Raw genomic sequence first — 72089 nt, 5'->3', positions numbered from 1 at the left:
AGAAGACACACATATATATGTCTATATGTATGTATGTGTGTGTATGTATGTATGTATAATATATGTTTGTGTATTTGTATGTATGTGTATGCATGTGTGTACGTGTGTGTGTATCTGTATATATATATATATATCTATGTATATGTGTATGTATATCTATATATTCTGTGTTGAAGCATCTTAGAATATTTTGGGTAGTTTTCCCTTTATTGTGTACAACTTCCCGATTTCTTTTATAGGCAGGTGTTATTCTTGCTTGATGCATTGCTGATAGTTGTCTGTTGGTCATTGTTATGATAAAAGTACCTTGTATTTTTATATAATTTCTCGTGCTCTTTTTAAATGTCTTTGTCGCCACTGTGTGTACCTGAGGGGGGCCGAGGACCAGTCAAGCTGCTTGGACAGCTTTTTTCCACAGCCCCCACCATGCTTATACATGGTAAATAAAGCTATTATTATTATTATTATATCATTAATACTGGAACAAGTAACCATGGCGTTGTCAGCTTTTTAGCATGTTTTTCTGCTTGTTTGTCTTTTCTGGGCAGGATGTGTAATAGATCCTCAACAAGTGAAGTTTCGCGGTTGTAAAGGGATCAATCGCGGGCCCGGCTTGTTCGTCTGGCATCGATAGAACTGTAATGTATATCTTCGAACACGTGACGCTTCGCGAGCGCAAGAATTGAATCTTGCTCATACTCATAGCATCTGGCTGGGAACAGATAACCGCTCAGGACATAACGACCAGATACACGCCACGCAGTGTTTTCCTTAAGTGGCATGAGTCCCCCCTAGTTCGAGCAGGTCGTCCAAGATAGTGCCATGCGTGCGTCTAGTTGACTTCTTTTTGAGTGCCGATTAAAAAAAACGAGTAACCGGTTAAAAAAATATGATCGCGATTAAAGCCTTAATCGATTAATCGGAAGGTTAATTTATCAATTGCCCAGCCTTAAAAAACACACGTCGGTATCGTTCTCGTCCAGCATCTTATGCACCGGGTAAACGAAGTCCCGCTTCTCAAAGTTCTTACAGCACACAATGGCCGACGTTGAAGGTGACTTTCCAGTCCCTTGTGTGGCTGTCCATGCTTTCTTTAATCTCGACGTCTTCGGGTGGTAAAATATGATACCGGCTTCTTTTGAGGAATCGCATTGCGACACTGAACAGCATGTAAGCCTGATCCCAAACCTACGGTCCTGAGGAAACGGGCACAGGGAAACGATCCGGATGCCAGAACGCGTACCGGAGTGCTTCGCCTGATGTCGCGGTACACCTCACCCAGTCAAGACGCGGCAATCACAGCAACGCTTGAGTACGCTCTCGGGGCGCATACGCCTCGCCGCAATTGACCTGACTTTCGTGTTCTGCGCATTAAAAAGGAGACGCGAGAACGGAAGAGGAGGTTGATGACGATTTCGACTAAGCTCCGCCCTTGCACCTGCCGGGAGGGAAGCTCGGGGTAAAAAAACATTAGCGTCGGTAATGGCGGCAGTACCGTAGCGGCGACCGTGAGTCCTTTGTTTATTGTAGCCCTGTTAAAATTTGCCGAGCTCACAAGATCGAGCAGCTTCGTGCCCCTTACGATTCCTCCGTCGTCTGCTTGAGGCATTTCGAAGATTCCAAGATAAAGACGAACAAACTTCACAAGATGGCGCTTCACCACCCTCCCGGTGGAAACACCCGTCGCTACGAGGCAGCCATCCGATTGTGAGGCTGAGCTGCCTTTTACCTTGTGCTTCCTTTACAAACACAGAGCCTTTTGCCTTCTCTCAAATCGTTGTAAATATTGCGTCACGGAGTCGATTGGCTATTATTTGAAAAACAGCTGTGAAGGTAGCGTTTTCGCGATCCTCCGAACCCCATCTTCGCAGGTTATATTGCCGCGGGCGCAGCTGGCCAAGTAGGCAGTACGCCCATGTCCTAGCGGGTTATCTTTGTTGGTTCTCACGAAAAGAGCCGAGGTTCGATTCCTGGTTGCGGATGTCCCTTTGTTTCGCCCCAGCACCCGATCCTGCTGTTTCGCCGACATCGACGCCTGCGACGCTAGCCTAATTGTCCTTTGCTTTGGGCGTAAGTTCGCCCCATTAGATGTTCAGTTTCTTCAGTTATTCGCCGCCTCATCATTTGTAACTCGTGACAATATTTAAGAGTATATGCTCTCTATATCGACTAGCAACTGCACGGAAGCTGGTTAATCTCTAATCCGCTTTATTTTATATGCGATCAGAGATAACGCTACAAGGTCCAGTCCTGAGTTTTGATCATAGCTGCCATGCAGCGCAAACGCTGTTAACAACATCCTCGCGGTTGTAATTTTTCCTTTTGCTCGCAATTAGGCAAGTGTACAGCCAAATATCATATTTTTTGTAGTAGTTGCAGTCCACGGTTCTCATCATGGCACTAGACAACAAAGCACAGAGCTCCAGACGTACCACACAAACGCAATTTTTTTTTGTTTGTTGTCATTTCAATAATAAACTTTATTGGCTGTAGTATGCAATACAGTGAACCAACTCTGACAGTAGAAATTTGGCGTTTTGCATTAACCAGTACGAGTAAATTACCAAAGAAGTACCGATGCCGCCTGTCTGCAAAGTGTGTCGCACAGTGTATCTTCGAACCAGATGTACCGAACAAACAATTCGGAGATTGCGCACTTTCAAATCTTATCTAATAAGCGCCGATGGAATTGACATGGAAGTAAACAATAACTACCATGTCTGTATTTTTTTTCTGTTCGCTCAGCATACTAGATCAAACAACATCCAGAGTGGAAGTGACGAACTTTCTGACTTTGTACCATAATTCGTCACTTCTAGGCCCCAGATTGCCTGTTGCCATCAGGAAACACTCAAATGAGATGGTGGTCATTCACCTATCGTGAAGAAGATCATCTGTGACTGGACTGGAAATGTGGAGTAAAAAGCGTGCAGCCGCTTTTTATTCCACATTTCCAGTCCAGTCACGGATGATCCTTCCTTGCTTCGTCTATGCCTAAGAATCCTGGCCACTGGTTGACTACTCGCATGATGTGTTAGTGACGGTGGCATGAGAGGCGTAGTATTGTCGACGCAGATAGGGCTCACTCTCACACCGAAGCTGTTGGTGGTGTGCCTTTCGATGGATACATGTGATCGATTCCACATGCCTAGAAACGCCAATATTTTATTTGATGTGCTCTTCGTCTAAACTAGATTCGTCAAGCATATGTCTTATCTCTTTGGGTGGGGGAGGGAGGGGAAGGAGGGAAGACCTATGTCAGCTTTTTTGCACGGACCCCTTGAAACTGCTTGGACTGCTCTAATGCATTTGTGATGGATTTCACCTGCCGTAGTCTGTCATGTTCATGCTAATCCTCAAAGGAAATAAGTACATTGAACCAAGTTTTACTAATGAAAAACACGTTCAATATAGAAAGTTTAAAGTATTTTATTTGCTTTTTCAAAGCATACTCCGTTTAATACATAATATATGATGCTGCAAGGCTACTTGCACCAGCACGCAACTTAACCTAGTGTCTTACGTGCGCATGCTATAAAACGAATGAGATGCCAGGTGAAGCCACTCTCGCAGCAGTAGCATTATTATTGCTTGCCCTGATTTGAATAGAACAGTACAGCATCGCTACACATTTTGAGTACATGAAAACAGTTCACAGACTCTAAACTTACGTTTTACATTCTCGAATTTTATGAAAATAAAAACATCATGCCTGAATATCGACATTGGTCTCTACATTATTGCTTTGCTTAAATGACAAAAAACTTTTACGCTGAACGTAAACCACTCCAATCCCAAACAGGCTTAGAACATATATAAGCCAATAAACATTATTTTACTTTAAAATGAATTTTTGAAAGCACGTAAAATTCAAATTCTTGACTTTTTTCTTCATGGCAAGAATAACTGAAGTGTTGAGTAGCATAATGTTGACAGCACATGTAAAAATGTGTATTTACTAGGCACAGAGCCGTATATATCTAGAGAGTTTGGCCATTCGTTGGGAAGTATAGGAGACAAATGAGGAGGCTCCATTGGCCGAAAGTGGGATGGGCGTGTTTTAGGCCGTCTTCAGAAATTTGAATGTGACCAACTAGAAGCCGGAAATAATCCCCTGGCGGTGGTCGCGAGAAACAAACCTGATAACTGCATCAGAGTAACTCTCGATGACTGAAAATATGGTACACGTGATGTTTCAATCATGCTCATCTAAAATGATAATGGAAGAGTGCAATTAGCGGAACGATGAACTTAATCCTTACGCCAAGCGCCGAGGGCCGGGAATCTGCCGTCCGAGCGGTCACACTCTGTCCGAGCAAAACAGAGTTGAGCGGCGCATTCGTTTCTTACATCTTTCCGCATGATCATGATCGAAACATCGCGTGAACCCTATTTTAAACCACAAAAAGTTACTACACTTTACTCTTACGTGCTTATTAAAACCATATAAGAACATACACCTTTGATCAGAACTGTTTCTCGCTACCACCGCTAGGGGATCCTTTTCGGCTTCTGGTTGGTCAAGAGAGCATGCCAAGCCCTCTTTCCGAGTCTGGTGCACGCCCTGGCGCTGCCCGCGCCTCCCATTCCCCAAACTCTCTCTATACACGGCTCTGACTATGAACAGTGACTCTATACCGCAGCTTTCAATGTCTACCTAAATTGCAACTACAGTGCCTGCAAGGAGTCTCAGAGTGGTGTATCTACTGCGTTCAAAAAAGTCGTAGAATTATTATGCTTTCGCCATCAGCGATCTTGGCTATGTCGCAGCAGCAGTGGTGGATGCATCAGACACATGTTCTCCAACAGGAGCAATTTAGCTTGACACTCCGCGGAAGTTTCGGTAGCCAGGAGTTTGGACGCCGTGATGGCAGCGACACTCGCGTTTGCTTGAGCAAACGCTCTGGGTGTGATCCACCTGGCTTGCACCCAGAGCCTTATTTTAACTTTCATAGTCATATATTATCTTCAGGCCTTACTTAAGCACAGTTTATTTTAACGGGCGACTTTAATGTGCCCGAAATAGACTGGAAACAAAACTTTCAGTTGGTGGCTCTTATAAACCAGTTTGCAACGCGCTTCTGAATCTTGCAACCTCACATTAGTTGACACAAATTGTTACTGAACCTACAATAGGAAAATCTATTCTTGATTTGATAATTTTTAGGCAAACATTAATCCAACATGGGTATCACGTTCAGGCAGGGCTGAACCGTATCGCGATACAAATGAATCGCTATAGTATATTAGAGATACTTTCGAGTATCTGTATCTCTGCATCGAGACACATTTGAAAAAAAGTATTTGTAGTACGAATTTTATATTACCAAATGATGCCTACAATGGAGGACGTTACTTGAAAATAACGCACCTGTTTGGCCAGTCTGCTGAAACGGGTTTCTTGGTTTTATATTTGGAACTGTGAAACACCGGGTCACAAGGCATGTAAAGATAAATCATGGGCTTACCTGATAGATCTGAAGGCATCTACGCAAGTTGTATAATTTTTGAAAAGAATCAAATACACAATGTCTTACTGCAAAAAGACTGACATGATGATGAAATGATATTCCTACTATAGATGACACGTGGGCAGCAACATGAGCCAGAAACTTTGCGAAATACTGCCTTCAGGAGCCTCATACGGTATTCGGTTTTACGTGCACGTGCGCCTGGGCACTCAATTTACAGCTGTATGCCTCATCAGTCATGCACTATAGCATTATCCTAGTCACCGTACCCGTGCGACTGCTACATCCCGGAAAACTCTAAAACTTGGACGGTTAATGCCGTCCGCTTGGTTGATGTGTTGCGAATACTACATTTCACTAGGAAACTTACTTTTTCTTTGTAAAGGCGTCCATGTTACGTCTTCAAACACGCTGCTGGTCGTGGCTTTTTTTTTTTTTTTTTGCGTAGAAAAACAAATTTGGTAATGAAATGATGCAGAAGGTACGCAATCAGCAGCAAGGTCGCTTAAATGGCTGCTAATATGAAGTCACTGTAAGAGATGTATTTGAGAGCTACAAATTATTTTTGCTTGGTACAGTGTTCTGACTCGTGAGGCACAGCACGAGAGGGTGGCACCATAAACTCGCGCTTTCCTGCACTAATGCTTGTGCAAAAAAAAAAGCGCATTGTCGAACACTTATTTTGTGTACAAAAGTAGTGCTAGAGGTACAAAACAGATGCCAAAGTTCCGCAACTAACCTTTACCTCATTAAAAAAAGGTAAGAGTCATTTCTAAACATTTTAATGGGAAAATGGGTTCTTGGTAACTGGCGCCATTCAGCTTTATCCACTTGGAGGCTTCGTCGGCTGCCATTTTCCAACTGAAAATGTCCGAAAATCACTTATAACTTTTCAATAAGGTCACGGTCAGTTTTGAACCTTTGGTATCCAGTTCGGACCGCTAGCGCAACAATAGGGAGTTTTAATAGACCGTGTTTCCCCCCCCCCTCCCCCCCCCCCCTCCCCGCAAGCCCTCCGCTACGAAGAAACCGCCACTGCGCCTGCGCGCCGATGGCCTTGGCTGTAGAGTTCCGGGTAGCGAATGGGCTTAGCGGAGCGGGAAACACGGTCTACTAAAACTCGGTATTAGGGCGAAGGAGGAATGTTTGGCGACAAGTCGTTTAGTTCAGTGGCTAAACACATTCTGTACTTTTTTAGGTGGGAGGGAGTGGGGGCGGAGGAGAGGGCTTGGGGGAGCGGCTTCCTATATAGATATGGTGCCGGAGAAGTTTTGCATCACAGAATGCTGCTAAAGCTACCCTTCCCCCCTCCCCCTCTCGGGCCTTCCTCTGTTTATATGGGACAACCGTTTTTGAGTGTCATATCGCACCCAAAGACTGGGAAGTTTTAAAAAAATAAGGAGGGGGTCGCAGCTGGTAGTAAGAATTTGAGAGCGAATTTCCTGTGAGACTCAGAGCGTCTGCCAACGTCTCGCTAATGGGGTTAGCTTCTCAAGTTTTGAAGTCCCTTAACGAAACCACGACTGTCTCCCCTTTTGGGACCCCGGAATCCTTCTTTTCATCTAACTTCCGCCCTATCAGCTTGTGCGGAATTGTAGTTCTACGTAACGTCCGGTGCTGTTAATAGGCCCGATCTAGTCATTTCATTACTTCTATTCTTGGTGTCAGCATCCTGTAGCAATTCAAAAGCAAAAGAGGCATACTTACGTACATGTTAAATGGACAGTGCGGCGGATTTTGTACCTTCAGTACATATTCTGCTCAAAACTAATCCTTGACCTTGATAACTCGCGGAACGCGCGATAGCTTTTCTCTCCACAATGTTCCCCTCAACTCGCAAATAGAACAAGCGGCCACGTTATCTGGTGCCGATCATATACCGCCAATGTCCATCGTAGCCACGCGCAGGGAAAAGCATAGCTTATGGGACGGGCTAAGCTTCAGAAATTGTTACTACTGGGTGTTTCAAGGAGCGGCCAGGCTCTTTAAATCGACCGCGAAATTCGGTTTCTTAACCTATCGCGCTACGACTTTGTGCAGCGTTGCCCACAAATGGTGTTCTTTTTTTTTAATTTGCAAGGAGCGAATCTATTTGAGGAAAAAGTAAAGAAAGAAAAAGGCTTAGCTCCTATGGAAACGCAGTGAAGCTACCGGTCTTGAAACAATACGGCGCCGTTTCGCACGAGAGACAAGAGATGGCGCAAGCGGTCGCGACGCCAACTGCCGCTGGTGGCGCTGGCGCTTGCAGCCAGAGGTCGGCATTTTAGGTCGCCCTCACTCACCCTCACCCTCACAGCCACACTCACCTAAGCCCCTCACTCACCCTCACCCTCACAGCTACACTCACTTTCAGCCCCTCACTCACCCTCACCCTCACAGTCACACTCACCTTCAGCCCTTCACTCACCCTCACTGAACCTCACGGCTCTCACGCACTCACCGCCCTCACGGTCCTCACGGCCCTCACGCCCCTCACGGCCCTCACCGCCCTCACGGCCCTCACGCCACTCACTCACTCATGGCCCTCACGTCACTCACCGCCCTCACGGCCCTCACCGCCCTCACGGCCCTCACCGCCCTCACGGCCTTCACCGCCCTCACGGCCCTCACGCACTCATAGCCCTCACGCCACTCACCGCCCGCACCGCCCTCACCGTCCTCACGGCCCTCACGGCCCTTACCGTCCTCACGGCCCTCACGCCACTCACCGCCCTCACGCCACTCACCGCCCTCACGCGCCTCACCGCCCTTGCGGCCCTCACACCCCTCACGCCCCTCACGCACTGATGGCCCTCACGCCACTCAGGCCAGCTTCAGATGGGGCAGTTTCACCCAGAAACTTTACGTCTCAAGACCAGCAACACGGGCCGCCCGCGGTCACACGCAGCAACAAATTGCTGCAATTTGCCATTGTCATCATAAAATATTATTTTTCTTGCACTATTCAGACACAATTACGCGTTATAAACGTGTTTTTATGCATTTAAATCTCGTTAAAAATACTAATGCACCTTTCTGAAACAGTTTATTTAAAAAAAAACGATCGATTTCAAGCCAGAACCAAGTCTTTCGGTGTCATCATCACCGGCACGAGGTATCACGTGAAAATTTTGCGTCCCTGGTTGGATGCAGCCGCTTCAAACGCATTCGAATTGCTCCGAGTTGCTTGCTTATTTCAAGCCGGACCCGATCTCAGCAATTCGTGTCGTTCTAGGGAAAGCTATAGAGAACGACCCGCCATTACCACCAAAATTGCTGAGAAAGATGCTCGATCTGAAGGGGGCCTCACGCACTCACCGCCCTCACGAACTCATGGCCCTCACACCACCTCATGTACTCACCGCCCTCACGGCCCTCACGGCCCTCACGCCTCTCATGCCACTCACTGCCCTCACGCACTCATGGCCCTCACACCCCTCACGCACTCACCGCCCTCACACCACTCACGCACTCATGGCCCTCACGCCACTCACCGCCCTCACGCCCCTCACGCACTCATGGCCCTCATACCCCTTACCGCCCTCACCGCCCTCACCACCCTCACGGCCCTCACCACCCTCACGGCCCTCACGGCCCTTACCGCCCTCACGGCCCTCACCGCCCTCACGGCCCTCACCGCCCTCACAGCCCCTCACGGCCCTCACTCACCCTCACACTCATGAATTTTCCTGGTTCAGAAACTCACTCACCCTCACCTCACCTGTGAAGATGAGGGTGAGTGAGGGTGAGTGAGGGCCCTCATGAGTGAGGTTTGCCGAGGTCTGCTTGCAGCAGCGTCGTTCCGGCTATGGCTCCGGCTTGGCCGCTTGTTCAGCTTGGCTCTGGCCAGCTCCGGCCGATTCGCAGCTGTCGACTACACTGTCGTCTGCTAGTTTCACATTTTTATTCACCTTCAAACACAAATCATGTCGTTGAAAGTTCACTGGAAACAAACAATTGTTTTTGAGGTATTTATATTAATTAAGAAGCGTGTTGGGGTGCCTCTATCTGCCGGCCGATTGAGGCATCCTAACAGAGCTGCAGATCGAAGCGCCGCCTGCACCGTCTTCCAAGGAGCGGCCGTTCCCGATGCATGGTGGAGGCTACGCAGTAACTAAACTACCCCCTTTAAGCCATGTAATACAGCGCCGAGAGCCGGGGTCTTTAGCAGATGATATTTTCGACTCAAAAGTGGCGCGAGCTTTTTTGATATCGGTTCTCCATGCAATATTAATAAAACATATTGAATGGACACATATTTGAATAAAAAAATGGTTTGTCCAAATTACTTGACTGCTTTTTTTTTCAGGGTTTTTTGTCGTATGTTTTGCAGTTCCTTTGTGTTACCGCGTGTGTCTTTGGTTCTGCAAATGTCGTCGCCTGCGAAACGCGCGCAGTTTTTTTGGGTCGAAACGATCGCCTGCTAAAGACGCCGGCTTTCGGCGCCGTATGCTCGTTCGTCGGCGGCAGTTGGCGTCGCGACCGCTTGCGCCATCTCTTGTCTCCCGCGCGAAACGGCACCGTGTTGTTTGAAAACCGGTGGCTTCGCTGCGTTTCCATAAGAGCTAAGCCTTTTTCTTTCTTTACTTTTTCCTCAGTTAAGTTCGCTCTTCGCAAATTTTACAAAACAAAATGCACCATCTGTTGGCAACGCTGCACAAAGTTGTAATGCCATAGGTAAAGAAACCGAATTTTGCGGTTGATTTAAAGAGCCTGGCCGCATCTTGAAACACCCAGTAGAGTTCACCTATTCCCATCTTTGATTACACACGACCTCCTACTCGAATGCCTGCCGATGCTATGATTGTCAAGAGCTCCAGTCAAGTGGTTCGGGCGCACGACAATCGAGTACGTCATGGTACCTCTCGGCACACGGTGCGAAGTTGAGGTGCCACGTCACGTTACGGTGTTAACAACGCTATTGGATCTAGTAACGCTGAGCGCAAAGTCGTGATATGAAATGATGCCATGGCATAACGCTAGGCTACAATTTGACGACGTCACGTAACGGGACTACATTGCATAATATCACGTGACACGGGACGCCACATAATTAATCGGATTACTAATAGAAATCCGCCATGAAATCCCACCATTTTCCATTCAATGCAATTGTGTACGATTCTCCGATAGACATATAAATACTTCTGTATTTATTTATTTCATTTTTTAAAGTAGTAAATGAAAACAGGTTGAACCGTTTGGAACCGGTTACAGTTAAAGCTTTGTCCGTTTCAGTCCCGGTTCAGTTCTAAGGCGGCGCGACGATTTGGTCCGGTTCGATTTCGGTTCGATTCCGGTTCAACACTCTGGCTTGGAATAAGAAAAAAATAAAAGAAACTGCAATTTCCATCACAATCTCTGAAAAATGCCGCGGAAACACATTCTGTTTATGTCATGTTCATCCGCCGGATCAAGATAAATAAAGCATTCTTTTTTCTCAAGGCGGATTTGTTGCATTACGACGAGACAACATACTCGCACGCTGACGCCGTCTATGAAGGTACCCTGGAAATGCATTTGACTACACTCTCAAGAAAAAAGGACGTAAAAGGGTGTATTGTTACGCCCTTTGTCTCATATAATACACCCCAAAACTTCATTTCGATGTACAGAGCCCTACAGTCGAACAGACCACCCCAAGTTTTACGAGAGGCAGGATAACGGTGCAATATAACTTTTTAAGTAGCTAAAGTACGTATCAAAGACCACAAAAAGAAAACACAGAGTTTTTACGGTAAGGCCAAACAAAACCCAATTTTTTTAATTTTTTTTTGGCATTTAGTTAAACGTACATTAGCTATTTTAATAAGTTGTACCGTCTGTTCGCCAGTAGGGCGCTGTACGTCGAATTGAAGTTTCGGGGTGTATTATATGGGACAAAGGGTGTAACGATACACCTTTTGACACCCTTTTTTTTAGATTGTAGAGCAAGGGTTTTGCGGTATGTGTATACCGTCTATGAGAAATGGTGGTTTATAACGTTGCCAAAAGTTGTTCCAGCCACTAAAAAGGAATGGTGTTTAAACAATACGGAGCACAAGAAAATCGCAAACGTTCAACAGTTACCCGATAGATGGCGCTAGCGTTTTCTCATGTCGTAAGAAATCAAACACGGTCGTAAGCTGTCGCAGATGTGTGACGATCATTAAAAGTGTCTGAGGTTTCCAGGATTGAAGTCCAAAATAAAAACACCACCGTGTCGCAACAATTTAGCCACCACCTTAGTAGGGCAGACAGATGTCGAGAGATGGCCCTTGCAACCAGTGAGCGACGTCGTGGCAAGACGCTTTTATAAGATCGGTGGTTCGGCAGAACCGTGGTTTAATTACCACCCCAAGAGTGCAAAAATGTAGCGGGAATTAGAGTTGTCCCGAAAAGAGTGGTGGTGCCATTTGGTTACTGCTGGACGTCCATATAGGGAGCTTATACAGGGTGTTTCGCAAAACGTGGACAGATTCAATATAACGAAAACTACACATTGCACCACAAATTCAATATAACGAAAAGTACACACTGCACCACAAAAAGGCTTGTTCCGTTTTGGTGCTAGGCCTGGGGCCTATTTAGGAAAACGATTAAAGTTCGGAATAATTAAGTTGTTAGTTATTTTCGCGTAGTTTTCTTTTTACATACATTGAGTTTAAGGCCGCGGTTTCATTTGGAATGTTGCTGAGCATCACCGAAAAACACTAAATAAGAATTTGGAGCCCAATAGAAGGCACGCGCTGCATTTTACAGCTTTCTGAGGACCATCACAGCTTCCTCGGGTTTTTAAGTTTCGGTTTGCAATCGGAGCGCATTTCGGCATCGACGGCACCGCGCCCCGGCGAGAAATAGTGCAACCAATCTCTGCTTCGCTGTCTTCGCGCAATGCAGCAGAGGCAGGTTGCAGTATTTCCCCACGCAGCGCGGTGCCGCCTTTGCCGAGAAGCGCTCCGATGGCAAACCGAAACTTAAAAACCCCGTCGAAGTTGTGCGGTTTTTCAAAAAAGCTGTCAAATGTAAGACGTGCCTTCTCTCGCACTTCAATTTTTTTATTTGGTGTTTTCTCGATTGTGGACAGCAAGCTTCCAAATTAAACCATGCCTTTAAACTCAATACTTAAAAATTAATTACGCGAAAATAATGAATAACTTAATTACCCCAAACTTGAATAATTTTCCTAAATAGGCCCCCTTGCCTAAAACCAAAACGACACAAGCCCCTCTTTTTTTTTTTTTTTAGTGCGTAGTTTTTGTAATATCGAATTTGTCCACCTTTCGTGAAACACTCTGTATAACTCGCATCAATAAGATGTAGCATCTACGCTCGGGTCACTTGCGTACCTCGTTTGAGAAGATTAGTACACGAAAGGCATCAGCGTTCTCAACAGTGCCGTGACCTAGCAAGTTTGTTATAACAGGGAGAGCGCGCGCATTTCGTAGCCACGCGTATTCTAGCTCATCATTCTGTTTTCTCAAAAATGGCTGAGATATCCGGTTAAATGAAAGTAGTGCCCTTTTCATGAACAAATTTAGAATTACGCCTAAGCTGACAGGAACTCCTGTAATGCACAAGGCATATGCGAAGTCTACGGGAGTGGGGCGGCGGCTTCATTGTTATGCTTCGCTAAACAAAGTGTTCTGTGAGACCTGTCGCACTGGTTAAGAGATTCGTGCACACTTCTCAAACACATCGAGGGACAAAGACCTTGCCTTCGTACAAAATGGCTTTTCCAACTGGAAGAAAGTTTTGCAGAGATTTCAAAGCCACGAGGCCTCGAGTTTTCATCGGGCAGCCTTAGTTTCTAAATAATTTGTTGATAACGGTGTAAATGTTGCTTCTTGTTGGTTTAAAGGAAAGCAAAATTAAGTAAAGTAAGCTATAGAAACGTACTTGTACCCATAGTATCTTCGGTGGACTACTTGGCATGTCAAGGGCTAGTGATACGGGGCCATCATGAGGCAGAAAGCAACGTAAGGCATATGCTGGAACTACGCCCAACTGACATACCAGAGCTGCAATCTTGGTTTGCCGATCTGGGTACATAGGGTTTTCTCCTGAAATTTTAATGAAATGTTAGAAATCATAGCTCACGTTGTTCTTTGTTGATTGACAAGCTAAGTCCGCGAAGCGAGGCATTTTGCCGTGATAGTGGATGAGAAAACGGATATGTCGGTCAAAGTGCAGAAATCGTTTCGCTTTAGAATTGTTGAACATAACTTCGAGTTACAGGAGTTATTTCGTGGCTTTCATAATTCAGTAGACACGAAAGGAACCGCACTCTTCGCAAATTCTCGAGGACCCACTTTGCCGTTTTAGCTTTCCGAGTGACATGTGCCGTGGACAGTGTTACGATGGTGCCGCAAAAAAAGGGGCCAGCACAACGGGCTCCAAGCGTTCGTGCAACAGGAAGAACCCGAGCGCTGTGAGTGCACTGTATGGCGCATGTCCTTAATCTCGTGTTGCAGGACTTGAGCCACAACATGAAAAAGTGTGGTGACTTCTTGCGCATAATAACTGATATCATAAGCTTTGTCACGTCCTCCCCAAAGCATGTTGGTTTGTTTCAAGCGCTGCAACAGGAGGACGAAAATATAATTACTTACAGCGCGACTGGGACAAGGACAGATAGAGGACAAACACAGAAACGCAGGACGAAAATATAAATTTGTGAAACCTTTGCCCCGCAAGGTGGACCCTCGCTGCTGCTTCTCTCTGGTGAGTCCTTCTTAATTATAGAGAGCTGATGGCATTTTTCAACAACCCAGCATATGACGAGCGGAATGACGCTGGGACAAAGGCGAGCGGATTCCTGAAAGTGTTGTCAAAATTCGGCACATTTTTTCAAGATGAAACTGCGCTTCCTAATATTTCCGCGGTTGGAAACTGTAAATACTGTATTCCACAGGCCAACGCTGAGGTTTGACTGAACAGAGTAAATTATAACAGCCGTCAGGGAAAGTTTCAACGACCTAAGAAAATGATTTTCTCCTTTTTGGAACGAGACAATGGCAGGGGCAGCTGAGCTTGACGTTGACGAACCATGTGCTTAAACGCAAAGAGAAAGAAAGACTCTGCACCGATATGATAATGGATACGCAGGTACAACCGGTTTTTGGGGACATGTAACGACAGCGGTATTGTGAGGCAGTTGACGCAATACACTCCTCGCAGGTATCCGCCATTCGACGTGGCAGCACGTGGCTCACATTGAGCGTTTTGCAACAGGTGAAGAAGACAGCAGATACACTTGTGAGTTTTACTCGACAGACCTTGAGCCTAGACGCCTTGAGCTACACCGTTGATATGTTCACTGATATTGCGAAGCAACGTAGTATACCGATCAGCAGATTTTAGGATGTTGTAGAGGTCCTCTCGGGCGCTAAGGGCGAGGAGTTAAGGGCCCTCTAGCCAAAAATGACTAAGCTGTTTAAAACTGCAGTGTCCATTCCTGTTACATCATGCACGTCGGAAAGATTGTTTTCTTGTCTCCGTAGCATAAAAACGTGCTTGAGGTTAACCGTGGGACATGAGAGCTTAAATCATGTTGCACTTCGGCATGGCCATAAAGAAGTCACCCGCAGAATAAACCTTAATGACACTGCATATATGGCTTTATTAAGCGATCAACTGTACGACGAAACACTTTTTTGATTGAGGGCTGAGCTTTCTGCGAAATTCCAGTGTCCGTCTCCGTCTTTTAGTTCCGTTCCGTTTCTTCATAAGTCGCTAGTTCATCTCTCCATGATACATTTCATATAAAAGTTCGTCTGCATTTGTTTGTCTCCGGCTGAGTTCGTCTTTTGTTATTGTATAACTTCTGAAAGGGTGTTATTTTTGTTGAATTGTTTTGTACTTGCACATTTTACTTGCTTCTGTTGATAAGATCAAATTGTGTTTAATTATTTCAGTCATGCTTGCGTCATGCTCAATCCTCAAGTGATTACCTGCACGAATGTGACCTGCAGTGACGTTTTGTTTGCTCTTGCAATTTCTCAATATGCCATCTGGGGTTACTTCGCTGTATTTAATAGAGAATAAGAAGTTTCTGGACAGAAATGTCAGATATAAATTGAAAGCAATGATGACGTACAAGCTTGTTTTCATCTAAAAAAATAAAGTAACTTACGATGCCTGAGCGCCTACTCCTATGTGAAACTGCTAGGAGGCAGCGTCTCAGCACTGAATAGGAAAGGGGAAGGAGGAGGGCGTAAAATTAAACGGAGAGAGGGCAATCGGAAAAGTAGGGCAGTGTGGAGACAGATGGAGATCAAAAATTCCTCGCCCCTCCCCCCTCCCCCCCCCCCCAAAAAAAAAAATATAAAAAACAACTTTGAAAACTCTTTACTTATGGCACGAGGAACATTCGCCGAATACTTTAGACAAAGGGAGATAAAAGAATCTTGGTTCCTGCGACGAAGGCTTAAACTTCACATTTTTATTTTATGCAATTAATGCGCTTGAGCAGCAGAACTTCAGATGTATTGTTTTCACTCTATCCAAATCAGCACGCCATTGTCTAAGGCACGCACTTATATAAACTCCCAGTTACGTTTTTTTTTTATGTTGCTCGATTATTCGTTGTTTTTTTATGCGAATGCAATTACGAAGACATGAGGCAGGTAAAACCTTCCCCCAAAAAATGAGACACACACGAAAACAATATGTAGATAAGTACTTTTTCCATGAAGCTTAAACTTTATTCTTGTTCAAGGAGAACTCCAATTCCGTTTTTATCGCTTTTTTTATTTTTATGAAAAAGGTGTGGGGTTCTCTTCTCAGGCTTTATCGGTATAGATACTGATAACACAAAATCCTAAGCATATCTTTGCAGCACGTGCGACAAACTGGATTGCAATTATTTCATGTTGTAATTCACCACCGTCGTAATCTTCCTGTGACCTTTTGCAGTTGTGCGATGAGCGATTGACTTATCCGATGAAAAAAAAAATGGCGTGTTTGTTATTGTTCAACGGGAAATTGGGTCAGCGAGGCATGGTATGTAGTAACATTTGCAACAGATGTTGGAATAAAGCTTTAAACTTCTGGTAACTCTATAGGGGAGGTGAGAGGGGGGTAGTAAACAATGCCTTCATCTTTGATGTAATATTTGTTCGGAGGATGTGGTTTCCTTGCCGATATAATTGTCACTGTGAAAATGCTAGCTTGACCTTTTAGGCTATTGTCTTCGAGAGAACGTAAACAAGTCATGACGTTGTATCAACTAAAGCTATCTACAATCGAGAGCATCCACTTTGGCGACGGCGGATGTTCAAGTTTACTGCCTTAAACTTAATTGTTTCTAAGTAATTCACGGGAATTATAGACTGCATCACTCTCTACTATGGCGCCTCCCGTTTTGCCGCTGGTTTTGTGGACATCCATATTTTTGGCAGGTAAGTTGATTGTGGCGTTTACCTTGTCCACCTCAGTAACGCTTACTGCAACTTGCAAATGCGCATTAGGCAACAAATCGTTTTGACTTAGAAATGTCAAAGTTATTGTCGATTCGATTGTTTATAACTTTATAAAGTTCAATGCAGTAACCTCCTCGTCTAAATGGTACCGACAGAACTCAATCTACGTTCTCCGCCACGTAAACTAATTCAAATATATTATATATATATATATAGAGAGAGAGAGAGAGAGAGAGATAATAAGAAATCCCGAAAATTCAATCGTTATAGCCGATTCTCGTTATATCTGGACTGGAAACTGGTAGTTTCTAGTCTAGAAGCTCTGGCAACTGATCGTTATAAGCGGTTCATCGTTATATGTTGTATCGTTATAAATGGTTGGCGCTGTATATCCGAGTGCATTTACGACATCGCGTAACGTGTGCTACCCGCTATAGAACTTTCCAGGATATAGCCTTACGGCATGCAACGTTGTCTGCATGCCGTAAGACCCGTGCGCATGCGTTATCACAACGGGGTGTCGGCTACAGCAACTGTCAAAGTAAAAACTGCAATGCATCCTTTTCTAACGCTGGCGTCCGGTACGCGTCCCTTGCATTTCAGCGGGCGCTCTGGCTGCACATGCACGCCCCAGGCACCGGGAGTTCTCGCGAAGGGCGATAGCAGCCTTCTCCGGGTAATTTACCAGAAACAGCTGTTGCTGTAAAGCAGTGTTTTGCTAATGGGTATAAGAACGTTTACAAAATAAAACGTTATTAAAAAAAAACAGGGCGCCAGTTGGTAAGGGTTTGCCAACAATTCAGAGTTTCATGAGTAAGGTGGTTTTGAAAGTTATTTCGCCATTTGGATTAAAACAAACTTGAGACTCTTGGGTGCCTTCGCTTTTTTTTTTTCTTTCTTATTTTTCTTCTTGTTTAGTATTCAATATGGCATCAGGGAAACTTACACACTGATGGTAAAAGCAACGAGGTCGCACTTTTTTTTTCTGGTTTGTTGCCTGGGTAAGAGATCAGCACTGAAGTCGTATGGATCTTGAAATATTTTAGTAGAGGAGGTTGTGGGAACATTTCTGTCACCATGTTATGTTAAGGAACGGTAAAACGGAAGGTCTGTACAATAACGTTGTTAATCACGAATTCCAAGTCCGTTTAAGTTCTAGCTTAGTGCGACGCACGAGGCATGCGAGTCTTTGTGCGTACTTCCCCAGTTTGGTCACTAGATGGAGCTATCTACCACAACTATTTGTTGTTGTTTTTCGGTCACTATTTGGAGCGTGCTACAAAACAATAGCGTCGCGGTGCGACAACTAGCAGAAGGATGTCGCATAGACAACGAGTGTAGAAGCCGATTTTAGCTTCTTTTTGATCAGAAACTTTTAGAGAACCGCTATCGTGTTCCTCGTACCGCACCAGCGGAGCCTTTGAAGCATGCTTTTAAGCGCGCGCCCGGCTGATACTGTGACCGCGGGACGCGCGCTCAAAAGCATGCCTCAATCATTCCAGCAGCGCGGTGACGCACAGCACGGTGACGGTTTTCTAGACGTACTCAATAGCCGGGTTTACATGAATGCGACTTAGTCGCATCGAATGCAGTTGTCGCATTCAATGCGGTCATGTAAACGGCATAATGCGCACAGAAAGCGCATCGCATTCAAATCGCTAGACAGAGGTGGATCGAGATGGCGAGTGCGCATTCATTCAGCCCATGTAAACAGAGGTCGCATCGCATTTTGGAACGGGGAGGATTATGGGAAGGCGCTCGCTGCAGGAGCGAGTGAACAACTGAGAAGATGGCGGCGGCTAACCTCGTCGGCGGCGCGGAGGGCGGCACCGTTTCGTCGACCGCAATTTTTTTCCGAGAACAAACGCGAGCTTCTATTTCCATCATAAGTAAGCGGAATATAGCGCAGCTGCTCGGTGAGGGCGGCCCCCGTCCAAGCCTTGCGAAGTACGCCTTGCGGGTCCGAAGGTGTCCCAAAGGCTTCGGCGCAAGCACGAACGACACCGAGAGCTCCGAGCACTGTAGAGCATTGCATGGTAGCGCAGAACGAGCAGCTTCTACCCCGGTGCCATCCCTGGCTGCGCAGGAGCCTTTCGGACTCGGGGCCCGGTTGGTCCGGTCGCGATCGGAGAGGTCTGGCGCGGCGAAGCGCGGAGGCTTCCTCAAAGCGTGCGCACACCGTCGCCTTTGGTCCAGAGTGACCCGGCGGCCCGGCCTGGAGCCCTAAACGCTTGGGTTTCGATGCTTCTTCCGTCTCGCAACTTCTTCCACAGCACCGAAGACAGCGGACTTGATCTTTACATTCACTGAATGCGTCGAAAGGCCTCCACGTGTGATGCACCGAAAAATGTGGTGCAGCTGGTGCCGGAACTGCTTAACTTCGAGCTTTGACACGGCGTGGCACCACCTTCGTGTAGGGCTTGGTGCGCATTCAAGTAAACGTTGCCGCGTCGGCTTCGTTCGAAGAACGAGTGGAGTCAATGCGCTAAAGTCGTTTTCATGTAAACGAGGCTAATGTGAGGTTACCTGAGCACGGCTTTATAGGCCATTTTTTCGTGGCGGCCGCCGTGTTGAATACCGACGTGGGTGAGTTGGGGGGAAAATAACAAATCACTTTATTTGCCGACTGGAAGGCGCTAGAATCCAAGGGGTTCGTGCCACTAATTATTATACATTTTTCCTGACTAAACTCTTTTATTGTAGTTGTGCTTAAACTATTTATTACAGTCTTTGACGTTCAACCTAATTACGTTGTATTTCAACATGGAAACATCACACCAGAAAGTTAAATACAGAACGTTCAAGGTCAAAGTCGGTACAGAATATTTTACACAAGACCCGGAAATGGAGAACACGCTGGCGAAGACAGCCGCGATAATTTTAATCCCAGTACGTCTATTCGATCCTCACCAGCGAGAGAAGATTTATCTGATAATAACGGGAGCGAAAAATAATGTAGATTTTGTCAAAGTAGGCTCGTTCACAGAGTCCCGCTTTTGCTACGTCGAAGCTTACGTACGCGCACTTAGAGATACGACCGCTGCTCACCGCCACGTACCAACACGTCCTAGATAACAAAGCGGTAGTGCTGATAGAGATGTCGTCGTCAGCGAAGGCCAACGCTGGTCGCAGATTGGAGACGACGATTAAGTCAACTTGATGCTCAAACCTGACTCGACGCCTAGCGTTGACGCAGCACCCGTTTCCAATCTGTGACCAGCGTTGGCCTTCGCTGGGGACGCAGAAATGTCGGCCCTGCGGCCCTGTCGTCTAGGTGGTGTTCCACGTACGTGCCGGGAGGTTGCGGTCGTCCCGCAACGTAAACACGTTCTTCGTAACATAAAGAACGGAACTGTACGAAGCAGCGTTTAGTGAAACTGATGAATGCAGCACGAACCGCCAAACACACAAACGCTTTGTAAACGCATCTTCCAGCGCAGATAAACGAAAAACAATTGCCCTAGGACATTATTGCATGCCAGTTCCGAGCAACTCCTGTGGGTCGAATGGCGTGAAAACACATACAGAGCAACGTTGGACATGACAAATAAATGTCAAGGTACCAAACCTTCACTCCAGATCGACATCGAGAAACGCGGCCTCTGGAAGACGCCGACGAGGTCAAGACGCAGTGGGTCAAGGTCTGACCATATCCTCTTCTATACTTACAAAGCCTGGCAGTTCGACGACAGAGCCATAGAGTGCCCGGCCGAATATTTGGAACGCCAGGATCTGGTAGCAGTGAGCATCGAAGAGCCATTTTTGCTGGTTCCGGGGCCCCGATGATACCAGCCCGGCTTGCCCCTACAGCTCTGCCAGGGCGTCAGCAGTTGACCTCCGACACATTCTCTGGAAACGTCCAAATCTTCAGCATCACCTCCCCCCCCCCCCTGACCCAGGCACAAGGCCTCAACCTGACCTCTCCTGAGGACTACTGCAAATGAACCAGAATGAACGCGCATGCCGGCGATCTTTTGGGTTTTATACGGGATGCACAAATATCGCACCTAATCTAAACAATCAAGCTCTGCTTGTTGCACTAATAAAAACAAGAAAAAAAAGAGAAAAAAAAACATTTCTCGGGAAATTTTGACGTCAGCGAAAAGAACTTTCAGAGGCCAGGACCCGAAACACACTTTCGGGTCCTCGCATCTCGCCTCGGCGTCTCGCGGCAGCGGCGAGACGCTGCGTTTCGGCGTCTCGCCGCAGCGGCCAGCTCTCTCCCCTCATCCGTTGTCCGCCGCTTTACCGTTTCACTAGACTACTTCCATAAATCCCTGCATGCAACACGGCGCGCGTTGCACTCTGGGAACTAGTTGGCCAGGGAGGAGAGTGGCACGGTTTCGGTTTCGATCGACACGTCGACAAGGGATCATACACAGAACGTCGACTATTAACGGCCGTTATCTCATGCTTTCTGGTCCCGAAAGCGTCATTTGTAGTCTCTGAACTAATCTAAATGGCCAGACCTTGAAGCTTTAGCACAAGTCCGAGACGTATAGGTTGAAAAGCTGAAATAAGCACATCCCAAACAAACACACACTTGAGTCTTTCTGTTAGCGGTTCGAGGTATGTGGACAAGCCAGTGATGGGAATCTCGACGCTGCAAAGGTCGAGGATCTCGCGTGTGTACGAATCAGCAAGCTGTAGCAACCAAGACGTATATATGCCTAGATCGAGCTCGCGCCTTTACATTAGTGTTGTTCATCAGAAAGTTTGTTTCGTGCGTTCATAGACGAAATATAACTTTTCGCAATTACTGTTTTCCTCAATACGCCAGGGTACGCGAGGTAAAACTCGGAGGCGCCATTGAAAAGCTCCATTTAGACACACTTCTCATCTCCTATCTGTACTGCCCCGCAGCAATGCACGAAGTGAAGTTTCCACCCTCTTGCATTCCACTAATATTCAACATCGCGTATGCGCCTAAAGTTATCTAGCAATCATATAGCCAGATTCGCACATACAAACCGTTTTAAGAAAGCAAAAGTTGAGCACTTGTATGAAGAACGTCGCACCGTTCCCCGGAAGTGCGCCGGACAGGCATGAACTCCTATGCGGTGCGCCAAACGAACGAAAATATTCAAAGCGCATTTGACAGTTGCTAATCGCCATAATATTTGTTATGTGTTTGCTTTCTTCCTCACTGAGTATGCCGAGATAATTTCAGACACACCGTTCAGGCCCAGATCTGTGACGTCAGGAAAAGCTCGTCTCAAAAGGCTTAGCGAGGAGTAGGAGACACTTGTTCGGGCCTCCGTTGTAGCTAGCCGATCTCAGCGTTTGCGAAAACCTAATCTTCTATCAGCATAAAATTTGAGTTTGACATATGTCATGACACGAGGAAGACATTATAGTAACTTTTGTGCAGTAGTGATGTCGAATTTATTGCGCTTCCTTAAAAGTTCATGCGCCAACGCTGGGCTCAACTTTGATGACCCTGTGAGGATGCTGCTTGCTTTTCGCCCATTTAAGCAACAAGAAGCGGACGTTTGGCAAAAATTACGTGTTGGGCTCAAGGTGACCAAATTTCAGTTGTAGTTCACTGGCACTAGACAGGATTATTAAAATTGAGCTCAAAGGTTCAATGTGGGGTGAGGTGACTAAGCCACGTCTTACTACGTCTGCATACGCACGCACAATATATCCGGTGTTTCGGGAACCAAGGAAAGTGCCCCGGTCTCCATAATGTATCACTCGAGAGTGAGTGTATTGTACATTTGTAAGAAGTCAGATAATCGAAAACCCAAGCAGCGCGTTCGGTCGCGGCGTGATAGCATGAGATGAAGCTGCTCAGTCGAAACCGAAACTGAGTGGCCAACTAGTTCCCAGAGTGCACTGCGTGTTATTTCGCCGCGATGGGGCGCGTCGGTTTTGGAGGAAGTCTATTCCGGCGGCCGCTTCTCGTGGCGATCTGCCAGGCTTTGTCAGTATAGAGGAGGCTATGGTTCTGAGCGGGCAGACGTAACGCAGGACGCTGTCCTTGTAGCTCCCAAGGCCTACCGGCGCGCCCCCTTTAGGTGTCGCAGACTCCGTAGGCGTCCAGAAACTGAGGAAAAGAAGGACACGAGAGCGGGCTGGAACGTTAGAACGGCGACCTCTTGTTGGAATGGGATGATTAATGGAGAGGCCTAAAGGTAGCTGCTTTTGTATCCACTGCACTCGTTGAACGCTTTAGAACGCCGTATGCCGGCATCCGGCATCTGGCTCTCTGATTCGAACGTGTTTGACCATACATAGCCTCCTTTATACTGACAAAGCCTGGCAGATCGCCACTAGAGGTGGCCGCCGGAATTGAAATGGTAAAGCGGCGGACAACGGATGAGAGGAGAGCCACGTGACTGGCGCCCCGCTGCGGCGAAACGCCGAATCACACTTCTCCCGAGCGAACAAGTGTGTTTCGGGTCCCACCCGGCTGCAAAAGCTGCGCGCTTACGTCCAGGTTCCTCGAGAAATGGCTCTTTGATTCTCTGTGCTACCAGATTCTCGCGCCCCAAATCTGAGACCGGGCACTCTTATCCACTTTATGGCTCTTTCGTCGAACTGCCAGGCTTTGTGAGTGTAGAGGAGGCTTTGGTCCGACGAGTGCAGTGAAGACAAAGGCAGCTAAGTTTAGATCTCTAAACATTATTCATTCGAGCCAGAGCTCGGCGTTCTGACGTTCCTGCGCGCTCTTGTCTCCTCCTCTCGCTCTCTTTCTCGGAGCATACGGTGCGAGTCGTGAGCATAACATTATCTCACCGCAGTCAATGAGATTTCAGCATTAGCCGGGAAGATCGCCTGAGAGCGAATCACGTGGCAATTTTTGTAAATCAAGAGCAGGCACTGATGGCGGCGTTCATCGTTTGAATATATAATCAGCCTGAAGAGCTACAATTGGTGGCGTATTAACGATACATGTGGACAGCGATCGGCCCAGGAGCCTAGGCCGAACTCCCCATCTAAGCAACCGCACACCCGCAAGTACGATGGATGATATATATTTTTAAGCTTCCGTAGACATGGTAAAAAAAAATATTGATGAATAATTTTGTTTAATATACACTGGATGTAGATAGTACTCTTTAAATATTCCTACAAATAATCACCACTCATATTTAGGCAATGCGGAGAGCAAGTTGGTCTGCTTCTTTTTCCGGGGTTGCGGTGACATCAAAAAGACTCCAAGCTCTGATTGGCTTTCATTGTAGGATAGTGGGCAGACCTCAAGGAATCTAGAATTGAGATCTACCGCCTATCGTTTCAATCAAAGCCAATCAGAGCTCAGCGTCTTTCTGACGTCACCGCAACTCCGGAAAAAGAAGCAGACCAACTTGCTCTCTGCATTATTACAACGTGGCACAGGCTATTAAATAACATTTTCGTGAACGTTCCCGCCATGCCCTCTCAGCCATGGATCCTTCCGGTAAACAGGGTAAAAAACAGGAAGAGTCATGAAACAGTTATATTTACATAGAATTGTTATATATACCCTATAGCTACGTCTGTGTATAATCACCGGACAGACTTAGGCAGTTTTTATGACATGGCGCTAAACCCGTCAATTCAATAGTTTTTTTTGTTTTGTTTTTTCTTAGATGGGGGAGGCATTTGCTAATGTTACGACTTCCAAGCATTGGAAGAGAAGAGGGGGTTTGATTTTGGGGATAAAAGGGCGTTACCGGCGAAGTGACTCGTACAACGTCTTGGGCAGACTGAACGTTTATTCAAGGGCTCTGCTTCTTTTTATCAGCTAGTGTGTTAGTGAGCAAAAGAAAGAACAGAACAACAGATAATAGCAGCGTCACTGTCTGTCACAGCAACCGGAGCCCTGAGGGCTTTCTGGACAAAAGATACGATGAGTTTATATTTTGAGGGCTCGTCACCATACGAACGGCTTCTAAATCGTCCTCCCGACGCGGTCACGAAGATTTACCAGCGTCGTCGTGACGGCAAAGTCGGAAGCACAGCCGCGACATTCCCGTCTTTGCGTGTCTATCGGATGCCCGCTGTTGGGTGCGACGTCTTCTACTTCTTTGGGATGCTTCCGGAGCCGGTCCTTTTGCAGCAACCCATTTGGCCGATGTATTCAGCGCCGCAGGACATGGGCATGGAAAGACCTGCTCAGTTTGGCACGTGTTGAGCCTTTTTAGTATGTTTCTTGGTGCAGCGGGGTGGAGGGAGCCCATCTCTGTTTACCGACTTGCACAGGTCTGCCAGCCTCGATTTGTACGTCAAAACTAGATCTGTGTCAAATCTGGAGGCTATGGAATGAAACCGGTGAGCCATCATGTGCATGTAAATAGCTCGAATCGACGTGTTTGTAAAAAGCAAGAAAGGAAAAACAGAACCTTGTACCTACCAAAATTTCGGGAAGGAAGGTGAGAAAAGGGACGGGGGGCGCTTCCCCCCCGCCCCTTTTCTCACCTTTTCTCACCCAAGGTTGCTACTTAGGTTTTCATTCAGTCATTTCATCACGAATTTAACAAGACGGCCAGTCGCCAGAGACGTTTTTATATGTCCGTCCTTTAGTGAACTTTTTTTTTTTTCATGGTTACCTCCCTACAAAATACTCGTCTGTCGCGAGGGGCGGTCTTGCTAACGCATGATGGAATGACTGAAACCCCGACAGGCAACCCGCTTTGGGAAGGGCATCCAAGTGTTCTTCCACGTCAACACTGCCTTAATTTGTGCAGTAATTGTGCGGACAATTAATAAAATTATGCGTACATTCAAAGATTTTCCGTCGTTCTTGTTTTTTCCTTGCGTTGTGAAACAAAACTTGACAAAAAAAACACAAAAAAACAGCCTTGGTACTACAGAACTCTCATGGGCTAGTGACCAAGCACAGTGAAATGAGAAATCACTTGCAGAGTTGTCCTTATCCGACACTGGCATGGACGGAAGCGGGTCTTCCAGGGAAATGCTCACTTTAAGGGTATACGAAACTGACAAACGCAGTTCATATCATGTTTCCGACAAGGTAGTGCGATTCCACTTGCGCAGAAAGGGGTGCCCAATGCTCAATAAAATTCATAGCAGCCTTAAAAAAAGTTTCGGGCTTCAAAACCAGAAACGACCAAAAACGCGTTTTTTTTTTTTTTTTCGGCAACGTCGTAAACGGCGAACAGACTGCGTAGTTTGTTTGCCGCTATGATTTTCACTAAATAAAAAATCCCGAAGGGACCCGAGTTCCTTCGGGAAAATATACCGATAATGCACCGCGCGGTTACGCCGACGGCGACGCCGACGCTGCTCAAGCCGGAAACGGGCGCCTAAGAGCTGCGCTCTAAAAATGAAAGCCGTTTACAACTCCTTGGTACGCCGAATTGGAGCGCAGCTCTTGAGGAGGAGGAGGGAAGGATACAGAGGGAAGGGTATATTCCTCCTCCCTCCTCCTCCCTCGTGAGCCTGCCAGCTATTCCTCCTCGCCTGATCCTCCTCCTCATCCTTCAACCTCCTCCCCTCGCCTCCTCCTCTCTCCTCTCCCTTCTCCTCCACCTCCCTCCTACGGCTGGGGGGTCACGTGACCTGGGGGGTCACGTGACCTGGGGAGGTCACGTAACCTGGGGGTCACGTGACCTTACGGTTACGCCCACGGCGACGGCGACGCCGACGCCACTCAAGCGGGAAACGGGCGCCTAAGAGCTGCGCTCTAAAACGAACGCGTGTTTTATAGGTCATTAACGTCAGGGATCCGTTCTAAGCGGTATTTGCGCAATGAACAAAAGTTCTTACATTGCCCCTTTAAAACCAAAATAGAAATATAAGCGCTCCCAGAAGAATGCAAGCTAGCAGGAAAATTAGAAGCCGCATCGCCATTGCATCGACAATGGCCACTGCGCTTGCGGCAGCACTGAAGCGCTGGCTTCCACGACGTGCTGTAACGTGGACTGCCATCGTTAAAAAAAAAGTGAAAGCTGTTTACAACTCTTTGTAACACCGAATTAGAGCGCAGCTCTTGAGGAGGAGGAGGGAAGGGTACTGGGGGGGTGAAGTGACCTGGGGGGGTCACGTGACCTTGGGGGGTCACGTGACGATGCCGATGATGTCACCAGTGACGTCACTGATGACGTCATCAGTGACGATGACGATGCGGACTCCGATGACGTCATCAGCGATGATGACGATGACGATACGGATGTCGGTGACGTCATCAGTGACGTCACTGATGACGTCATCTGTGATGATGACGATGCGGATGCCCCCCGAAGTCACGTGACACCCCCAGGTCACGTGACCACCCCCAGGGTCACGTGACCTTCCCGATGACGTCATCAGTGACGATGACGTCATCGGGAGGTCACGTGACCTCGGTGGGGGTCACGTGACCCTGGGGGTGGTCACGTGACCTGGGGGTGTCACGTGACTTCGGGGGGTTCACGTGACCTCAGGGGGTCACGTGACTTCAGGGGGGTGTCACGTGACTTTGGGTGTCAGGTGACCTTGGGGGTCACGTGACCTTGGGGTGACCTTGGGATGACCTTGGTTACGCCGACGCCGACGCCGACGCCAACGGCGACGCCAACGGCGACGCCAACGGCGACGCCGACGGCGACGCCGACGCCGCTCAAGCCGGGAACGGGCCCCTATGAGCTGCGCTCTAAAAGTCAGCTCCAAACCTTAAAAACCCCCTCCTACAATATTTGATGCTACAATTCTGTGTGGATACCTCCCCCTGCGTTCCGAAATAGTAAGTGCGTCCCGAACGATGACCATCGGGGATGCATAGACGCCGCCATCTTATTTACGCCTTTGTGGTAGTAAATATATAGTAAAAAAATTTGTAACGGTCAAAAAGGTAGTAACTGCTGCATTTAAAACGTTTTACTACCTATTGCACGTTGGTGGTACTAAATAGTTAAAGGTATTAATCGTAAAAAAGTAGGAACTGCTGCTGTTACTAGCTTTTTAGAGCGCAGATCTTAGGGGCCCGTTTCCGGCTTGAGCGGCGTCGCCGTCGGCGTAACCGCGACGTCACATGACCCCCCCGAGCTCACGTGACCCACCCAGGTCACGTGACACCCCTAGGTCACGTGACCCCCTTGAGGTCACGTGACCCCCAGAAGTCACGTGACTTCAGGGGGTCACGTGACCCACCCAGGTCACGTGACACCCCGACGTCACGTGACCCTATGAGGTTATGTGACCCCCAGAAGTCACGTGACACCCTAAGGTCACGTGACCCCTGGTCACCTTCTGGGGTCACGTGACCTCAAGGGGGTCACGCGGGCCCCTGAGGTCACGTGACCCCCTGAAGTCACGTGACCCCCTTGAGGTCACGTGACCTCAAGGAGTCACCTATCAGGCTATCCCTCAGTACGCTTCCATCTTCCTCCTCAAGAGCTGCGCTCTAACCGGCGTTACAGGGAATGGTAAACGGCTTTCATTTTTTTCTAGCTATTTTTCTAGCAACTAAAGGTTGCGTAATCTTCAAGTGCGCGTCAGATATCTCAATTTGACTGTCCTCGATTCTCGTCTTCAGGAAAAGATCCTCCTGCAAACGATTCCGAGGCGTGACCACAATGAATCAATAAACGTTCCTCCCATCCAATGCAAATGAGTGCTAAGTTACAAGCACATGGTAGGGCAGTGCCTGCTAACACTAAGTGACTTTTAGGCTTCCTACGTGTAAAATGTTTTAACACGAAAAAAAAAATATTTTTATTTCGTTTACAGTGGGGAACACGAGTTTGCCACATGGCTGTAGACCAATATCCGGAAACAGCTTCAAAAACCATGGTCAAACTGCGACGGAGCGTCCGCCTAGTCTAACACATGCCCTTGGGAGGATTTGCAAAATTCGTCTTCATAAATCGGAACAAAATATAACATGCATTGGAGACGTAAGTGTCAATGCATACTTAGCTCATGGGCACTGTATCACTGCCGGTTCGCTGCGCATGTCGCTTCATGGAAAGATGCATAGAAGTCAGTGCTGGGCAGAGATACTCCAGAAAGCATTTGGGAATCCAAATACTGAGATAGATGTGTTTTAAGGCCCCAACTACAGAGACTGAGATACATTTGCCTTTTATGACACGGGATATCCCTCAGAATCTAGTGCAAAAACGGCGAAAAAGTATCCCGGAACACAGATACAGATATTTCTAGAAAATGTAGTTCCTGGCGAATGCAAATGGTAAAGTATGCTTCTTCTCCTCTTTTTGTGCCATTGTATGCACTACCCCTTACCTTGAACTCGTTATTTATCTTTAGCGCGCTAAAATCACATGTCACCCCCGTTGAACAACATAGTTACAGAAGGTTATGGACTGCGTACCATGCTTGACAAAAGGCGTCTGCTCGAAATGAACCCTGTTTTGCCGTAAGGCGTATCTCAAAATGTCGCCTTACATCTTTCTAAGTCACCCATAGCGTGGATGACTCAGGTTGGACAACAGAACCTTACTTTTTCTCCACTCAACTCCTTTACAGCGTTCGCTCTGCTAAATTGGAAAGAGTTGAGGGCTTTGTGAGAGGAGCTGATTTTGTTTTTCTTAAAAGTAACCTTCTTCAAACCACAGTGTTTTTAATGTTGGTGACGGAGATGAACCATGTTATAAGACGGGTTCGTACTATATATTCCAAATCAACTTGCACCAAACAGATATTATTTTATCTTTTAAATGTATCTTAAAATGTTTAACAAATGTAACCATCACGGCTTTCGTCTTCGTCTCGTCTGCTTTTTTGTGTCGTCGGTGTTCGTCAGAACTTGACGGACACACGCGATTCGCCAATGTTGTGCCTGCTGCCTGTCCATTTATTCTGACGCGGCTGGCGGCCTCGCCATCCTTGGAACCGTCGTCACCACGGCAATGGAGACACTGCAGTCGACTGGCCGCGAACAGAGCGTGTGATGGGCTGTCCGGACCATTATGATGAGCAAGATCTAGACCTCCGTGAAGGGCAGACGCGGACATTAGCGGATAGAAGCTTTCCCCCCAGGCAAAAAACACGGACGGAACCGGACCGACGCACGCCACATGGCGGAGTTGTCTGGCTTCAGGCTTTCCGAATTCTTCAGCCCTTAAAGCGGTAGTGCAACGATATTAATGTTGAATGAATTGGCAGATCGTATTTTTTATATTGTTTATCCCAGCACAAGTGACCAAAAACGAGTAAACTTACCATGAAAAACTGCTATTCCGCTGCGTAATCGCAGAGAAAAAAAAAAGATTATTTGCCCATAAGCCGGCGCGTGCGGCGGTTACGGGAACCACGGTGAGAGCGTTTCTGGGTGATACGCAGAAGTCAAGAAAAACCTGTCCCCCTCTTTTGCTACTTCCGCCGTCAGCCCCGTGGCGAACCGTCTTTTGTGTCGATTGCTCGCCACGACCTTCGACGATGCTTTAAATGTCGACAATCGCGTAGTGGAGTTTCTAAAGAGAGAACCAAAGGGGAACCACTTAATTCCCCAGATTGCGTCCCTCGAAAGGCGACGTGGAGAGTTAAGAGGCACTTTGACCTTCGGTTTGCTTAATTTTTTTAGAATAAAAACTTGCGCTCACAAGAAAATATGGCTTTCTGTTCTTCGTTCCATAGGTGACACATTAATTTCCGCAGTCCATTGGCAGAATTCCGGAAATCGTTGCACGGCCCCTTTAAACTGCGCTCAAATTTATTTATTCTAAATTAGTGCTTCAAAATGGCGATTACTGCTTAATCGCATACAATTTGTCGGGTGCTGGCGTTTGGTTCACCACGCAATATGTTTTGCATCCATAAGCTGATCAAGCTTGTAACAATCTCTGTTGAAATGACATTTAAGATTAATATATTCACTTTGGTTATCATGCTGAACGTAATTTAAGATTTACTAGGCAAACACGCGCACAGCTCCAGGATGCTCTCACATGCGAAGTGCGTTTGCCCTTTAACGATGTATTATATTGATGTTGCGGCACCGGACGCATTGGTGTAAGGGCAGTTTTGAGCATGGAGTCGGTGCTCCATCCACTTCAACGTGGCACTACGAATTCCAGCCGGTTCGTGCTCAGAGCAGGATGCGCGAAAGCTGTTCAGCAATCTTCTATCACAAGGCTTTTATTGATGCGATTTCATGATCTAAGAGACGCGCTGCGCGTCCCACTGGCTCGCAGCCAGCTTCTATCACCAGTATAAAAGATCTTGCCATCACCTGGCCATCACCTGGCCATCGCCGATGTTTTGCGCCATCAGGATCAATTACACTCACTGCGGCCGCTGTGAGGACTTTGGTTTGCCCTGAAGAAAAAGGGTCACGCGGCGTTGGTTTCCAGCGAAGTAGAATCCAGAATAGAGTGGCCGTGCTTAGCAGCTCTAAAGTTCTTTGGCGTTTGTATTTTCCCACAAAGTGATATACGAAATACATTTTCCTGGTTATAAGCATGCGCTCATTAACTCACTGCGACCGTCAACTAATTTAATTTTACGTTGTTCCAAACTTTCCTTCATAGGCAGGGGTAGGAGTACCAAACTGCGGAATGTGCTGTGCTTGTAGACTTAACGATGGAAATATTCAGTATAATGGAACAAGTCTTCCAGAAAATTTTCCCTGCGGCCCTCACAAGGTAAACAACTATTTTTTTTTTCTACTTTGTTTTACGTTTTGTTTATGGTTTTTGTTGTGAACAATAATTAAACTTGGAAGCATACATTTTAAATCCGTGACAGTTATTGGTGAATAATTTTTACGTTCATTGGCTGTTTTAAAAATGTGCCTAACTTTAATTTCAAGGCAGTTATGCATGATTAATGTGACCGTTCATTTGCTCTATTAAAAATGTGCCTACGCCATCTTCAAGTCGTTTTAGTAATTTTTCAAGAATATGTTGATACATAATGAATATTTCAATCAGCATCTTCAGAAAAGGGGATTGTAGACCGACGAGCCTGTTGGGTGAGTTGAGGAACACCAAATAAATTAAACGCAGCTGGCACCTGTGTCTTATTCTTTCGGTGTTCCTTAGAATAAGGAACTACATCTACGTTTAAATATTCTATAATCTCTAGATAACAAACGAATAACAAAATCTAAAAGTCACTAACTTAAAGCGAAATTCTTCAATTTATCTTAATAAAAAAAACTAATAAAACTGCTGCTCAGAAATACCTTTTAAAAAGTGCTTTTAAAGTTTGTTGATATCGTTGACGAACCCAGCGCCGCATCATAAAATTGTTTTCACATATTTGATGTAAGTTTTATTCTATTAAAATGTTTCTCAAAAAGAGCCTTACACATTTTAATGAATAACATTTTGATAGTTTTCACCAATGAGGAATATATAGTATACACTAAAGTTCATCTGACATTCGAGTCACAGTTTAACCGAAATGAGCAGAACGAGGCGCAAGTGTATAAAGTGGAGTAATTCTGGTTGTTTTAAGATAGCCGCAACCCATGAAGGGAATTACATCATCTACACCGATTGCAGACAGATAAAAAAGTGACTAAATTAAATGAGCTTACCATATATGAGGCACATGTGTTTTATTTTAATTGAAATTCAATATTATTGTGTGAATCAATAAATAAAATATTCCGACAGTAATAGTTTAACAAAGATTCGAGAATAATATTTAGATAATTTTCTATGGGTTACTAATTGGTAAATTATTGCACAATAGATTATGATCTGACTATCATTCTGCGTTTGCCATATTAAAAGTTTTATTTTAATTAATTGGGCACTATACACGAAAGCGTTTTATGAAAATATTTGTATAACGATTCCCAGTAGACTTTCCGTTTTGTCTAATAAAGCAGCTTTTTATAGTTTTGTGCGTGTCCAAAAGCAGCCACTCTTGGTTTTACACCTATGTTTTAGTCACCTAGACATGTATAGAACTTCTATTTAATGAAAACGTACTTTTAATTTAAAAGTGATCAGTATTTAGAAGGTAGCCCTTCCACTTGACAATAGTATGAAGGCTCCAAGGTGTGTACTTTACGTTCTTTGGACAATTTTACCGTGAGCTTATATATTTTAACGCATTAGTATTACAGTCCTACAAACCTGACGCAAAAACAAAATGTTAAGGAGTTATACGATCAGAGTGAAGCCCGAAATTAGAACATTTTTAAAATGTTTTCGCGTGACGGACACGCTTATTGAAAACATTTTGTATGTATTTGTTAGTTATTGTCACAGGGCCAGAGGAAACTGTTGAAGAATGCTAATCCACAAATATAAGCAATATATTCACTAAATTCATATGATTCAAGCAAATCTTGCTTATGCGTACAAAGAATAATGGATTGTGTTTTTCTTCCAGAAATGCAATCTGAAGGGAGAGTGCGCCATCAGCAATGAACCATGAAAGCAACAAGCTAAAGGTTGAATGCTTCAACAGTAGAGCCGACTATAATTAGCATTGAAGACTCTGGTCATTTATGGGCACTGACAACTTAAGGAACGCGCCGCATGGCTTTTATATCCATCCTTTTTGCTTTGTGACTTATTTGGAACCCTTATCTGCCGATGCCTGGATCGCACTGGCTGCTGACCGGTAACCTTGGGTTCAGGACACACCACGCAGCTCGCCTCTTAAGCTGTCAGTCTATAGTAAATGCTTCACACTGGCGAAAAATCGTGCCCTGAAAATAAACCCATTCAGTATAGTTGAAATAAACCCCAGTGTTCATAAATATGCCGTGAAGCACATATATGAATTACCCAATAAATATTACTGCACTGCTGAGCACTGTTTAAAACGCAAAAGTTGACTTTTTTTCTACTTGAAGTAAGAATGTTCTACAGTAAATATGCAAGTCGTTCATATTTAAGCTTTCGGATTAGACGCGTCTTTGTAAAATGCACACTGTTATTTCGTACCTCTCAAAAGCAAGTATAGACGAAGTCTGATTTGGGCGTTTCACGTGCTAAACCAACGAAGGGTGTTTTTCATGCCCCAGCGGAGGACCAAGGATGAATTTAGAGAACCTGTGGATTTTTCGAAGCGCAACCGAAATGTCGGTTACCTTCTCCGCAAAATAGGAAATACCTAGTTTAATACGATAGCGGTTCAGTCTACATAATCGCCTCTTTATTCTGTACACTTTATTTTTTCACTGAAATTTAGAGGAGCAGCATTAAGCAAGATAGAAGTAAATGTAATAAAGAAAAATTATTCTATTTCGTGTAAAATGTTGTAATGCAGGTTTGACTCGATGACATTCGGGCACTTGGAAGAAACTCTTTCTCTCAGATGTCAGAAGGTCTTCAAAGGGATAATGCAGAAATATTTTCCTGAGACAGTGGCAACCTAAGAAATGCAAAGCGTGGCTTATAATGTTTCTGCTTGTTGATTTGCGACTCGTGTTTTTTGTTGTTTTTTCCCCCCATCGGCTTATTCAATAATCTCATAGGGACCCCCCGAGAACTTTGGGTGGCGCCTCTTTAAAGGGACCATGATGGCAATTTAATTTTTTTTTTTTTTTTTTTTAAAGAAGGTTTTTTCGGAAGCATAAGGGTCCTGACATGCCACACAATTTTTTCTAGAACGTTGTGACTCTTATTTCTGTACCTGAAAATACATTTGCGAAACCGGAACAAACATTCCGATTTCTTCCCTTTTTCGCCTCTGGAAAGAGAAGTGACGTCAGGGAGCACTGTCGGCATCAATAGGATTTAGTGCACACTCAGTGTGGTTCCCGTGGTTCGCTCTAGTGCACGGCGGTCTGTGAAGAAAACCTGGAAGAAATGGACGACAACGCCGCGCTCGCAAACGAATTTGAGCTCCCGTTCAGCGACCTCACGCCGACTGAACGGGAGATGCTGCTAAGGACGCAGAACTCTGTATTGGCGCTTCACAAGGGCGATGCAGCAATGCTGCGCATTGCTGCATCGGTCGGCAGTTTATGCAAACTAACGTCGCCCGATCGACCGCACGTCTTTAGCCGACCTTTCGCGCAATCTACTACTGCACATAAACGCGGCATGATTGGTGAGACACCAGTTCGCAATGCGAACACGAGATAATGCACGACACCAAAGCCAAAAGACCGCCGCCCCCGGCGCTCGTACCTCTTTTTCTTTTTTTTGGTCCATGGTAGCTCAATGCTTGTTACGCGCCCGAGGTAGCAGTGCGGGATGCGTTCAACCAGTGACAAACGGAGGGATCGCTTCGGATTATGCTTTTAAACACGGGATGAAACCTATTAATTCCCAACTACAACTTCAAAAGATTATCCAACGTTCAAATAAAAATTTTTCGTCCCATCTCACCACCGAAATTGAAACCAAGAGCGCGTCTATCGTTTGAACCAATCGCCAGCCGAGGAGCCCGTTGTCGTCACGCTTCGATCGCGCACTTTAGTTCACCTTTCTGCCGCCGCCTCGGTGGGGTCTCAGGCATCGTACCCGGCGCTACTATTACCGCGCCTGTTTGCTCGATTGGTGCGGCACCCAAACTTCTGTTCGGGCTAGAACTTGGTCAACAGTATCTGAGACGTGCCTGACATCCATTTTAATCGTCGAATAAAACTTCGAAACTGCCTTCATGGCCCCTCATGTCACATCATCCTTCATGTCACATCACGCCAAGGGCAGAGTTTTTCTCTCGCTCACACTGTTCGCCTTGTGGAGGCTGTGACGACGTTAGCTGTCGGCAGACTAGTTTGTTTCCTTTCTTGTGCGCTTTTTTTGTAGGAATTTCGAATTATTATCTGCGGCCTTATTGAGGTATAGTCTGTAGCTGCAGGTGAAATTTGAAGCAATATTTCAAGCATGGTTTGCAGGGCAGACAGCTCATGAATTCCAGGTGGTATATGAAAAGGAAGAAATGTCGGTACACTTGCAGGGGCACCGCAATATATTTTCATCTCACACAATCAATGATGATGTCGACCTGAATAAATCAACACGCTTTTTAATCATTGTTTCTAAACAAATACGCCTCGGCGAAAATCTGCATGCTGCTCAAGCAACACGTTAAATATATTCTGAGCCAAGGAGAGAGATTCACATGTGAGCAGTCTTGGGTAGTAACGCGTTACTAGTAACGCGTTACTGTAACTTCGTTACTTTTTCGGAAACTTGTAACTGTAACGAGTTACTTTTTAAGAATGTAACTTGTAACTGTAGTTCTATTACTTTTTTCTGAGGTAACGACGAAAGTAACGAAGTTACTTTGGTCGTTACTTTTCAGTTCTTTGTGAATAATATATCATTAAACGAGTATAATCTAGCTATTCCTTGCACTTTCCAAAGTGTCTGTTCCGTCATTTTGAGTGTCAGTTGGCCTTGCACAAACTTGAGAATACGTTCTTTCTCGCGAGTCACTATCCGAATATAGCCACGTGTAGATTTGATGAAGAAAAAAAAAAGAAGAATGTAGTTATCTTTACGCACTTGCTTGCACTTTGTGACTGAACACTTACATCTTAGTATATTGAAGCACTACCTCTGTTGCGGTTTTTTCTTTTCTGCGCACGCATTTTAATCGGGTGAATCAACCGTGAAAAAACAATACACGCGGAGGGAACTTCGTATGTTTCTTATTTTGATTAGCGCCACTACTCCGCACTGCGCATGTTTCGTATTTTGATTTGCGCCACTACTCCGGCGTGGTTTCAACGGCGGAGGCAAAATTTACTGTTGTTTGCGCAGGGCTTGTTTTTGGTTTGCCGGGTACGAACTGAAATATATCAAAGGAGTCCACGAACACAGCGCAACCGTCAACGAGCCAGCAATGTGCTAGTGCTACAGGGATAGGGATGTTGATGAGAACAGAACAAAGAACAAGCATGGCCGGCGTACAGAGTATTTTTCTGTGGTGAAGTTGGTTGCTAACTATTTGACCGCAGTATGCAAACTTTGCAACAAGGAGTACTCCGACAACAAGTCTTCGTGTTCAAATCTGAGAAAACACATCCAGTTCAATTTTTGTCTTTATTCTTTCCATAATATTGACTAATTTTCCAGCTAAATTATTAAGTTTGAATTTACTGCTATGGTGAAAGCCCGACTGATTCGTGTCTATATTTTTTTTCTTTCAAACATTAGTTTTTCCTTAATTTTTGTGTTATAGAAAAGTAACTGAAAAGTAACGTCGTTACTTTTTGAAAGTAACTGTAACTGTAACGAGTTACTTTTTTGTTGCGGTAACTGTAACGGTAACTTCGTTACTTTCTTGTAAAAGTAACTGTAACTGTAACGAATTACTTTTTAAAAGTAACTTACCCATGACTGCATGTGAGACTGCCCAAAGGCCTTTGATATAAATTCCATTTGTATGCCCGCTAAGTGGGGTGTAATGTTCTCCTAACTCATGAACATGAAAAAACAAAACTTCAGTGTCTGAAACACTTACGCCGCCGCTTCCCCGGCCCCTCGCGTGATCGTCTTATGTCGTGTTGAAGGGGCGGGAAGTGTCATAGACGGAATTGCAACCGCCGATATCTTGCGGTACTTATAACCTAATTATAAAGGGAAACGTGGCAAACACGTGGCAAAACATACGAAAAGCGCGTCAGTATCTTTCTCACGCAGCGTCTTGTACACCGAGTAAACGGAGTCCCGCTCCTCAACGTGCTTACAGCAAACAACGGCCGACGTTGACGGTGGCTTTCCCACCCTTTATCTGACCGTCCCTGTTTTATTTAATCCCGATGTATTCGGGTGGTAAAATATGATGCCGGCTTCTTTTTCGAAATTGCATTGCGGCACTGAACAGCAGGTCAGCCTGATCACAAACCTCCGATCCTGAGGAAGCGGGCAAACGGAAGCGATTTGGAGGCCAGAACGCGAAGCGGAGTCCTTCACTCTTAAAAAAAAGTCTGTTCGTCTACTTTCCCGCACAACACTCGGAGAGCCAATGACCGCAACTTACGGAGGCAGCTCAGCGAATGACGGTGCCGAAACATATGTTTAGACCAAAAAACGCAGTCCGAGGCGTGACATTAAGCAATGCCAAACGTCACGTTTGCATTGCTTAAGGTCACAACTTAGTCTGCGTTTTTTGATCTCAACATATGTTTCGGCATCGTCATTCGGTGAGCTGCCTCCGTAAGTTGCGGTCATTGGCTCTCCGAGGTGTTGAGCGGGAAAGTAGACGAGCAGTCTTTTTTTAGAGTGTTCCCCTGATGTCGCGGTACACCTCACCCAGTTAAGACCTCAGCAACGCTTGTGTTCGGTCTCGGAGCGAATGCGCCTCGCAAGTGGGCTTATTTTCGTGTTCTGCGCATTGGAAAGGAGTTGCGAAAACGGGAGGGGAGGTCAATGACGATTTCGACTAGGCTCCTCCCTTGTACATGTCGGGAGGGAGACTCGGGGTAAAAAACAAACATCAGCGTCGGTTATGGCGGCAGTACCGTAGCGGCGACCGTGAGTCCTTTGTTTATTGTAGCCCCGTTAAAATTTGCCGAGTTCACAAGATTGAGCAGCTTCGTGCCTTTTACGATTCCTCCATCGTTTGCTCGAGGCATTTCGAAGGTTCCTAGATAAAGACCAACAAGGACATAAAAAGAAGGCGCTTCATCACCTTCGCGATGGAAACACCATGTCGCTCCGAAACAGCTATCTGATTGTGACGCTAAGTTGCCGTTTACTTTGTGCTTCCTTTACAAGCACAAAGCTTTTTGCCTTTTCTCAGGTCCAATTCTAAGTCTCGCGTCGCGGAATCGACTGGCTATTACTTGAAAAACAGCTGCGAAGGTAGCGTTTTCACGATCCTCCGAACCTCATCTTTGCAGGTCATATTCCCGCGGGCGCAGCTGGCTAAGCAGGCAGCGCGCCCGTGGACTAGCGGTAATTGTGCTTGGCTACACGCGAAGAGCCGAGGTTCGATTCCTAGCTCCGGATGCACCGTTTTCTTGTTTCTGTGAATGTCGCAGTCTGGCGAATTCCAGAACCCTGTTGCTTATTCTAGGTTAGAATTTTCTACGCACGGAAACTTCACGGATTGTTCGAGAAGCTCACGGGTGTACATAAGGGTCTCCGCGTGTCGAGCCGGATTCAGTTTCGCCCCAGCGCTCAATCTTGCTGTTTCGCCGACATCGACGCCTGCGACGCTAACCCACTTCTGTTTTGTTTTGGGCACAAGTTCGCCCCATTAAACGTTCAGTTTCTTCAGTTAATCGCCGCCTCATCATTTGTCATTCGTGGCAATATTTAAGAATATATACTCTCTAATTCGACTCGAAACTGCACAGAAGGTGCATAAAATATGATCCGCTACTTTTTAAATGCGATCGAAGTTAACATTACATCGCCCAGTCCCGAGCTTTGATCATAGCTTCCATGCAGTGCAAACGCTGTTCACAACATCCTCGTGTTTGTAATTTTTCCCTTTTCTCGGAATTAGGTAAGACACAGTAAAGCCGAATATGTATTTGGTATAACAGTTGCAGTCCGCGATTGTAATCATGGCACTAGAGGGAAAGGCATCCAGCTCAAAATGTACCACACAAACGCGATTGTTTTTATTTGTTTGTTTCTTCTTATTTGAATATTTAAATTCAATGGTTGTAACATGCAATACAGTGAACCGACTCTGACAGTACAAATTTGGCGTTTTCCATTAACCAGTACGAATGAATTGCTAAAGAAGTACCGATGCCTTTTTCTGCTAATTGTGTCGCACAGTGTATCCTCAAACCGGACGTATCGAACAAACAATTCGGAGACTGCGTACTGTCCAAGCCTAGCTAGTGATCGCCCATGGAATTGACACGGGAGTAAACAATAACTATCATGTATGTATTTTTGTTTTGTTCGCTCAGCAGACTATAGGTCAAACAAAAGCCAGTTTTGAAGTGACGAACTTTCTGACTTTCTACCATCAGTCGTCCATTCTAGGCCCCAGATGGGTTGTTAACATCAAGAAACACTCCAATAGATTGTGGCCACTCAGCTATCTTGAAGAATGTCAAAGCACAGTCGTATTTTATTCCACATTTCTAGTCTAGTCATGGATGATCCTTCCTTGCTTCATCAATGCCTAATTATGCTAGCCACTGGGTGACTACTCGCATGATGTTTTAGTGACGATGGCATGAGAGGCATAAGTATTGTCGCAGCAGATAGGGCTGACTCTCACACCAAAGCTGTTGGTGGTGGGCCTTTCAATGGCTTTATTTGGTTGATTCCACTTCCCTAGAAACGACAATATTTATTTTGGTGTGATTTGAGTCCAAACTAGATTCGTCAAGGATGTGTCTCATCTCTTTACGGGGGGAGGGGGGGTACCTATGTCAGCTTCTTTGCACGAACCCCTTGAAACTGCCTGAACTGACAGACATAGTCTGTCATGTTCATGCTAATCCTGAAATGTAATAAGTACATTGAACCAAGATTTACTGATGAAAAACACGCACAGTATATAGAAATGTTAAAGGGTTTTATTTGATTTTCCAAAGCATACTTCGTTTAATACATAATATATGATGCTGCAAGGCTACTTGCACCAGCACGCAACTGAGTCTAGTGTCTTACGTGCGCATGCTATAAAACGAATGAGATGCCAGGTGTAGCCACTCTCGCAGCAGTAGCTTTATTATTGCTTGCCCTGATTTGAATAGAACAGTACAGCATCGCTACGAATTTTGAGTACATGAAAACAGTTTACAGACCCTAAACTTACGTTTTACATTTTTGAACTTTATGAAAATAAAAGACATCATGCCTGAACATCAACATCGGTCTCGACATTATTCCTTTGCTGAAGGGACGAAAAACATTTACTGTGAACATAAACCACTACAATCCCAAACAGGTTTTAGAACATATATAAATCATAAACGTTATTTCCCTTTAAAATGCATTCTTGAAAGCACGGAAAAGTAAGTTCTTGACATTTTTTTCTTCATACCTGAAGTGTTGAGTTGCATAATGTTGACAGCACATGTAACAATGTGTATTTGTTATGCACAGTGACTCCATTGCGTAGCTTTCAATGTCTACCTAAATTGTAACTAGGTGGAGCTGCCTGTATCAACGGCCACGCGTTCCGGCGTTCGGGTTTCATTTCGTGGTGACATTCGCCGAATACTTTAGACAAAAGGAGATAAACCAATCTTGGTGCCTGTGACGAAGGCTTTAACTTTACATTTTTATTTTATGCAGTTAATGCGCTTGAGCAGTAGAATTTCAGATTGATTGCTTTTTGCTTTATCAAAATCAGCATGCAATTGTCTAAGGCACCTTATATAAACTCCCAGTTACGTTGTTTTCTTATGTTGCTCAATTATACGTTTTTTTTTTATGCTAATTCTATTACGAAGACATGAGACAGGTGAAGCTTAAACTTTATTATTGTCCAAAGAGAGCTCCGATTCAGTCTTCATCGCTTTTTTATTTCTATGAAAAAGGTTCGGGGTTTTCTTTTTAGGCTTTATCGGTATAGGTACTGATAACACAAAACGTTACGTATATCTTTGCAGCACGTGCGACATACTGGATTGCAATTATTTCATCTTATTATTCACCACCGTCGTAACCTTCCTGTAAAGGTTACGACGAATTTTAGAAGAGCATTGTTGGCCGCTTGACAAACATCTGTGCTCTGTGGTTCTCCATTGTTAATTCTCCGTAGTTTTATTTATTTCCTTTTATCTTTTCTAAATCACGTCTTGCTTGTTCGTTGGTCTGTATCCGTTCTTTTATCGTTTGTAATATGTCCGCACTAATAAGGCTTCGATCTGTTTGTGGGCATATTAAGCAGAATAAATAAGTAGATAAATAAAAAAATAAACTTTAGCAGTTGTACGATAAGCGATTGACTTATCCGATGAAAAAATTGCGTGTTTTTGTTCAAGCGGAAATAGGCTCAGCGAGGCATGGTACGTAGCAACATTTGCAACAGATGTTGGAATAAAGCTTTAAACTTCTGTTAACTCTATGAGGGGGGGTAAACAATGCCTTCATGTTTGAACCAATATTTGTTCGGAGGATGTGGTTTCCTTGCCTATATAAATGCCACTGTGAAAATGCTAGCTTGACCTTTTAGGCTATTGTCTCCGAGAGAACGTAAACAAGTCATGCCGTGGGATCAACTAAAACTATCTAAAATTGAGAGCATCCACTTCGGCGTCGGCGGATGTATAATTTCACTGCTTCAAACTTCATCGTTTCTAAGCAATTCACCGCATTTATAGACTGCATCACTCTCTACTATGGCGCCTCCCGTTTTGCCGCTGGTTTTGTGGACATCCATAATTTTGGCAGGTAAGTTGATTGTACCATTTACCTTGCCCACCTCAGTAACGCTTACTGCAACTTGCAAATGCGCATTAGGCAACCTATCGTTTTGACTTAGAAATGTCAAAGTTATTGTCGATTCGATTGTTTATAACTTTATAAAGTTCAATGCAGTGACCTCCTCGTCTAAATGGTACCGACAGAACTCAATCTACGTTCTCCGCCACGTAAAGCCCGGATATTCAATCGTTATACCTGATTCTCGTTTTATCTGGACTAGAAACTGGTAGTTTCTAGTCTAGATGCTCTAGAAACTGATCGTTATAAGCGGTACATTGTTATATGTTGAATCGTTATACGTGGATTGCATTGTATATCCGAGCGCATTTACGACATCGCTTAACGTGGGCCACAGCGATAGCAGCTTCACGCTGGCAGAATTCGCTATCATTCTGCCGTCGTGGCGGTTTTCGCTCGTCCTCCGGATTACAGTTCTGAGGCCTTTCACGCCATTTTTGCTTCCACTCTTGATTGCCCTTTTGTGCCTGATGTGTGCTCCGTCCACGGCAAGGCTCCTCAGCCCGCCGTAACTGAAAGTTTCGTTCTTCGGAGCCGCCATAGAACTTTCCGAGATCTACAGCTTTACGGCGTGCAACTTCGTCTGCTCGTATGGTCGTGCGCATACGCCGGCACAACGGGGTGTCGGCTAGAGCCAGTGCCAAAGCAGGAACGAAAAGGCGTCTTCTTCAGGCGCGAGGTTTCCAGCAGGCTCCTGTTGTATCTCGGTGCTTGCTCTGTCCCCGCCGGCACGCTCGAGATATCGGGAGTTTTCGCGAGGGACGGCAACGCCATTCCCCGGCTAGGTTACCAGTAACAGCTGTTGCTGTAAAGCAGCGTTTTGTTAATGGGCACGAGAAATTTCACACAATCAAGACGTATAAAAAATAAAAAGAACTGAAGGCGGAGGTCGCTAATGGTGTGGAACACTGACTTCAGTCTTTTAATGACTAAGGTTGTTTCGAAAACACTTTTCAACGTGGCATAAGAGTACTTTTAGACCCTTAAAAGTCTTCGTGTTTTTCTTTTTTTTTTTTCTTTCTTGTTTTGCATTTTTTATGTAAACAGGGTAGCCTATACACTGATGTTAAAAGCAACGAAGAAAAATTAGCTGCCTACTCGGCCGCACTGGCTTTTCTGCTTTAATGCATGGGTAAAAGAGCAACACTGAAATTGTATGAATTTCCACATAATTTAGTAGAGGAGGTGGTCGTAACATTTCTGTCAGCATGCTGTGCTCCAAAAAAAAAAAACAGTGAAACGGAAGCTCCGTACAAAATCGGTTTTAATCGCGTATTCCAAGTTCGTAGATGTTCTAGCTTGGTGCGATGCATGAGGCACGCGAGCGAACTTTCTCATTTTGATCGCTAGATGGAGCTATGCATTACAACTATGTGTTGTTGTTTTCTCAGTCACTGTTGGAAACGTGCCACAACACGGAGGCATCTCGGTGCGACTACTAACTGAAGCGTTTCGTGCAGACATTTTGTGTAGCAGCCCACCTTGGTTTCCAATCAATGTCAGCTTACCTGAGCAAAGCTTTATAGACCTTTTTTTTTGTGGCGGCCGCCATGATGAAGGCTGGCGTAGCTGAGTTGGAGCAAAATAGCAAACCACTTTATTTGCCTATTAAATGGCGCTAGAATTCAAGGGGTTTGTGCCAATAGTTATACGTTTTTCTTGGCTACACCTTCTTTATTGTAGTCACGCTTAAAGTATTTACTTTAGGTTTTGGCGGCAGACCCAACTAGGTCGTATTTCATCGTTGCAACCGTCACACGAAAACGGTCTCTACAAGATGTTCAAGGCCACAGTAGGAGCTAACCCTTTTACACCAGACATAAAAATTAAGAACACGCCGGCGAAAACAGCCGTCACCATTTAAAGCCCAGTACGTCTACTCGATCCGCGCCACCGAGAAAAGAGCCATCTGGTAGAAAAAGCAGCAAAAACTAATGTAGATATCATCATTAAAGCTGAATCAAACAGCTTCGTTTTTGTTTTTTTATTTTTTTTTCTACGGTGCGAAGTTGGGGATTTTAGTTCAAGGATGAAGCGCTACCGGCACGTAAAAATGGGCTCAAAACTTAAAGCATGGGACACAAGGCGTGCAAAAAGAAGAGTAAAGGAAACATCGGGCGGACGCCCTTCGTCAGACTGGTAAAACTAAGGGAAGCCAAGAAGAAGAGCGCGAGAGCTGTCGAAACATGACGCCAAAATATGAAGAAAAAGAAAAGGGCACACCAGCAAGCGACGATCAGATGGGGAGACGAAGGTCGTGAAAGGAGTATACAATGTTACGAACGGAGAAAGGATCGAAGGAACGAAGATGGGGGATGACTCGTTAGCTGCTGTGCCCTTTTCGTTTTTTTTTTTTTTTTTTTTTTTTCGTTTTTTTTTTATTTTGTAGCGTCACGTTGCAACACCCTTCACTTTTCCTTGGGGATCCCTTCGTTTTCGTATAGTCTCACGAGGGGCGTGCGTCCGAAACGTCGCTTGTTTCTTTTTCCCTTGGTTTTGTAGATCTTATCTCTAACGCGTTTAGGGTTGTGCCTATTTTTACGGGCCGCAGCACCCCACCCTTGGATCCACTACGCTACTGAAGCAACGTCCCATGACAAAATGCTCATGACAAAATGCCGTATGAGCAGGAAAGGAAAAAAAAGGCCCCAGCAAAAAAAAAAATTCAGAGGGGGACCCATGAATACGTTTTCAAATAAAGGTCAAGGTACCAAACCTTCACTCCGGATCGACATCGAGAAACGAGCCCTCTGGAAGACGCCGACGAGGTCAAGACGCTGGGAGTCAAATTCTGAGTGGGCAGACGTAAACGCAGACGCTGTCTTTGTAGCTGCCAAGGCCTACCGACGCGCCCCCTTTAGGTGTCGCACTCTACGTATCCGTCCAGAAACTGAGAGAGAGAAGGACACTGGAGCATGCGAGAACGTCTGAACGACGACCCCTGGTTGAAATGGGATGATTAGTGGGTACACTTAAAGCTATAGCTGACTTTGTCTCCACTGCACTCGCCGAACGCATTCGAAAGCAAAATACAAACGTCTAACGCTTTCGACAAGTGCAATGGAGACAAAGGCAGCTTTAGGTCTACCCACTAATCATTCCAATCAGAGCTCGGCGTTCTGACATCCCCACGCGCTCTTGTCTCCTCCTCTCTCTCTCTTTCTCGGTGCATACGGTGCGCGTCCTGAGTATATTGTCTCCCCGCAGCCTATGAGATTTCACCAATAGCCGGAAAGATCGCCTGAGAGCGAATCACGAGGCAATTTCTCTAAATCAAGAGCAGGCACTGATGGCGGCGTTCGTCGTTTGAATATATATTCAGCACTAAGAGCTGCAATCGGTGGTGTTTTATCGATACAAGTGGACAGTGTCCGGCGCAGGAGCCTAGGCCGAACTCCACATCTAAGCAACGAACACCCGCAGATAGGACGCCTAATATATTATTTTAAGCTTCCATGAACTGAATAAAAAAAAAAGAATATTGAAGAATAATATTTTAATGTACACTAGATGTAGATAGTACTTTTTGACTAATTCTACACCATAATCACTACTCATAATCATACATAGACAATGCGGCGCGCCCAGTTCGTCTGCTCCTCTTGCAGGGGTTGTGGTGACGTAAGAACGCCAAGCTGTAATTGTTTCTGATTAAGGGATAGTGGGTAGACCTCAAGGCATCTAGAATTGAGATCTACCCCTTAGCCAATCAGAGCTCGGCGTCTTTCTGACGTCATCGCAACTCCTACGCAAGAAGCAGACGATTTGCTCTACGCATTATCATAACTTGGCACGAGCTTTTGAGTAACATATATCCAAGAATGTTCCCGCCAGGCATTCTCAGCCCTGAATCCTTCCAATAAGCTGCGTAAAAAACAGGAAGAGTCATAAAAAAGTTATATATACATAAAATTGTGATTTATACCCTCGCTACTTCTCCGTATAATAACGGCAAAGACTTATGACGTGGCGCCAGGCCCGTATACCCAGAACTTTTTCTTTTCGGGAAGGAAGCGGAGGGGGGGGGGGGGGGGGGGGGGGGGCGAAGGGGGGTCAATTTGCTTGTGCCACGACTTTCAAGCCTTGGAATAAAAAAGGGCGGGGGGGCGGGATTTAGGGATAAAAGGGCGTTACCGGTGCCTTGAGGTCTTTCTGAACAAAAGAGACGACGAGTCTATAATTTGCGGGCTCTTCACCATAAGAAAGGCTTCTATAATCGTCCTCCAGGCGCGGTCATGAAGAATTATCAGCGTCGCCGTGGCGGCAAAATCAGGAGCGCAGCCGCGACATTCCCGTCTTTGCGTGTCTATCGGGTGCCCACTGTGGGGTGCGGCGTCCTCTTGTTCTTTGACCCATTTGGCCGATGCCCATTTGGCCGATGTATTCAGCGCCGCAGGACATGGGCATGGAAAGATCTGCTCAGTTTTGCACGTGTTGAGCCTGTTAGCATGTTTCTTGGTGCAGCGGGGGGGTGGGAGCCCATCTCTGTATACCGACTTGCACAGGCCTCCCAGCTTCGATTAGTACGTGAAAACTAAAACTGTGTCAAATCTGAAGGCTATGGAATGAAAACTTTGGGCCATTGTGTCCACGTAAATATCTCGAACCGACGTGTTTATAAAAATCAAGAAAAAAAGAAAAGAACCTTACCCAACAAAAAAAAATTTTCTGAAAGAAAAATTTAAATAAAAGGGGGGGGGGGGGGGGGGGCTCGCTCCCTCCCCCCCCCCCTCTTCCGGGCTTGCGTGGCGCATGCTTTTGGATGCGTTCTCCAAAAAATGGTTGCTACTTGGGTTTTTTGTCATTTTGTCACGAATTTAGCAAGGCCGCCAGTTACCACAGACCTTCCCTAACCCCCATCCATCATCAATGGCATACGTCCGTCTTTCACGAAGTTTCATTCGGTTTCCTCCTGTGGCGAGTGACAGTCTTGCTGACGAATGACGGAAGGACTGAAACCCCGACAGGTAACCCTCTTTGGGAAAATCATTCAAATGCTTGTTCCAAGTCATAACTGCCTTAATATGTGCAGTAATTGTGTGGGTAATTAATTAAATTATGTGTAGATTAAGAAATTTCCGTCACTTTTGTTTTTTCCTCACGTTGTTAACGGAAATTAACAAACAAAAAAGCAGCCTTGGTACTATAGGAGTCTCATGGACTAGTCACCAAGCACAGTGAAATGAGAATAGACTTACACAGTCGTCCTTATTCGACACTGGCATGTTCAAACGCAGTTCAAATCATGTTTCTGATAAGCTAGTGCAATTCCATTTGCGCAGAAAGAGGTACCGCATGTTCGAATCAATAACAGACTAAGAGAAAGTTTCGGGCTTCAAAACCAGACTCTATCAAAAACGCGTTTGTTTGTTGTTGTTGTTTTTTTGCGGCAACGTCGTTAAAGGCGAACAGACTTCGTAGTCTCTTTGCCGCTATTATTTCCACTAAATAACATAGCAGCTTGACCTTCCAAGTTAATAAATCGGACTGAACGTGAACAATATACGACCTGGTACAAACTCGATAACCTTTAAAAGAAAGTGCGTTAACTGCGACGTCAGCCGACGTATAATTCCACGGCTTATAAACGCATTTATGGCTATAGGGTTGACGAAGTTTATAGTAGAATACAACAGACCCTCGAATTATGCCTCCTGTTGTGCCGCTGGTTCTATGGACATCCACATTGTTGGCAGGTAGGTGACTTTCGACGTCCACCAGGTTCACCTCGGTACTGGTAAGCGAACATGCTGTTGGAGCTGGAGACGAAAGGAACCAGCTCGGACAGCGTTTGGATTCCAACTGATATTTTAATCTAGCGCACTGCAGAGGCATCTTCGCCTCTGCGTCATCGTCTGTGCGATATGAGCAGGCAGTGAGTGTCGCTACAAGGCTCCCCCTTGTAGAGCCGGAGGCCCCGGGAGGGCCCAGGTGATGTGCTTTGGGCTGGTTGTGCGCAGCGAAGGTGGAGACTGGGCGACAGGGGTTGCAGCAGCTGCTGAGGTAGAGATGCTGGCTAGATCTGCCGGCTTGACGCGGTCGGCTGTGATCACGTCACGACGGCCGTTGATGTCGAGTGTGAATGTCTGCTTTTTGATCACGCAACCGGAACGGTACGTCGTAGGCCGGTACCAGAGGTCGAAGGACCTGGTCGCTTCGCAAAAAAACGTGCGAGCACGTCTCGAGGTCTTGGCCAACGAAGACGTTGAGCTGATAAAACGGGACGGAGAAGACGAAAGGTTTGTCGAGGGTCGTCGACGTAGCCACTGGGGTCTTCTCTTGACTCAGATGAAGGTGGAGAGAAGAACACGCCATGTGTGCGCGGTGGCGTGGCGTAGACTAACTCGGCTGCAGAACATCCAAGATCTGCCTTGAGCGCCGAGCGAAAGCCCAGCAGAACGAGAGGAAGGTGGTCGGCCCAACGTTCTTGCGGCTCGTATGTGGCAAGAGCTGCCTTCAGCTGGCGGTCCAGCCGTTCCACCTTGCCGTTAGCCGACAGATGATAAGAGGTGGTGTGGATGCGTCTGATGCCCAGGACGTAGGTGAAGGCGGCAAACAGAGCGGACTGAAATTGCCGTCCCCTGTCAGTAGTGACCACAGCAGGGCAGCCGAAACGGGACACCCAGCCGTCGACGAAGGCTGTAGCGACTGCTTTTGCTGTAATGTCGGGGACAGGGAATGCCTCGGGCCATCTCGTGAATCTGTCCAAGCACGTCAGCAAATAGCGGGCTCTCTGTGATGATGGAAATGGTCCCACTAAGTCGTTGTGGATGTGGGCAAACCTGGAGTCCGGTGGGAGAAAGGGTGAGGGGGTGATTGTGTGTGTGTGAGTTTGACGCGTTGGGGCATTTAACGCACGTTCGTGCCCGACGACGTACTTCCGCGTCCATATTCGACCAGAAGAAGCGAGCAGTTATACGTTTCTGTGAAGCGCGGATTCCCGGGTGGCTCGCGTCTGCAAGCAAGCGCTCCCGTTGCCGAATTGATATCTTCCTTGGCTCCTACGCAAAGGGCTCGAGCTTCGATTCCTGGGAGCGGACACGTATTTTTGTTTTTTCTGTAAATGTCCCGTTCTGGTGAATTCAAGAACCTTGTTGTTTATTCTAGGTCCGAATGTTCTACGCGTCGAACTTTGTCGGCCAATTATTCCAAAAGCCCACGCGTGTACATAAGGCGCTTCGCGTGGTGAGCCAAAGTCAGTCTCACCCCAGCGTTCGATCCTGCTGTTACCCCGACCTCGACGCCTGCGACGCTCTTTTTTCTTCCGCTTCCTTTTTGTTTTGGCCACAATTTCGCCCCATTAAACGTTTAAGTTTCCTCAGTTCTTTTTTGTTCGTCACGTCATTCGGGACAATCCAGAGTTTTAGTATTGCGTATAGAAGCAAACGCAAGTGCTGTGGGTTTGCGTCACTGTTGCGTGCTCTAGCCTGCGCATGCGCGTCGTCGCCATTCGCCAATCCAAGACGCAGTTTGAAGCTCCGCGCACGCTCAGTGTGGAACACGCAACGCTAACGCAAACGCCCAGTGCTTGTGTTTGCACGCATACGCAATCCTAAAACTCACTAGGATCTAAAACGTACATTAACAGCAAAGAGGCTCCCCGCTCGAGCTTTGACTACAGCTTGAGTGTGGCTTTTAAGAGGTCTGCACTCCGGACTATGTAGCCTGTTTATAACGGGACCTGAGGGTGTGCATTGGTTCCTTTAGATAATGTTCACGGCAAATTATATATTTCAAGGGTTGCTACGTGGCTGTTTACTTCTGAATTGTGCTGAAAATCGATCTGAATTATCAGGCAACTCAATTTGGAAACCGGTTCCCTTACTACGACAGCACAAGGTGTGTCGGCAAGTTTATGATAGCCTCCTGATAGTAATTAATTCATCTTGCTATTCGTCAGTTAAGAATATCATCGCTGAGGAAATCGAAGTATGTAACGGGAAAACTTCCTGCTATATTTTCACTTCTTTTTCTTTAAAATTAAAGCCCTAATTTCCAATGGGTGTAGGTGGAGGCGCATTGCGGTCGTGGGAAGTAGCTATCCAGTGCACAGTTTTTTAAATCTAAGTTTTTATGTTTTTGTTTGTTAAATGCTAGTGGATTTATAATAACTTTTGAAAATGGCTCCTTTTGGGATCATAAATTGAACTCAATGACCAGGTATTTAATGACAAAATAAATCTGACATTTTTTTTTTTTTTTTTAATAATCAAGAGATACAACCATATTACAAAATTTAGCTATATAATTCTTGAAATCTGTTCTTTTTTTTTTGTGCCGTACCGACTTATTTATTTACGCTTTCCCGAGTTGTCCGCTCCTGAGACATACAGTTCGCTTACTTTGTTCGAATAAATGGTTGTGGTGGTCTGGACAGCATGCGAAATCTTGAATTGCATACATAGTTTTTTTCGGTTATAATTTCGTCAGCGTCACTATAGGTTTCTCCTTCTTACCGCTGTGATATTTATTAAACTTAATATTCTGCTTTAATTCCAGCTTCGAGTTTGCTTGCAGTCAATTCAAACAATACAGACCCGGGTAAGTTTTAAAGTCTCCGTCTCAGTAATGGTGCTTCGTAGTGTTTGTTAGAGGGCTATAACCTCGTAAAACAATGTCACAAAAATAATCTCTAGGGACTTTAAAAAAAAAGGAGGGGGGGGGGGGGGGGAGAACTACTTTACGTTGCCCAGAATGGTTTTCGAGGATGGGGACGGGGTCTCCACACCCCCCTCAGGCGGGGTGTGGGGACCCCGTGTAGATCCGACAACTCGGATCTGGACGTTTGGGTCGTAGCTGAGCAGAGCGGTCTCCCACTGCTCCTCGGTCGTGATTACCAAAACATCGTCTAAGGGACTCCTCTTTCCCATGGAACATGCCCAAATGATATGGCGCAAATCTTAGCTGTCCGCACATAACCTACACTGGCCCGTATAAAGCCCTGGGTACCAGTGACTTTACACGACCGGATTGGTGAACGTCCTTGTTTGCAGGAGGTGCCCGGCTACCGACTACCACTTGCTCAAGGTCTTGTGAGCGGGAGATACTTGGCCCATTCCGATCTGTAGTGACTTAGTATGTCCTTATACGAGACCATGCGATCCCTCCCCGTCCCAACGCGCGAGTAGCAGCACCCGGATGTTCCGCCGGCTCGGTTAGCCAACCTTTGAGCCGCGTCGTGAGCCCTCTCGTTCCTTGGAATACAAGAGTGTGCAGGGGCCAACACAATTTGAACCTTTCTCCGATCCTTGAGATTGGCCAAGATGCGCAGTGCTTCAACGATACCCGTCACTTCGCGAAATTCCTGATTGCCGATTGTGATTCGCTAACTATTAGTTTCGCCTGCGAAGAGACCATCGCCATGGCAATGGCCGCCTCCTCTGCCGCCTCCTGCAACGACGCGAGTATCGTTCCGCCGGTTACGAGCTTGCCTTTATAGTCAACAGCAACCATGGTAATGGCCTCTCTAACTGCTTACTCCGCCGCGTCTGCGTAGACGACGTCCTATAAGTTTCCTAATCTCCTGTGCAAGGCATTCGCTCTTTCTCGCCTTCTCTACACGTTGTGGACCGGATGCGTATGCCGGGTTAGGGGAGGGACGTGAATGCAATCCCGGACGTCGCGAGGAATTTCGCACTTAACGCCAAATCGGGCTTCGTAATTGATGCCTAGCGATCTTAGAATGAGACGGCCAGTCGAACTCTCGGTGAGCCTTTCTAGCTGAGCCCCCCTCTGTGCTTCTATCAGTTCGTCTGGGGTGTTGGGGATTCCCAACGCCTCGAAACGTTCGTTGGGGGATGAGACTGGTATTCCGAAAGCCTGCTTGAACGCCTTTTTAATCATGTTATTGATTTTGATCTTCTCGTCCGCCCTCAACGCAGAAAGGGTGTCACGTACACTGCGACTCAGTACGAACCCTCGTACCAGTCTGACCAGATTCGCCTCATTCATTCGGTGCTTATTGGCTATCCTGGTAATTAGTCTGGCCGTCTGATGGACGCTCTTCTCTAAGGCGCGAACAGTTTTGAGGTTATGTCTATTGGCCTGGATTCTCAAGCCGAAGATCCTGATACTCTCCACGACCAGCATGAGATTTCCGTTCACGAAGATATCAATTTTCGGGTCTTCGACTGCGTGATGCCGCTCTCTCCACGTGGGCTGATAGAGCAGTAGCTCCGACTTTTGTGGCGAGCACGTAAGTCCCCTCGGCATTACGTAATTCTCGACCGCACCGATCGCTGTCTGAATGGTGTTTTGAATGAGATTGTCACTTCCTCCGGTGACCCAGAGAGTGATGTCATCAGCGTAAAGACTGTAGTCCAGGCCTTCTATGCGATCTAGTGCTTCGGAAAGCCCGACCATGGCGACGTTGAGAGGGAAGGTGAAAGGGCGGAGCTTTGCGGCGTTTTTCTGCCTCCCAACTCCAGATCCCCCGGTCGGCCCCACCGACTATTATCTGAGCTGTTCTGACAGAAAGGAAGTTCTTCACTCAGTCGTACGTTCTACGACCTACCTCCAATTTCTGTAAGTTATCTAAGACGGCCTCGTGACTGATGTTGTAGAAGGCTTTTGTCAAGTCCAGTTCGAGTATTGCCCTTGTGTAAGGGACGAGCTCTTGTAACCGTTAATGATCTCATGTTTTGAGGAGCAACATCACATCCTGGGTAGACAATTGAGTTCTGAAACCGATCATAGTGTGGGGTAAGAGTCCTCTATCATCGACGGAGGCATGTAATCTGCTGATGATCAAATGTTTTATTAGTTTAACGACACACGAACGCCCGTCTTGGCCCGTTTCCCGCGCAAGAGTCTTCTCCAATTTTCGTCTCCAGTTCTCCCAGTTCCTTCCCCGTTGACCCCTCTGACGCCGCGCACGGGACCGGCTTAAAGGGGTGGTGAACCGAAATTTGGATTTAAAAAAAGAAAAAGAATGCTGGAGGTGCAGGCGGGACGCTGCAATCGCTACTACACTACTAGTAAGGCGGTATCTCAAATCGACGGCTGTATTTGTGGAAAAAGAAGTCCAGATTGAACCAGGCCGACGAGGCGCGTGACCGTCAAGATACCTAGTTTCCTCCTCTCTTCGCTTCGCTCCCTCAAGGCCGCGAGGCGGAGAAGACGCGAGGCCATTTCCTCTCCTTCTCGGAGAAACATGACGTCAACATTCCTGCCAAATGCGCCTCTTTTTTTTTAATAATACGGTCATCCGTTCGAGATATCGCTGTATGAGTGATGTTCTGGTTTTTGTAGCATCCCCGTTGCACGCTTTTGCCGCGTGTTTTGGGGAATCCAGATTTCGGTTCAGCATCCCCTTAAGGCTCTTTTCTCAACATAAGCGGCCTGCCGCTGGAGATCGCCATCCGGTTCTACTACTGCACGGGCAGGCCCTCAGGTACCGACGCTCTCCGGGAGGGGAGTCCGCAGATGTCCACTGCCACCGTCGCAAAGGTCCTCCAGATGGATCCCGAGGGAGGCACTCGGGCACCAAACGCGCCGTGTACGCTACGGAAGCGACCGATAGCAAGTCCCCAAGCGCCGGCGCTCGGTTGTCGACCAGATGGCAACCAACGAGACCCCAGAAGTGTTATATATAAAAAAGAAATCAAAGTGGACAAAAATGTTAGGGCGCATGCAAGCCTCCAAGGAGCTTTAAATTAAACTCTCGTCCAGCTGGTTTTTATTTCATCTTATTGCGGGTCTCTTATTTCTTTTTGTTGGTAATGTGGCCCACTCCTTTATATTGTAATAAAAGCGTATTCCATTGCAGGTACAAGCGCAAAGCACAGAGTATATAATGCATGTACCATCATCCCGAATGAAACTTACTATGCAAGCATTCATGCCGTCAACACTTCCGCTGAGTGGCATTTGTACGATTACTGTTACTTTTATCATATCAACCTTCAAACCCGTGTGACCGGAACGGTAAGTCCTGTTGTTGTTGTTGTTGTTGTTGTTGTTGTTGTTGTTGTTGTTGTTGTTGTTGTGGTTTCTGTCGTTGTTGTTGCTTTTTGACGCGATAGCGTTCAGGAGCTCGTGCCGCAGAAAAGTCCTTGTCGGTGGTATGCTGCGAAAATAGAGGATTGGCCGATAGGGTCATGACGTAGCAGTCACATGATCTCGCGCGTGAATTTTAAACAACACACAACGCTCACGTGAAACGTGACGTCACGCTTGGAATGAAAGTGGTTAAAAACATTAGCTGTCATGAGAGTTAAAGGTCCCCGCATGTCACAAATAATTTCTCTTATAAAATTATTTGTTTGCCTTAAAGAAATATTGGAATAATTTAGCCGGGATTCGAACAAACGACGCTTCGGTTGCGTGCGAGACACGCTACTGTCTAGGTTATACGTTACTGACTAGGCCACGCAACTGACTAGGCCGCCAGCTTTTACACACATGGTGCGTTCGCTGAGAAACTCGCATATGTGGGCCAAAGGCCGCCCGCCCACCACGCACCGACGTAGGGCTGAGGTGATAACCCTATGTGGAAGGGCGTCGAAAGCATTGCTGTTGTTCAGAAAGATGGCCATCGCAGAACAGCCTTGCGCCTTAGCCAGCTCCAACGTGGTGGTGAGGCCCCCGATTGCGTTTTCCGTGACACGCTGGTGCCGGAAACCCGAAAAGCAGCCTGGGAGAGCCCTGACGATTTCAAGATGGTAGATCATGCGACGCGGCACCATCGGCTCCATTTCCTTGCCGAAGCATGATGTCAGGAAAATTGTCCTGTATGAGCTTAGCTGGTCCTAGTACTTACCGGGCTTTAGAAGTAACACCAGAGTTGCCTCCCTTCAGGCGTCTGGCAGTTGGGCTGTTTTACATACCTCATTGATGAAAGCCAGCATTGCTGAGTGAGCAGACTCGTCTATGTTTCTTAGCACCTGGTTGGTAACACCATCCGAGCCTGGCGCCGCGCGGTGTCGGGCAGAGCGTTGAGGGCGCGCTACAGTTCGTGTAGTGTAAAGTCTGTATCCGTATGCTGCCTGGGGGGTGCCTTGGGGCGACGAAACTCGCTTTACCCTTCGGGCGATGGGCCCGCGGTTCGCAAGGGGGGAACCTTCGTGAAGCCCTCTGCGAACAGCTCTACCATATGTGTCGGCTGAAGGCTCATCGTCACGGCCATTCCAAGAACTGGACTCCGGAGAATGGGGCGACTTGCCAGTGTTTGCGCCATCCTCCAGGTCCCGCTTCCTCCGTTTGGTTCGTCCAAGGTAGCGCCCTTGAGGCGCCACTGTCGGTGTGCCAGTTATTAACGCGATGGCTTTTAGGAGCTCGTGCTGCAAGAAATCTGGTGTTGGCGTCACCGTCGGTAGGACCGAAAAATCCCATAATGCAAAACGCGCAGACACGTGTGACGTCACACGTGGCTGTGACGTCATGACCCTATCGACCCGCTAAATTTGAAGAAAACGTTTTCGCCAAATTTATCGGAAAAATGTTTCTGCAAATTTTGGCTGGAAAGTTTTAATGAAAACAGCGACGTCATGCGACAGTAAAATGGATAGGCGGGCCAGTTGGTACATGTTTAACTTGTGAATCGCCTAAAAAACGAGGAAGATGAGACAGGACCAAGCAAAAACTTACAACTGAACTTTCTTGAAAAGCACTTACGCGACGTCATGCGACGTCGCGTAATACGTGGCGCTACATACTAGACCACGCACACACGCTTGCATGGCTTGGCAACGAGCGCAGGTTAAATGAGAAAGAAGTCTTTGCGAAGGGGGCGCGATAACGCTATCGCGTTCCACTCTCTAATGCGAAGCTTAAGCGTCTCCTAATTTTTGTACATGTCTCCTGAATTTGGCATTCAGTCGCCGGTAAGCCTAGACGTCCACCTGACTCCCAGCATTCCATGACCGTCGCTGGGATCGTCTACTTCTTGCCCGTAGTTTTATTCGTTCGAGGTCTGGAGTGGGCCGTGTTCTTGGAACTCGGACCTCTCGGGTGGCCGCGCGGAGGGCGCGAGAGGGTGTTTTTGAAGTGAACTGCTGCCCCGCATTGAGCGCCTCACCGTGCGCGGTCCTGTAGATGTGCCAGTCGACCACCTGGCATGTTTTCAAGGGGGCTTTAGGTGGCTTTCCTATGACTATCGGGGGATGATAGCTCCCCCAGCTTTCCGTCGGAGGAGTCGCGCTGAGCCGTCGCGCCCAACCCGTAAAGGTTAGGTCGATTACACTCCAGTGACTCCGGGGCGTACAAACGTCGGGCTCCCACCGGTGATGTTCCTTAGGTCGAGCCTGTCCAGCGTTGACTGCAGTTGGCGCCCTCTCAGGGTATCACTTCGGTCCCCCAGGACTCATAGTACAAGTAAAGTACAAGAACGAATCAGGCGAGCTGATTCGTCATTAGCTCGCCTGCGTCTTTACTCTAATACCCCAGGACTGTGAGTGCGCATAGAAGTCTCCTGCTACTATCAGTTCTCCTTTCGCTCGTACACGCGGGCCTCCAAGTACATGAGTATCCCAGGGAGCACAAAGGGCCGCGTATGCCCAGAAGAGGGGTGGCCAAGCTGACTCTGCCAAAGAGCCGCAAACAAGACCATAAAACTTGCAGCAGCCGCCCGGGAGGGGGGGTTGTTCAGAGCAATAAAGCAAAACTCGAACGACTTTCAATCTATATGAGTCAAAAACAGACTAACTGTACGTAAGCTAGCTGTAGCACAAGGCTACATAACCGCAACCTGTCTTTCGATTTAAAATGCGCTTGATTTCTCCTTTTGGGGAAGTGCTCGTGTGATCGGGAGGGAGGCGAGGGAGCAGGGCGGGGGGGGGGGGGGGGGGGGGGGGGGAGAGCCGCGAGCCGCACTTTAGCACGCGAAGAGCCGCAGCTTGGCCACCCCTGGCCTAGACGATCGTGAGATACCGTTCTTCCAGCTCGGCAGTCACTGCCGCGAACTGCACGGCCTGTTTAAAGTGATCACTCGAAACCATCTCAATTTGTGAAATTTGACTGTGTACTAGGAGGGCGGCCCGCGGCAGGGGCGGAATCAAAGGGGGAAGGAGGGGGGGGGAGGCGACAGGGGCGGCCGCCGCCTCCCCCCCCCCCCCCCCCCAAACAAAGTCGACCTCCCCCCTCCCCCTTTTCGGAGGGGAATTTTTACATGGGTGCACCCTCCGGTGCGCACGAAAGAATGAGAGAATAGTAGTACCCTTACAAACTTTCCGCCCCCCCCCCCTCCAAAAAAAAAAAAAACACGAAGTTGTGGATCCGCCCCTGGCCTGTGGTTTCACGCTTGGCCGAGGGGACCTGCTGTAGTTCACTACGTTACGCGAGATCAGTATGCTTCCAACTGGCATCCTAGGTTCTTGGAGGGCCACTGAGTCATGGGCATTATGTCGGAGGTGATTTCGCAGTTCTGAGAATCGCGTTGTCAAACCGTTACCGTTCCCCTGGAGAGCAGAACAGCTGATGGTGTGGTGATGAGAGGAAAGAGGATGTAAGCGAGGGGAGAGGATGCGGAGGGTGCTGGCCCGATCATCGTTTGTCCGTGGGACAAGCTGTGAGTGACTGGCTGCTGGGGGACCAGCGGCCAGTCACCCATAGTGCGCATACTGAGGCAAAGAGCGGAGGTGACGCCGTTGTAAGGGATGGCTGCTGGAGAGCTTTGCATATTGTCGTTCAACATTTTTAATACGATCCCATGAATAAGAGTATCATGGGAAGGAAAGTAATGGTGGTTTGTGCCCTTTATGTCTTAGAATGAAACACAGGAGGGTGCGGGTCGCACGCATAGCTGACTGCACTAATTGTTTCCAACCCTCGGTTATTGTTATCGCATGATCAGAAAGAGAGTCAGAACAGGCTTGTCGCTGGGAAGAGCTTGTGCCTGTTGTAGACCGTTTTGGCACGTTTTATTTGGAGCTCCTCATTGTAGGGTTTCCGCTCCTACAACTGAGATGTCATCTTGGTAGATTTTTCTTGACTTTAAATCGCTGAGGAATAACTGGCTTTGGCAGATCATTCTCCGAGCGGTTTATTTTTATCGGTCGCGGTGTCTGGGACGGCTGGATACTTCCTGTCTCTTGCCTAACCCGCTTATGCTGAGGTATGGCGGTCTTTTCAACGTGGTAGTCAAGTTCATGTGTTCGAGCGTAATTCCTGGCATCCTTCTTCTTCCATGATATTGTAGTGAGTGCGCAGGCGAGCTGGTGGAAATTAACCATTCTGATGTTAGCCTGAGACTGAGGCAGGAAAAGAGGAAGTTTCAAAGTAGAAGAAAAAGGAACAGTCGAGGATACGTCTCTAACACAGCTAAAGACAAGTTTATTCGGTCACCCTCTTATATACACTCCAGAATCTAGGTGAAGATTCTGGAGTGTATATAAGAGGGTGACCGAATAAACTTGTCTTTAGCTGTGTTAGAGACGTATCCTCGACTGTTCCTTTTTCTTCTACTTTGAAACTTCCTCTTTTCCTGCCTCAGTCTCAGGCTAACATCAGAATGGTTTTCTTCTTCCACTCCTCAGCAGGATGGAGATGTGGCCACAAGAGCCCCTCCATATTTGAAGCACTTCTTTTGTGCAGAACACATGTCGCCTTCGTGGGTGTCTCCGCAGCGGTTGCAGATGCAGGGGCCCTTGCAGGTTGATTCACGATGTCCATACCCCAAGCACTGGATTGAGCGTTCCTTATACTCGAAAACCGGATGACGCAGGTGGCCGAGTTTCACATAACTTGGCAGTGTTGATGTGCAGAGTGACAGTTTCAGTACAGTGGTCTGGCCAAGTCGGTGCACTAGCGATTCCACCGTCCGGCGATCTACAATTCAGTTCGATGTCGTCAACCGGTAGCTCTTCGTCGACGTCTTGGATCACTCCGATTGCGAAGTGGCGAGGAACGGTCTCGTCCGCTCTGACTTTGAGGCCGCAGATCTCAGTGCAGGAGAGTAGCGATCGCGTTGCTTGGTCATTACGCGTATCGACCACGATGAGGTTGTCCGCTATTTGTCCTGATCTCGTAGATGCACTCCGGGCATTTCTGCTCTAAATCGACTGACATCTTAAGCCTGCTTAATTTGTTATTACGCTAGTTGTCAGTTGGCATGAAGATAACAGTCATACCCTCTGCGATCACATGGGGGCTTGACCATTGTCGAAGTGCTGCCGCTCGAGGTGGAGCCTGGTTTCTTGCGCTTCTTGGATGCAAATGAGTCAAGCCAGTCACTTTTGTTGGGGTCTAGAAGTTCCGTATCAGCGCTGAGGTCCTCAGCCCGGTTAGCATTGTAGTTCTCGCCTCCAATTTCAGCGCATATTGAGAAAGTCATGCTGTACTGGTAGGTGGCCGTTTTTTGACTTGCCGTTGTGCTTTCGGTTGACATTGCCAGGTTGATTCCGGTAGCGAAGGGGTAACATTGAGCGGCAAACCACTCCCCTGAGAGGCGGAGATAGCCTTCTTGTGGATGCCTGGAGCTAGGAATGTGTAAACTGCTCATAATTTCAAAATATGCAGAGCGGAAGTTTGTCTGTTTCATTTGCAGGGGTTGTGGTGACGTCAGAATGCCGAGGCCAGATTGGCTCTGACTGAAGAATAGTGGAAAGACCTCAAAGCAAGCCATCTTGAAGTCTACCCACTATCCATCAATAAGAGCCAATCAGAGCTCGGCGTTCTGAAGTCAACACAACCCCTGCAAAAGAAGCAGACGAGCTTGAGCTTTGCACTGGTCCGAAGAAATGAGCCTACAAAAAAAGCTGCCCCCCTCGAAAAGCTTCATTTTCTTCGATCACTCGAAATACGTTTACGAGAGCTTTAAAAAACTGGTGCGGCATGCTCCGTTAATCCTTCTTGCCTCGGGATTGGTCCTCCGGTGTTTTTGTTGGCTAACGCTGCAATCTCAATGGCCATGAAGCGCTAATAAGATGCCACAGAGTCTCTACGGCTTGCTTTTCTTTTCACCTATCAGTGCCTTTAGTTCATACTTGTTATGACACGTATTTTTATATTCACTGTCTTGTTTCTTGGTGTGTGTGCGTGTGTGTGTTGTGTGTTTGTTTGTGTGTGTGTGTTTGAGGTTAATCACTGAAATACACTTCTTCATCCAAAAATTTCAGGCTCTGAAGGAAAACAGGTGCTGCAGGGTGTGTTGCCGGGTAACCTTGACTTTAGGAAGATACGCGAGACATCTCCTCTCAGACCAGCATGCCCCGTATGGATTTCCATGTGGCCCGAACAAGGTGCGCTATAATCTGAATTCAGTAAAATGACGAGCAAGACGACAACGAGACGACTGAAAGTTTCAATATGATACGGAGCTTTATTACGGTGCCCGGAACGAGTCTCCGTCTGGTGTGTTCAGCGTCCTATCCCGCCCATACATCGGAACCGGTCCGGAAGTGGCGACAAATGACGTCACAGAAGGCGGAGTGTCATGCTGTCGGCTCCTGGTGGTTGGGCGTAGAAGTTCAGGCGAATATCTCGAGCGAAATTCGAGTGTCACAGTAATGGTAGCGTCCCAACTCCTGGTTACCCAAACTTTCGTTGACTGCCAAGTTTCAGAGCGACCTGCAGCAGAGCAGGCTTCTGCCACACCCATCACCGCTACTGTGACACCGCCAGGATCGCGGCAGGCAACAGCGTGACACTTCTTTGACGTCATCAGGCGGAAATCGGGGGGACCATATTTCTGGACGCAATAAACGCACTAGTCAGCGGCGTGTTCCAGGCAATGGGCCTTTTCCGGGGTTTCCACGGCGCATGCGCAGCAGTAGCAGACAGGAGTCCGCCATTTTTGGTGGCGTAGTGCGTCCGGCTCGGGACTGCTGGAGGCAGCGGTGGTCGCGCGTTTCCAAGTTCTCCGACATGCCCCAACGCTGTTTCGTTGTTGGCTGCAGCAACGACACTAAACGTTGTCGCGGTTTAAGCTTCTTTGGGTTTCCTTCTACTAACCTGCACCCGACGAAGCGGCAGCTCTTGATTCGGGCGATCCAGCAACACAATGCTCACGGTGTGTAAATGCATTATGCAGCCTCCAAAGCACTCCCGCGTTTGCAGTTGCCACTTCAAAGAAGGCTCAAGTTTTTGTTCCTTTATCTTTTTGGGGGGGTGTAAATACAAGTCAGCAGATTGGTTAGGTATGCTGTCGTGTCGCTTATGTGCCGCGCAGAGCGAACGTCCCGGAGTTGGCGTTTCTGGGATGGTGCGTTTCACTGGCGCACGTTTGTGTTTACTAATAAATTAATGTGACGGTCTCGGCGTTGCTACGCAAACTGCCGGTATGCATTTTTGGTTGTTGTAAACATTGGAATCGCCCACAGCTTCCAAATATTTATAAAGCATTGAGGTAAAGTGGCTATGCTGCACAGTTTGTTGCTACGTGCACACCCAGAACGTGAAATTGGAGCTGCTCTTTCACTACCACGACCGCATCTGCTAGTCTTGTGGTTAAATAAGAGGAAACAATCGTCTTCATGTGTTGTCTTTAAGTATGTATCAAGTAAAAAAATTTTTGCAACAATCTCTGCAGGCGCCAGACTGAAAAAAAAAATACAGGTGTGGCCGATTTCGTGTTTTTCTAGGACCTAGTCCCACACAGCTGTAGCCTGAAGTGGGGGTAACATTAATGACGAGGCTCGCTCAGAATTCGGCGGCTGCACGTATACATCTTAAGGCCCGTTCACACTCTTGCGACTGCTTGCGACCTCTTAAACCTGGGTTCCTTAAAACTTCTTAAACCAGAGAACACACTGGCGCCATCTATTGGGAAGCAGTGTAAACTCGGAGGTCCGGCATATTTTTTTTTTTTTTTATTTCTCGCGCATTATCCTTTCTTTTTTGGCTCGAAAAATTTTTGTCAATGTTATAAACGAGCCTTTCTATGGGTATTACGCACATTTGACCTCGGAAATCCCGCAAAACCTTCGCTTTTGTGAAATGCAGTTCTAGGGTCACCGCATAGATGGCGCCACAATGCCCAGTGTGTTCCCTCATTCTAGAAACATTTAAGAAGTTGTAAGAGATCTCGTCTCTCTCAGTCGTACTCGGTCGCAAGAGTGTGAACGGGCCTTAAGTATGTATCGAGTGAAAAAAAAATTTTGCAACATTCTCTGCAGGCGCGAGACTAAAAAAAAAAAAAAAAAAGTACAGGTGTGGCCGATTTCGTGTTTCTCTAGGACCTAGTCCCACACAGCTGTAGCCTGAAGTGGGGTAACATTTATGACGAGGCTCGCTCAGAATTCGGTGGCTGCACGTATACATCTTAGATATTTATTAAACATGCGCTTTAGTGGTGAATTTGACCTTGCGAAATTTCGAACTGTTGCTTCCTTACAGTAAAAAAACGTGAGACCAACCAACTCGCCAGGGGCAGCGGCGGGCACTGAACGCGTCCGCCGTTGACCTGGCCAAGTTCGTTGGTCTCCTTTTTCTTTTTTTTTTTTTTTGGAATGGAGCTACGCGTTGAAATTTCACCAATAAAGTACAGCATTATTGGAAATTACATTTGTACGTGCAGGCACCAAGTTTTTCGGACGAAGTAAGCCTTTACAATTTTGAAAATACATCGTGTCATTTACAAATTTCGGGCAAATTATACAAATAACTTGCAATTAAAAAAAAAAGATTTTTCTAACTGTAACTTGGTTTCGAATATTATCTGAATTTATTGCCGGTACCGCATATAACATGAATCCTAGTTTAATGTAACCGTTTGTACTTTCTCACAGGTCGAAGAGAGCTTCAACTGTGCCGTCAGTCACAACGGGCGCCACGGCGAAGTCCGTCGTCCCGTTCGGACGACGGGCTTCGCCGTCGTCCGAACATTCGGAAAAAATGTACAAACGGACGAAGTCATCCGTAGTTAACGCATTAATAGAAGACAAATCTGCTCGTCGATCCCGTTGGATAGAGTAAAACAAACGCTGAGCGCATTTACCGACCGCGTTCAGACAGCCAACGTAGCTTGGAACGGGCAGAATCGGAAGCAAGGCAGGCCATCAAAAATGTTTCTCCTGCTTGCCGATAGATGGCGCCCGACATTTTCGGAAGAGGCTGGCATTTCTGGATATCAAGGGTGCCTATGACAATGTGAACCAAAGAAACCTGTGGGACATAATGGAGAACTTAAACCTAGATGAAGGACTAACAGCACTATTAAGGAACATTTACAAAGATAACAAGGTGATTATAACATGGGAAGGAAAGGCGACAGGGAAAATAGAGATAAGACGAGGCCTTAGGCAGGGATGCCCGTTATCGCCTTTGCTGTTTATGTTGTATCTGAGAGGATTGGAGGATAGACTAGAGAAGAGTGGGCTTGGGTTCAACCTTTCTTACAGTAAGCTAGGCCAAAAAATTCAGCAATCCTTACCGGGATTGATGTATGCGGATGATATTGTACTAATGGCTAACAACAGGACAGAGTTGCAGGAATTAATGAGCATCTGTGGTAGGGAAGGAGAGGAATTAGGTTTAGAATTCAGTAGCGAAAAATCGGCAGTCATGATTTTTAACGAGGATGAAGTTGAGAGGCTGAAGATACAGAATATTACAGTTGAGAGAGCTAGTAAATATAAGTATCTAGGAGTATGGATATGTGATGGTGCAGAATATCTCAGAGACCATGAAAAGTATATAATAGGTAAGGGCAACAGAAATGCAGCTGTAATGAAAAATAGAGCACTTTGGAATTACAACAGGTATGAGGTGGTGAGAGAGATTTGGAAAGGGGTCATGGTGCCTGGCTTGACTTTTGGAAACGCAGTGCTATGCATGAAATCCGAAGTGCATGCGAAACTAGAAATAAAACAGCGCGGAGTAGGTAGACTGGCTTTGGGGGCGCATTGCAAAACGCCAAACCAGGGAGTACAAGGAGACATGGGATGGGCATCATTTGAGAGCAGGGAAGCGGTGAGCAAGGTAGAATTTGAGGATAGGTTGAGGCTAATGGATGGGGAGCAATGGGCACGAAAGGTTTTCAGCTATTTATACATGAGGAGTGTAGACACAAAGTGGAGACAGCGCACTAGGAAATTAAGAGGAAGGTTTTTGGGCTATAGCGAAGATACGGAAGAGCAAGTCTCAGTTAAGAAGAAAGTTAAGGCCACAGAAAGAGATCGGTGGCTAGAGGGAATGCAGACAAAGACTGCTCTGGAAAGCTATAGATTAAACAAAAGAGTTATTGCCAAAGAAAGCATTTATGACAATTCTAGGGGAAGCTCATTGCTGTTTGAGGCAAGAACGGGTGTTCTGCGAACCAGAACATACAGAGTGAAGTACCAGGAAATTGATACAGTGTGCACTGCTTGTGGAGAGGAGGACGAGACGGCTGAGCACTTGATACTCTACTGTAAAGGGCTTCACCCTATGCCTACCGAAGACAACATAGATTTAATAAAGTCATTGGGTTTTAGAGACAGCAAAGGGAGAGTGGATTTCAAGACTGTAGAGATTACCAAGCAAAGATTAAGTGAATGGTGGCAGAAATCGAGAGAAAACTAGGTATTTTCTTAATCACTGATGGCAAGGGGGTTTCATAGCCTCACTTTCTTTGCACTGCGGAGTGAATATAGATTTCACATTTAAATATTCTAAGCTTAAATGGTAAAACAAAATGGCTAGGTGGCGTAAGCTACCGCCCGATCCAAAGGGTTCAGCCGTATGCATCCATCCATCCATCCAGAGGCCCATTTTCGATTAATTTTATTCTAAATCAAATTTAGTTGATGTAAATTAGATTTTTTTTATTTAGATCGATGTAGCTCAAAAAGAGAAACTCTTTATCACAAGATGCGCATTTTTAAGCAGGCAGATTTAATTACCAAACCGGCGGATCAGCGATAAATTGCGTAAGAAATATTTACCATAAATTTATGATAAAAAAAAATGTTTATCCCGACTTAACATAACAAATTAATAACAAAAAGGTACACACGTTTCGCCACCTCTGCAGGTGACATGTTCAGTATACACTGACAGAAATGAGGCGCGGTCGACCAGTAAGTGTATTCTAACAAGCAGCTACGCGTGGAAGAAGTAGAAAACGTGGTTGGCGCGTTAGATTGACGCCATTATCCCAGGACGTTTATTAAAGAAACGCAGAGGTGAATGCAGAAGGGAAGGGGCAGTGAGTCACGTGTTCGGGCAACGTCTTTTGTATCTACTCCCTATGTCCAGGACGTTTCAGACGCTGTTCGGATAGCTCTGCGTCCGCTGGGCGTACAAACTGTTTTAAACCACATTACACCTTGGCGAATGTGTTCCCGAAACCGAAGGACCGTACCCCTGCGGACGGTCAGAGCGGGTTCCTATACAAAGTGCAGTGCGGGGATTGTACGCGACTTACATTGGCAAAACGGGCAGAAAGAGGACTACGAGACTGAAAGAACGCAAAAGGGACGTTGCCAAGGCCACAGTGTGCTAGACAGTGTTAGACAGGAGCAGTGTTAGACAAGATCCTAGGCGGATCTTGTCTAACACTGCTGGACGACAGTACACAGTTTCGACCTGGATAATGCGACGACGCTGGCCCGAGAACAAAGGTGGGGGCAAAGAAAATTCGTCGAATCCTTGTTCATCCGTCGTGTCGCATCGGTGTGCAACACCAACCGTAGCCCCCTGCCGAACGTTTACGAGGACGTGTGTGATAAGTAGACTTGTCGACCTCGCCTCATTTGTGTCAGTGTACACGAAGATGCCACCTGCACAGGTGGCGAGACCTTTTAACCTTATTGTTAATAATTTGTTATGTTAAATCGGAGTAAACCTTTTAGAGCGCAGCTCTTGGGCGCCCATTTCCGGCTTGAGCGGCGTCGGCGTCGCCGTCGCCGCCGCCGTCAGCGTATCCGCGGGCACCCCTCCCCCTCCCCCCAAGGACCTCGGGAGGACCTCGGGTTCCTTCGAGAGGACCTGGGTACCTTCGGTGACCTCTGGGAGGTGGGGTCAGGTGACCCCCCCCCCCCCCATCCCCGAGGTCACGTGACCTCGGGGGGTCACGTGACCTGGGAAAAATACGACGCCGTTTCACACGGGAGACAAAAGATGGCACAAGCGGTCGCGACGCCAAATGCCGCCAACGAATGAGCATTCGGCGCCGAGAGCCGGCGTTTTTAGCACACGATCTTTTCGGCTGAAAGCTGGCGCGCGTTCTGCAGGCGGCGACAGTCGCAGAAACAAAAAGAGGCGCAGGAAAAACAAGGAACTGCAATGCAGAAGACATCAGTACCCCGAAAAAAAACAGTCAAAATATCCCGACAAACCATTTTTTGAATCGAATATGTGTCCGCTCAATATGTTTTATAAGTAAGGATGATAAAATAATGCATCGGCAACTGATATCACAAACGCTCGCGCCGCTTTTGAGTCAAAAAGAGCGTCTGCTAAAGACGAAGAAAAAAAAAAGCGCCATCTGTGGGCCACGCTGCACAAAGTCGTAGCGCGACAGGTTAAGAAACCGAATTTTCTGGTCGATTTGAAGAGCCTGACCTCTCCTTGGGACACCCAGTATAAAGAAACTCACGTAGACAGAGAGCGTCAAATGATGGACGAATATTAAATAAGACGTATATTTGCATGTCTATTTTTTTCGTAAAATATTTGATTTAAATTATCGTAGTAAAATCTGTGTCCTTGAAATCACAAACCCCGGGCCGCGGGCAAGACACGGCCCGCGGAGTTCTTCCGAGCGGCCCGCAGCTGGCCGCAGTCTTTCCGATTAAGCCCGGCCCACTGCCCGCTTCGAGCAGACGCGCAGCTAGCGGTGCAAAAAGAGCTGCGAGTATCGAAACAACGCCGCGACGCACTCCAAATGCGAAAAGTAAGATACCAGAGAGATGACCCAAGCCGCACAGAGTTGGCCAGTCATCGGCCAATGGCTGGCGATGGTCCTTGGCCAAGTGGCCAGACAGTGGCCAGAGACTGGTCATTGGCCAATGGCCACTGGCCATCAGCCATCGGCCAAGCATTGGCCAATGAATGGCCACTCTCTGGCCACTAGCCAAAAGACCATCGCCAGACATTGGCCATTGCTTGGCCAAAGTCCGTGCTGCTTGGGGAGAGAACCTGCATCGTCGCAACGCTGGTCTTCTCGCCATAATAATGATTGAACATTGCCATCACCTGCGTTACTATTACTAATTCCTTCATGTCTGTTTTACTATGTAAAAATTTCACTGCGTTCTCGTTTACATATTGTTTAGTGTCCTCTGTCGCAACCGTTGCATATTGTCAGCATCAGCTTTGTTATTCTAAATGGTCTTTTGCATGCGCAAATTGGACAAAGCTCCTATGCGCTTTGATTAATGACAGGCGAGTTGTCTTGGCCACACTTGTTGTGCAATGTCATAATTCGCTAAATGATTACATTTCAAATTGAAGAATATGTATTAATCCACTTATTTTTGATTACTACTTACTCCTGCGTTTATTTTTTGTGTTTAAGTGCATATCTGAGTTTTTTGTTGCTTTTCTTATTTGGAATTACTATTCCTTTTTCCTCGGCCCTCAAAGCTGCGACGCATCGCTAATCTGACCCCTTCGCCAAAAAGAGTTTGGAGACTTCTGATTTAAATCATCCCGTATTTTATTCTCCACTCTGATTCCAAGCAGTTATATAGGCACTGACAGCCTACGAAGGGCAGGGCGTGGCCTATTGTGTTCATTCACCCTTCTTGCTTCGTGATTGGTTCTCCGGCGTTCTTATCGACTAATACTGCAATATCATTGGCTGCAAAGCGACAATGAGATGCTCAAAACTCGCCACACCCTGCGCTACTTCGCGTGTCACCGACTAGCGTACTCGAAGCAAAAATTATCTGACATACGCTTTGGCAATTGGTTGCTCCGGTTTTGTTAATTATATGCTCCGTTCCAAGTTTTCATCAAAAGCAAACCACGCTTCTCCCGCAAAGCTCTCCACTCTTTCCGCTTTAGCAGAACGAACGCTGGAGAAGAGGAAGCCACCAATCACGGCAAAGAAAAAGCTTTGTGCCTTTTTTTTTTTTTATCGTGGAACGAATTATAGGCAAAACAAAAGGAAACATGCGAGCACATGGTCGAGCTGAGAAAGTAAACCATTAATGCTCTACTAACTTCGGAGCTTCATGGACTGTCGATTGAAAAGAACAAGCCGCCTACTGGTCACCCGAAATATTGTTTCGCGGAACTGCGTATTCATGTGGCTTTTCGTTTAAAGCCAGCTGCTGAAACTGAAACGTGCTTGAAACCTTTGTGTACAAAATATTCTCAGGGGCGGATCCAAAGCTCCGAGAAGGCGTGAGGGAGGGGGGGGGGGGGGGGGGCGCCGCTTTTGTCGCCCACCGCTTGGATCCGCCCCTGAATATATTTGACGTGACGGGAAGAACTGCTTGATGCTTGTTTCTTGAGGTTGATGTGGCACTGCCAGCTGGACACAGCAAGAATTACTTTCAATTAGTATGTAAAGTGACGAATTGATGAGGGAATAATTAGGAATGTTTAACAACTAGACTGCTTAGAATTATTTATTATTTCAAAACACGTCTACACATTGTTCTTTTTTTTTCACAGATCTGTGACAGAAATCAAGCTTGCATTGTAAAGCCCAACGCAAGCATCGAAATAGAACGGGAAACTGAAAGAAGATATCAGGTTTTTGTGAATGAAACGTCCTGGTATTCAGAGTAGTCATAAGATACCAAGAACACTGGCATTAAAATTATCGTCTCTAAAAACATAGTCTAGAACAATATTTCGTAGGATTAATTTATGTGTTGCATATGAAACAAGTTGACACTTCGAGCCATGCCCTTTTATAAAACATCCTAAATATTGTTTAAGTACAAGAATCATTAGGCGCATCCTTGGCTGATCGTTTATTGTGCTTTTCTGAAACCAATCGTCACCCGCCTCACTATTCTTGGGGAAAATTTGATGTGTCCGTTTCTCGGAAACCAACATCCTTCGTCAACAACAATAATGAAAATCTTAGGCAAAAGGCAAGCACCTATAAAGAGGGAAAGACAAACTGAAGTCATCACTACAGGAAACTCCACACAAAATCAGTACTACGAAATGGCCATCAACGGTGCACAAAGACAGAGCCTCATCCAATCTAGCGTATAAAATATGATTCTTCCTGTGACACAAAGCAAACAAAACGGAATATCTATCTAACCTATTCAAAACTGTCTATGAGCCAAACGCCACCTCAGGAGAAACGCAGGAAAGTTTCGAGGGCCTCGTCTAGCTTTATACTCCCTGCTTTTAGAGCGCAGCTCTTAGGCGCCTGTTTACGGCTTGAGCGGCGTCGGCGTCGGCGTAACCGCGCGGTGCATTATTGGGAATGTCCCATAATGCACCGCGCGAGCCCCCCACCGGGGTCACGTGACCTCGTGGGGGCCACGTGACCCCCCGAGGTTACGTGACCTCCCGAGGTCACGTGACCCCCGTTGATGTCGCGTGACCCCCCGATGACGTCATCGTCACTGACGACGTCACCGGCATCCACATCGTCATCGTCACTGATGACGTCATTAGTGACGTCACTGATGACGTCACCGGCATCCACATCGTCATCGTCATCATCACTGATGACGTCACCGGCATCCGCATCGTCATCGTCATCATCACTGATGACATCATCGGTGACGTCATGATGACGTTACCTACATCCGCATCGTCATCGTCATCATCACTGATGACGTCATCAGTGACGTCACTGATGTCGTCACCGGCATCCGCATTGTCATCGTCATCATCACTGATGACGTCATCAGTGACGTCACTGATGTCGTCACCGGCATCCGCATTGTCATCGTCATCATCACTGATGACGTCATCAGTGACGTCACTGATGACGTCACCGACATTCGCATCGTCATCGTAATCATCACTGGTGAAGTCATCAGTGACGTCACTAATGACGTCATCGGTATCCGCATCGTCATCGTCACTGATGACGTCCTCAGTGACGTCAGTGATGACATCATCGGCATTGGGGGGTCACGTGACCCCCCCCTGGTCAGTTGAACCCCCCCCCCCCCCCCAGTACCCTTCCCTCCTCCTCCTCAAGAGCTGCGCTCTAATTCGGCGTTACAGAGAGTTGTAAACGGCTTTCACTTTTTTCGTCGACGTTCACCATCGATCTTGCTGCGAGAGAAGGAATCATTATTATCACAGTTCCTAGGAAATAAACGACTTATTACTATCGCCGTTTTTGATCCCAACACCAAATCAGAAGGAACATGGGAAAATTTCATCTTTTCTGTTTTTCTTGTTTTTAAAAATCAGTTTGTTCGCACATAGGGGCTCGAAGGCGTCGCCAAACTGTAATGTTACTGCTTTTTTTCTCGACCTCCACAATCAATGTTCATGGGAGTCAACAAATTACAATTATCGTCATTCCTAGCACCTGCACCAAACAAACGCTAAAGCGTACTAGAAAAAAAAATGCAGATTTTTTTTAAAAATAAAAGTCTTAACACTAACAGCCTACTTATAACTAGGTGCTGTGTTTTTGGTATACAAGGATAAACCTCGAAAAGTAACCCTTGGGCTCGTTTTCTTTTTTTGGTCAAAACTTGAAGAAAAAATACCCCAAATCAATACTGTCCTGGAATAAAAAGAGAATGCCAAGCTTCATGGGACGATGTTGGTATTTAGTTTATAGATTAAATTTTCCTTTTCACCTGAACACAACACTACACAACTAAAACACTTTTACCATTTTTTTTTCTTTTTGCGGGAAAGGGGGGGGGGGGGGCATTGTGTGTCGTTTAGTTTTCTTATGAGCACGGGGTTGTTTTCAAAGTATTCGGGTAGCGCACATGTTCCCTGGACTTTGATAAATCCCAACGCAATAGTCCGTTTTTTTTTTTTGTTTTTTTTTACATACATTTTATAAAAGTCAAGTTTTGCCCAGTACCAAAAGCCGACACCTAAAAACACCACATCAATGCGAAAAACATAAACCCCGAAAAACCACCCCCGAACTTGAAGAAAAGTAAACTCCGAAAACACGGAACCGTAGTTATCAACTTATACTACTTTACGCTTTAATTAAATTGGGATGTTACGCCACGAATACGGCAGACCCTAAACAAAGATTTCACGATCGAAAACTAGCTGGGTGTGCTCTGCACGGCACTTTAAGCGCGAACGCTACTTCGGCGCTTTTTGACCATTTACTTCCAATCGGTACAATCATTCATTGCTCAGGTAGTACTCCAGCTTAGCACTGACCACCGCCGTAATAATTTTGACGAAACCCCTCCAGCACTGAAAGAAAAACAAAGAAAACTGGCAAAGGCGTGTTCGCGCTAACAGTGTCGCGGGGTGTACTTTTCTTAAAAATGAAACGTGAAGTCACTAAGCGCAAAACAAATCGCATCTCAAACTCGCCAGTTTCTATCGTCATCATCGATGCCTTTTGTCGCGCCTATTATCATTTCGCAAAACTGTTGTCGCGAAGCACAAAGCGATGTCCAGGTTATTACAAAAATCAAAAACAATGGTCCTTTTTAACATGAAGACGACACCACGCGGCAAAAGCTCCAACGACTTTGGCGTCCTAAAGGGGAGTTTCTCTGCATCTACAGTCACTTCTTGGGAGTCGAGAAGGAATGAGGGCTATATAATGAAACTGCGTTTCTGGAAGTCAACAATAATTCGAGTTTTCGCCGTTCTGCTCATCGTCCATTGTGTTTTTTTTTGTTTTTTTGTTTTTTTGAAAAATCTTGTGATTGTTCTTTGAGCGAATGTTGTGCCTGAAACGCGGTGCTGTTTTAACAAGAGCTGAATGTCAAACACCGTATAGAAAGGACAAGAACATGAGCACCCGGAGCACTTGGTTCAAAAGGTTACCAATTTTATTTAGTTTCCACACGAATCAAATCGCAGTCAAAGGCCATGGCCACTGACATTTTCAAGGCCCGTTCACATACTTGTGTTTAGAAAAACCGCTACGGCTACCAACGAATAGACCGATCTCACCAAGCGTTCGACGCATGCGGGAGGCAGCCATAACTTTAGTTCGCAGGAGGCAATCGGCAGTGCACAAGACTGTTCGTGCCGTGCCCTGCACGCGCAGAGCTCCAGCGAGGTTATCGCGCGCCGCAGAAAGACTAAAGTTCCCTCGATGTATT

The 72089-nt window shown here is 46.5% G+C and overlaps 1 protein-coding gene and 1 pseudogene across 1 annotated transcript; both read left to right on the top strand.

Annotated features, from left to right (window-relative positions):
- The first annotated feature begins 28390 nt into the window (after positions 1-28390).
- On the top strand, positions 28391-33188 carry LOC120844275 (annotated as a pseudogene).
- An 8742-nt stretch (positions 33189-41930) lies between these two features.
- LOC115325318 lies at positions 41931-68631 on the top strand. Its single transcript, XM_029986030.3, has 5 exons — positions 41931-41982; positions 50533-50574; positions 53801-53958; positions 60087-60209; positions 68515-68631. The coding sequence occupies exons 1-5, from the start codon at positions 41931-41933 to the stop codon at positions 68629-68631; spliced, it is 492 nt and encodes a 163-aa protein (XP_029841890.3).
- The last annotated feature ends 3458 nt before the right edge of the window (positions 68632-72089 follow it).

This window comes from Ixodes scapularis, unplaced genomic scaffold, assembly GCF_016920785.2.
Source record: "Ixodes scapularis isolate PalLabHiFi unplaced genomic scaffold, ASM1692078v2 PGA_scaffold4__175_contigs__length_147842914, whole genome shotgun sequence".
In the NCBI taxonomy this organism is placed as follows: domain Eukaryota; kingdom Metazoa; phylum Arthropoda; class Arachnida; order Ixodida; family Ixodidae; genus Ixodes; species Ixodes scapularis.
This window is presented reverse-complemented; position numbering and strand designations above follow the sequence as displayed.

What these genes read in the sequence shown, in the direction of transcription:
- LOC115325318 (XM_029986030.3), top strand. Translation starts at nt 41,931, where the DNA reads ATGGCGCCTCCCGTTTTGCCGCTGGTTTTGTGGACATCCATAATTTTG. An exon ending in TTCAAACAATACAGACCCGG is followed by an intron (nt 50,575 to 53,800) that starts GTAAGTTTTAAA and finishes ATTCCATTGCAG; the next exon opens with GTACAAGCGCAAAGCACAGA. An exon ending in TTCCATGTGGCCCGAACAAG is followed by an intron (nt 60,210 to 68,514) that starts GTGCGCTATAAT and finishes TTTTTTTCACAG; the next exon opens with ATCTGTGACAGAAATCAAGC.